The sequence below is a fragment of the Vulpes vulpes genome, chromosome 8 (assembly GCF_048418805.1).
Source record: "Vulpes vulpes isolate BD-2025 chromosome 8, VulVul3, whole genome shotgun sequence".
NCBI lineage: Eukaryota > Metazoa > Chordata > Mammalia > Carnivora > Canidae > Vulpes > Vulpes vulpes.
Window position 1 is genome coordinate 54137590 of NC_132787.1, and position 72089 is coordinate 54209678.

Genomic DNA, 72089 nt, shown 5'->3' on the forward strand with positions numbered 1-72089 from the left:
TTCTCCCTCTGCCTGTGTCTCTGCCTCTCTCTCTCTCTGTGACTATCATAAATAAATTTTAAAAAATTAAAAATAAATAAAAAATAAAAATAAATAAATAAAAAAGGGGATCCCTGGGTGGCGCAGCGGTTTGGCGCCTGCCTTTGGCCCAGGGCGCGATCCTGGAGACCCGGGATGGAATCCCACGTCAGACTACCGGTGCATGGAGCCTGCTTCTCCCTCTGCCTGTGTCTCTGCCTCTCTCTCTCTCTCTCTGTATGACTATCATAAATAAATAATAAAAAAAATAAAAATAAAAATAAATAAAAAAGATACTAGCCAATTGGTTCCAACAGTACATTAAAAGGATTATTCACCATGACCAAGTAGGATTTATTCCTGGATGCAAGGGTGGTCCAACATTTCCAAATCAATCAATGTGATACACTACATTAATAAAAAAACAATCATATGACCCTCTCAATACATGTAGAAAAAGCATTTGACAAAATACAGCATCCTTTCTTGATTAAAACTCTTCAAAGTGTAGGGATAGAGGGAGCATACCTCAATATCATAAAAGCCATCTATGAAAAGCCCACAGTGAATATCATTCTCTTTTTTTTTTTTTAATTAATTTTTATTGGTGTTCAATTTACCAACATACAGAAAAACACCCAGTGCTCATCCCGTCAAGTGTCCACCTCAGTGCCCGTCACCCATTCCCCTCCAACACCCGCCCTCCTCCCCCCTTCCACCACCCCTAGTTCGTTTCCCCGAGTTAGGAGTCTTTATGTTCTGTCTCCCTTCCTGATATTTCATTCTCAATGGGGAAAAACTGAGAGCTTTTCCTCTAAGATCAGGAACAAGACAGGGATGCCCACTCTCACCACTGTTGTTCAACATGGTAGTAGCCTTAACCTCAGCAATTAAACAATAAAAAGAAATAAAAGGCATTCAAACTGGCAATAAAGAAGTCAAACTCACTCTTTGCAGATAATATGATACTCCATGTAGAAAACCCAAAAAGACTCCACCCCAAAATTGCTAGAACTCATGCAGCAATTCAGCAATGTGGCAGGATATAAAAATGAATGTACAAAAATCAGTTGCATTTCTATACACTAACAATGAGACAGAAGAAAGAGAAATTAAGGAATTTATCCCATTTACAATTGCACCCAGAACCATAAAATACCTAGGAATAAACCTAACCAAAGAGGTAATGGATCTATACCCTAAAAACTACAGCACATTTCTGAGAGACATTGAGGAAGACACAAAGAGGTGGAAAAATATTCCATGCTCATGGATTGGAAGAACAAATATTGTTAAAATGTCTATACTACCTACAGCAATGTACACATTCAATGCAATTCTTATCAAAATACCATCAACATTTTTCACAAAGCTAGAACAAACAATCCTAAAATTTGTATGGAACCACAAAAGACCTCAAATAGAGGAATGTTGAAAAAGAAAACCAAAGCTGGGGGCATCAAAATTCCAGACTGAGCTATATTTCAAAGCTGTTATCATCAAGACAGTGTGGTACTGGCACAAAAACAGATGCATACAATGGAACAGAATAGAGAACCCAGAAACGGACCCACAACTCTATAGTCAACTAATCTTCAACAAAGTAGGAAAGAATATCCAATGGAAAAAGGACAATCTCTTCAATAAACAGTGTTGGGAATATTGGACAGCCACATGTAGAAGAATGAAACTGGAACATTTCCTTACACCATACACAAAATAAACTCAAAATGGAAGAAAGACCTCAATGTGAGATAGGAATCCATTAAAATCCTAGAGGAGAACACAGGCAGCCACCTCTTTGATCTTGGTTGTAGCAACTTCTTGCTTAGACACATCTCCAAAGACAAGGGAAACAAACTGAACTATGGGTAAAAAAGCTTCTGCACAACAAAGGAAACAGTAAAAAAAAAAAAAACCTAAAAGACAACTTACAGAATAGGAGAGGATATTTGCAAATGACATATCAGATAAGGGCTAGTCTCCAAGATATATAAATAACTAATCACACTCAACACCCAAAGAAAAAATAATCCATTAAAGAAATGGGCAAAAGACATGAACAGACATTTCTCCAAAGAAGACATACAAATGGCCAACAGATACATGAAAAAAATACTCCACATTAGGGAAATACAACTCAAAACCAAATGAGATACCACCTCACACCACTTAGAACAGTTAAAATTAACAAGTCAGGAAACAACAAATGTTGGTGAGGTTGTGAAGAAAGAGGAACCCTCTCACACTGCTGGTGGGAATGTAAACTGGTACAGCCCCTCCAGAAAGCAGTATGGAGGTTCCTCAAGTAGTTAAAAATAGAGTTACCCTACAACTCAGCAATTGCATTACTGGGGATTTACCCCAAAGATACAAATGTCGTGATCCAAAGGAGCACCTGTACCCCAATGTTCATAGCAGCAATGTCTACAATAGCCAAACTATGAAAGAGCCCAGTTGTCCATTGACAGATAAGTGGATAAAAAATATGTGATGTATATATACAATGGAATATTAGTCAGCCATAAGAAAAGATGAATACTTACCATTTGATTCAACATGGATAGAACTGGAAGGTATTATGCTGAGTGAAATAAGTCAATTGGAGAAAGACAATTATATGGTTTCACTCATATGTGGAATATAAGAAACAATGCAGAGGATCATGGGGTAGGGAGGGAAAATTGAATGGGAAGTCGTCAGATAGGGAGAAAACTCAGGAGAGATTCTTAACTATAGGAAACAAACTGACGGTTGCTGGAGGGGAGGAGTGTAGGGGTGGGGTAATTGGGTGATGGGCATTAAGGAGGGCATGAGATGTGATGAGCACTGGGTGTTATATGCAACTGATGAATTATTGAACACTATATCTGAAACTAATTATGTACTATATGTTGGCTAATTAAATTTAAATTAAAAAAGAAACTAAATATGATATTTTTTTTTAATTTTTATTTATTTATGATAGTCACAGAGAGATAGAGAGAGAGGCAGAGACACAGGCAGAGGGAGAAGCAGGCTCCATGCACCGGGAGCCCGACGTGGGATTCGATCCCGGGTCTCCAGGATCGCGCCCTGGGCCAAAGGCAGGCGCCAAACCGCTGTGCCACCCAGGGATCCCAAATATGATATTTTTAAAGCTAAAATTAAACAAATTCAAAAAGAAAAAATATATAATTGATTTAAGTAATTGGAAATAAAATAATGAGAAAATATATCCCATGTAAAAAGTAACCATATCAAAATTGATGTGGCTATATTAATAACTGTCAAAGTAAATTTTAAGGAAGAAATGAAAAAAAGAAGGAAATTTATAATAATTAGAAGATTAATTCCATAGGAAGAAGACATAATCCTAAATGTGTACGTACCTAACAACATAACTTCAAAATTTATGAAGCAAACAATGGACAGAATTGTATGGGAAAGACAAATTTAGAATTATATGTGGAGATTTTAATGTCTCCTCAATAATCAATAGAACAAGCAGACAAACATTGGTAAGGATATAGAACATTTGAATAGCAATATCAAGCAACTTAACATATCACTTGCAGAACACCATACTTAATAGCTATAGGTTACAGTCTTTTCAAATGTATATGAAATATTGAATACAATATGCCCTATTCTAAGCCATAAAACTAGTAATCATTTTCAAAGGATTAACATTATACAAATTACATTCTCTAATGACAACAAAATTAAACTAGAAATCAATAACAAAATATCTAGAAAAACCAAAATCATGTGAAAATTAAGTCACTTCTACATAATCCATTCATCAAAGATGAAATTACAGTGGAAGTTTGAAAATATTTTAAAAGGAACAGTTATTAAAATACAACATACAAAAATTTGTGGATGTAGCTGTAATAGTTCTCAAATGGAGATTTGATAAATTATCTCTACAAGCTAAAAAAAGAGCAAAGTTAGAAAGAAGGAAATAATAAATATAAAATCAGAAATTAATGAAATAGAAAAGAGATATAGAACAGAGAATGTCAATGGAGCCAAAGACAGTTCTTTAAAAAGATATAAAAATTGACTTAATTGATCAAGGAAAAAGAAGAATGAGAAAAACAAATACCTAATATTAGGAATGACAGAGGCAATATCACTCTAGACGCCACACATTTTAAAGGAATAATAGGAAGGGAGTGTCTGGGTGGATCAGTCAGTTAAACATTCAAACCTTGATATGGCTCAGGTCTCGATCTCAGGGTTGTGATATCGAGTCCTGTGTCAGCTCATTGCTGGGCATAGAGCCTACTTAAGATTCTCTCTCACTATCCCTCAGCCCCTCCCCCTCTTCATTCCCATGCATGCACTGTCTCTCTATCTCTCTCTCTTTCTCTGTCTCACTCTCTTAAAAAAAAAAAGATGTCACGAATAACTTTATGTTAACACATTTGACAACCTATATGAAATAGGCAACTTTCTAGAAAAACACTACTTACAGAAACTGGCACAAGAAGAGAGAAAATTTGAATAATTCTCTTTTAATGAAATTAAATCCATAATTTAAAAACATTCCAACAATAGAAACACCTGATCCAGATGGCTACACTGGTAAATGCTACCAAACCTTTAAGGAAAAAAGATCAATGATTCTATACAGAATCTTTCAGACAGGCCAGCATAACCTTGATATCAAAATCTATTAAGGACATTACAAGAAAAAAAAAAGTAGACCAATATCCTTTTAAAATATAGATGGAAAAAAAATTCCATCTAAGTGAAATTTTAACAAATCAAATACAATGTTATATAAGAATTACACACATCATGGTTATGGGAGTTTATTCTAGAAAGACATAGTTTGCTTAACATTAAAAAAAAAAAACATTTAAAGGGTACCTGGGTGGCTCAGTTGGTTAAGTGTCTGCCTTTGGCTCAGATTATGATCTCGGGGTCCTGGGATTGAGCCCCACATCAGGCTCCCTGCTCAGCAGGGAGTCTACTTCTTCTTTTGCCCCTCCCCCTACTCATTCTATCTCTCTCAAAATCTTCTTAAAAAATAAAAGTAAAAAAATCAATATAATTTTAGCAGTAGGATCATCTAAGTAGATATGGAAAAAGTATTTTATAAAATTCAGCCCCATTCATAATAAAAATTCTTAGCTAAGAATAGAAACTTCCTCAATTTGATAAGATTATTTGCCTAAAGCATACAAATCACATCACACTTAATGATAAGATAGTGAATATTTCTCCCTAACAAGACAAGGATGTCTATTATCACCACTTCTATTCAGTACCATAATAGAGATCCTAACCAATGCAATGAGGAGAGAAAAAATTTAAAAATAATAAATTTGAAAAAAAAACAGTAACCCATTATTCATAAATGACTTGATTGTATACATAGACTATCCAAGGAACCTATAAACTCCTGGAAGTAACAAGTGAGTTTAGCAAGGCTATGTAATATAAAGTCAATATACAAATTGTATTTCTTCATACTTGCAACAAACAAATGGAAGATGAAAATGTAAAAACAAGAGGCACCTGGATAACTCAGTGGTTGAGCATCTGCCTTTGGCTCAGGTCGTGATCCCAGGGATCCTGGGGTCCTGGGATGGAGTCCTGTGTCGGACTTCCCAGAGGGAGTCTGCTTCTCCCTCTGCCTATGTCTCTGCCTCTCTTTGTGTCTCTCATGAATAAGTAAATAAAATCTTAAAAAAAAAAGAAATTGTAAAAATGATTCCATTTACAATAGGATTTTAAAAATAAAATACGTAAGACTAAATAAAATGTGCAAGATTCCACGCTGAAATTTATGAAACAACACAGAGAGAAATCAAAGACCTAATAAAGGGAAAGATAGTCTATCTTACAGATTAGAAGATTCAATTGTTAGGATGTCTGTTCTCCCTAGGTTGGTCTATGTATTCAATGTAATATATATATATATATATATATATATATATATATATATATATATAAAATTTTAGAATAGAGGGTAAATAATTAATACAATATGGTATAGTTATAAGTATAAACAACTAGATCAATGGGGTTAAGGTATAAGGATAGAAGGATAAATAAATAGATCAATGTAACAGAACAGAGTCCAAATATAGGTTCACATGTATATGACCAATATGCCGCATACAAAGACACCAGTGCCATTCAAGGAGGAAGAAAAGTCTTAAAATAAATGCTTCTGGAAGAACCCAATATTCAGATAGAAAGAAATTCACCATGACTCTTACACTTATTCCATTCATATTAATTTAAAATGGATCATAGATCTAAATTTAAAAATCATCTAGCTGGAAACACAAGGAGCTATAGGAGCTTAGGATACACGAAGATTTCTTAAATGGTAGCAAAAAGTACTAACCATAAAAGAAAAACTGTTAGATAGATTTCATCAAAATTTAAAACTTCTCATCAAAAGACACAATTAAGAAAGTGAAAAGTTATGTCAGAGACTGGGAGAAAATATTTGAAATGCATAGTTCTGCAAAAGTATCTGTAAGCAGATTACACAAAGAACTCTCAACTCAATAATAATACAACCCAGCTTTTAAAAATGAACAAAATATTTTCACAAATGCTTTGCAAAAAAAAAAAAAAAAGATATACAAATGACCAAGAAATTAAATAGAAAGAATTTCAACATCATTAGTCATCAGGGAAATTCAAACTAAAAACACCATGTAATATCACACACCCACACAAATGGTTAACAGTACCAAGGGTTGAGAAACTATGTAACTACTAGAACTTCCTTATGTTGCTAGTAGCTGTATAAAACTTCTGAAAACTTCTGGCATTTTCAAATAGAATTAAACATATGACCCAGCAATTCCACTCAGGCACACTAGTAAAATGAGAGTGAAATGTTCCCTCACACACACACACACACACACACACACACACACAGACTTGTACAAGAATGAAAGGCCTTCTTCATGACACCAAAAAGTGAATTAACCCAAATGTTCATAATAGAAGAAATAATAAACAAATTGTATATTCATAGGGGAAAAAAAGAGCAAACTACTGATACATGAAAACCACTTGGGTAAATATTAAAAACATTAAGTTGTATAATGATTCCAAGCACAAAGCATACATACTGTATAATTCTATTATTTATTCTTTTATTTTTATTTTTTTTTTAAGATTTACTTATTTATTCAGAGAGAGAGAGAGAGAGAGAGGCAGAGACACAGGCAGAGGAAGAAGCAGGCTCCATGCAGGAAGCCCGATGTGGGACTCGATCCCAGGTCTCCAGGATCACACCCCAGGCTGCAGGCGGTGCTAAACCGCTGCGCTACCAGGGCTGCGCCCTATTCTTTTATTTTTAAATAGACTCCATGCCTAGCACAGAGCCCAACTCAGGGCTTGAACTCAAGACCGTGAGATCAAGACTTCAGTCAAGACCAAGAGTTGGATGCCCAACTGACTGAGGTACCCAGGTGCCCCTACTATATAATTCTATTTAAATGAAGTTCAAGAACAAGCAAAACTACTGGATGTAAACTAGACTTATTGTGGTCATTTCCCAATATAATCATTGAATCACTATGTTGCATATCTAAAACTAATATATGTCAATTATATCTCAATAAAAAAAAGACTAATATATGGTAATAGAAATAAGAATACTTCTTACCTCTGGAGGTGGGCATTGACTGGCAATGCACAAAGAAAACACTCTGACACCTCTGCTCCACATCCATCATCATATCCTACCTCTGAACCATACCCATAATCATCTACTTCTCATGATCTTCACTGCCCCCACCTAGTCCAACTCTCAACTGTCTCTGATGTGCATGCCAGAAGAAGGATCCTTTTTGCCTGAGGAGTGAATGAGAGTACAAGGGCCCCCAGAGACTCAATAGATAAAAAGGGTTGTTTTCTATATGAATAAGTCAGAGCCATTACCACAAAACTTTCATTCCCTACTGATCCAGGATTTTTAACTTAACCTGACTCCCTTTTGTGCCATTTTAAAGATTCATAAAGATTTTTATGACTCTTCAGGTGCCTTTACACAGAATGTAACATTGTTTCCACGGGAAAATACATTTAAATTTTCAATAATTGATTTCAAAACTTTTAGAAACCAATCATTCCTTTATCAGGAGGCTGTCTCCTGTTTTGTTTTTAATAGTGTTTTTAAGTGTGTTTAGACCTTTTAAAAGGATTTATAGTCTGTGTTTCTGATCATCTTTGAAAATCATGAAGGGCAGGGTCTTTTGTTGCTGGTTTTGTGTGTAGCAGCATGGCATGCAGCCCCAGATCCACAGGAAATAGCATGGCTGCTTGCCTGACATTTCACCTCAAATAAGATAACTCACAGAAGGTTTCTTCATATTACTTTTGTTTTTTTTGTTTTTTTTTAAATTTTTTTTTATTTATGATAGGCACACGGTGAGAGAGAGAGAAGCAGAGACATAGGCAGAGGGAGAAGCAGGCTCCATGCACCGGGAGCCCGACGTGGGATTCGATCCCGGGTCTCCAGGATCGCGCCCCGGGCCAAAGGCAGGCGCCAAACCGCTGCACCACCCAGGGATCCCCCTTCATATTACTTTTGAACACATTTCTGTACCTTTATCTTGTGTAAGTGTTTATCACATCTGCATTTGTTTCTTACAGCTGCGCAAACAAACTTAATGGCTTAAAAATGCAAATTAATTCCCTTAGATTTCTGAAGACCAGAAATCCAAAATGAGTTTCTCTAGCCCAAAATCATTGTGTCTGTAGGGTTGTGCTCCATCCGGAGGTTCTCAAGGAGAATCTTTTTCCTTACCATTTCCAGCTTCTAAAGCTGCATTCGATGGTTCCTGGACCCTTCCTCCATCTTAAAACTCAGTAGCATACCATCCCCCTTCAACCAACCACATGGCCTTCTGTCTCTACAATCAAATATTCCTCACTTTCCCTTTTAGAAGGACACCTGTGATTCCATTAAGCCCACCTGGATAATCCGGGACCATCTCCTCATCTGAAGATCCTTACTTTAATCACATCTGCAAAGTCTTTTTTGTTGTATAAGGTGACGTCCACTAGTTCTTTGGATTAGAACATGGATCTCTTTGGAGACCGTGTTTTCAGTCTACCACAGTATCTGTGGTTCATTTCCTCATTTCCTTTTGCTATGATTTTTCCCTCCCTCCTCTATGCCTAACAAAATACCTAGCAAATAGCAAGCATAAAATAGCTGCTATGCTGTAAGTGAGTCCTGTATTAGCCAGGATTAATTGATATAGGCTTTGCTCCTGTAAAAAATCTCCAAATGTTAAATCAACAACAGTATATTTTTCACTCATGTCACAGTGTAGTACTTATCAGAAAGCCTTCCTTGGCAGTTCTTTAAACAAGATCTAAGCTAAGCTTCTTCTATCTTTTATAGCTGCCATCTTAAAAGATGGGTATTACCAGAGGGTAATAATTATTGAACAAATGCAAAATGCAGACTTAACAGAAACAATTAGGACATAGGAGAACATCTGAGTATAGGTGAGGCTATACTGTTTAAAAATTCCTCCTGGGTTAAACCTTGGCAGAAACTCCTCTACAATTACATATGTATGCATATGCAACTCCTTTCAAAAGCCTCATATATTACCTTGGATTTACTCCCTATTATCTATTGTATCTGCTTTTTGTGCTATTGTTCTTTCCTAATACCATAAGTAATTGTGTTGAACCTGGAAATTAGTTTCTATATATTGTTACATCCCAATGAAGAAATTGATTCACGTACAAATTGACAGACTAAATGAGAAAATTTGAGTCAAGGTTTAAAACATTATACAAGTAATTTAAAAGCAACACAAAACATATTTGCCAAATTTAAAAACAATTGCAAAAAAAATAGAGAACTAAAATAAAATTACATTTTATTTTATTTTATTTTTTTATAAATTTATTTTTTCTGGTGTTCAATTTGCCAAAATATATAATAACACCCAGTGCTCATCCTGCCAAGTGCCCCCTCAGTGCCCATCACCCAGTCACCCCAACGCCCCGCCCACCTCCCCTTCCACTACCCCTTGTTCATTCCCAGAGTTAGGAGTCTCTCATGTTTTGTCACCCTCACTGATATTTTCACTCAGTTTCTCTCCTATCCCTTTGTTCCCTTTCACTACTTTTTATATTCCCCAAATGAATGAGACCATATAATGTTTGTCCTTCTCCAACTGACTTACTTCACTCAGCATAATACCCTCCAGTTCCATCCACGTTGAAGTAAATGGTGGGTATTTGTCTTTTCTAATGGCTGAGTAATATTCCGTGGTATACATAGACCACAGCTTGTTTATCCATTCATCTGTTGATGGACACCGAGGCTCCTTCCACAGTTTGGCTATTGTGGACATTGCGGCTAGAAACATCGGGGTGCAGGTGTCCCGGTGTTTCATTGCATCTGTATCTTTGGGGTAAATCCTCAGCAGTGCAATCGCTGGGTCGTAAGGCAGGTCTATTTTTAACTCTTTGAGGAACCTCCACACGGTTTTCCAGAGTGGCTGCACCAGTTCACATTCTCACCAACAGTGCAGGAGGCTTCCCTTTCTCCACATCCTGTCCAACATTTGTGATTTCCTACTTTGTTAATTTTCCCCATTCTCACTGGTGTGAGGTGGTATCTCATTGTGGTTTTGATTTGTATTTCCCTGATGGCAAGTGATGCAGAGCATTTTCTCATGTGCTTGTTGGCCATGTCTATGTCTTCCTCTATGAGATTTCTGTTCATGTCCTTTGCCCATTTCATGATTGGATTGTTTCTTTGGTGTTGAGTTTAAGAAGTTCTTTATAGATCTTGGAAACTAGCCCTTTATCTGATAGGTCATTTGCAAATATCTTCTCCCATTCTGTAGGTTGTCTTTTAGTTTTGTTGACTGTATCCTTTGCTGTGCAAAAGCTTCTTATCTTGATGAAGTCCCAATAGTTCATTTTTGCTTTTGCTTCTCTTGCCCTCGTGGATGTATCTTGCAAGAAGTTACTGTGGCCAAGTTCAAAAAGGGTGTTGCCTCTGTTCTCCTCTAGGATTTTGATGGAATCTTGTCTCACATTAAGATATTTCATCCATTTTGAGTTTATCTTTGTGAATGGTGCAAGAGAGTGGTCTAGTTACATTCTTCTGCATGTGACTGTCCAATTTTCCCACACCATCTATTGAAGACACTTTTTTCCAGTGGATAGTCTTTCCTCCTTTGTCGAATATTAGTTGACCATAAAGTTCAGGATCCACTTCTGGATTCTCTATTCTGTTCCATTGATCTATGTGTCTGTTTTTGTGCCGGTACCACACTGTCTCGGTGACCACAGCTTTGTAGTACAACCTGAAATCTGGCATTGTGATGCCCCCAGATATGGTTTTCTTTTTTAATATTCCCCTGACTATTTGGGGTCTTTTCTGATTCCACACAAATATTAAGATGATTTGTTCCAACTCTCTGAAGAAAGTCCGTGGTATTTGATAGGGATTGAATTAAATGAGTAAATTGCCCTGGGTAACATTGACATTTTCACAATATTAATTCTTCCAATCCATGAGCATGGAATATTTTTTCATCTCTTTGTGTCTTCCTCAATTTCTTTCAGAAGTGTTCTGTAGTTTTTAGGGTATAGATCCTTTACCTCTTTGGTTAGATTTATTCCTAGGTATCTTATGCTTTTGGGTGCAATTGTAAATGGGATCGACTCCTTAATTTCTCTTTCCTCAGTGTCATTGTTGGTGTATAGAAATGCCACTGACTTCTGGGCATTGATTTTGTATCTTGCCACACTGCCAAATTGCTGTATGAGTTCTAGCAATCTTGGGGTGGAGTCTTTTGGGTTTTCTATGTTGAGTATCATGTCATCGGCGAAGAGGGAGAGTTTGACATCTTCTTTGCCAATTTGAATGCCTTTAATGTTGTTTTGTTGTCTGATTGCTGAGGCTAGGACTTCTAGTACTATGTTGAATAGCAGTGGTGAGAGTGGACATCCCTGTCTTGTTCCTGATCTTAGGGGAAAGGCTCCCAGTGCTTCCCCATTGAGAATGATATTTGCTGTGGGCTTTTCGTAGATGGCTTTTAAGACGTTGAGGAATGTTCTCTCTATCCCTATACTCTAAAGAGTTTTGATCAGGAATGGATGCTGTATTTTGTCAAATGCTTTCTCTGCATCTATTGAGAGGATCATGTGGTTCTTGCTTTTTCTCTTGCTGATATGGTGAATCACATTGATTGTTTTATGAGTGTTGAACCAGCCTTGTGTCCCAGGGATAGATCCTACTTGGTCATGGTGAATAATCTTCTTAATGTATTGTTCTATCCTATTGGCTAGTATCTTGTTGAGAATTTTTGCATCCATGTTCATCAGGGATATTGGTCTATAATTCTCCTTTTTGGTGGGGTCTTTGTCTGGTTTTGGCATTAAGGTGATGCTGGCCTCATAGAATGAGTTTGGAAGTACTCCATCTTTTTCTGTCTTTCCGAACAGCTTTAGTAGAATAGGTATGATTTCTTCTTTAAAAGTTTGATAGAATTCCCCAGGGAAGCCATCTGGCCCTGGACTTTTGTGTCTTGGGAGGTTTTTGATGACTGCTTCAATTTCCTCCCTGGTTATTGGCCTGTTCAGGTTTTCTATTTCTTCCTGCTCCAGTTTTGGTAGTTTGTGGCTTTCCAGAAATATGTCCATTTCTTCTAGATTGCCTAATTTATTGGCGTAAAGCTGCTCATAATATGTTTTTAAAATCGTTTTTATTTCCTTGGTGTTGATAGTGATCTCTCCTTTCTTATCCATGATTTTATTAATTTGAGTCTTCTCTCTCTTCTTTTTAATAAGGTTGGCTAATGGTTTATCTATCTTATTAATTCTTTCAAAGAACCAACTCCTGGTTCTCTTGATTTGTTCCACAGTTCTTTTGGTCTCGATTTCATTGAGTTCTGCTCGAATTTTAATTTACTGTCTTCTTCTGCTGGGGGTGGGGTCCATCTGTTGTTTTTTTCTCTAGCTCCTTTATGTGTAAGGTTAGCTTTTGTATTTGAGTTCTTTCCAGTTTTTGAATGGATGCTTGTATTGCGATGTATTTCCCCCTCAGGACTGCTTTTGCTGTATCCCCAAGATTTTGAATGGTTGTAACTTCATTCTCATTAGTTTCCATGAATCTTTTTAAATCTTCCTTAATTTCCTGGTTGACCCTTTAATCTTTTAGCAGGATGGTCCTTAACCTACATGTCTTTGAAATCCTTCCAAACTTCTTCTTGTGATGTAGTTCTAATTTCAAGGCATTATGATCTGAGAATATGCAGGGGACAATCCCAATCTTTTGGTATCGGTTAAGACCTGATTTGTGACCCAGTATGTGGTCTATTCTGGAGAAAGTTCCATGTGCACTTGAGAAGAATGTGTATTCAGTTGCGTTTGGATGTAAAGTTCTGTAGATATCTGTGAAATCCATCTGGTCCAGTGTATCATTTAAAGCTCTCGTTTCTGTGGAGATGTTGTGCTTAGAAGACCTATCAATTATAGAAAACCCTAGACTGAAGTCACCAAGTATAAGTGTATTATTATCTAAGTATGTCTTAACTTTGGTTATTAATTGATTGATATATTTGGCAGCTCCCATAATCGAGGCATATATATTGAGGATTGTTAGGTCCTCTTCTTGGATGTATCCAAGAAGAGGACTTAACACACAATATGATATAGTGTCCAAGACACAATATGATATAGTGTCCCTCTTCATCTCTCACTACAGTCTTCGGGATAAATTTTAGTTTATCTGATATAAGGATGGCTACCCCTGCTTTCTTTTGAGGGCCATTTGAATGGTAAATGGTTCTCCAACCTTTCATTTTCAGGCTGTAGGTGTCCTTATGTCTAAAATGAGTCTCTTGTAGACAGAAAATAGATGGGTCCTGCTTTATTATCCAGTCTGAAACCCTGCGCCTTTTGATGGGGTCATTAAGCCCATTCACATTCAGAGTTACTATTGAAAGATATGAGTTTAGTGTCATCATGATACCTATTCAGTCCCTGTTTCTGTGGGTTGTTCCATTGGACTTCTTCTTAAAGAGGAATTTTTAAAGTCTCCGTTAAAATTCCTTGCAGAGCTGGTTTGGAGGTCACATATTCTTTCAGTTCCTGCCTCTCTTTGAAGCTCTTTATCTCTCCTTCTATTCTGAATGAGAGCCTTGCTGGATAAAGTATTCTTGGTTGCATGTTCTTCTCATTTAGGACCCTGAATATATCCTGCCAGCCCTCTCTGGCCTGCCAGGTCTCTGTGGAGAGGTCTGCTGTTACCCTAATACTTCTCCCCATAAAAGTTAGAGATTTCTCATCTCTTGCTGCTTTAAGGATCTTCTCTTTATCTTTGGAATTTGCAAGCTTCACTATTAAATGTCGAGGTATTGAGCGGTTTTTATTGATTTTAGGGGAGGATCTCTCTATTTCCTGGATCTGAATGTGTGTTTCCCTCCCCAAATTAGGAAAGTTTTCAGCTATGATTTGTTCAATTACATATTCTGGCCCTCTGTCCCTTTCGGTGCCCTCGGGAACCCCAATTAAACATAGATTTTTCTTCCTCAGGCTGTCATTTATTTCCCTTAATCTATCCTCATGATCTTTTAATTGTCTCTTTTTCCTCAGTTTCCCTCTTTGCCATCAACTTGTCTTCTATGTCACTCACTCGTTCTTCTATCTCGTTAACCCTCGTCTTTAGAACCTCTAGTTTGGATTGCATCTCATTTAATTGATTTTTAATGTCCGCCTGATTAGATCTAAATTCTGCCATCATGAAGTCTCTTGAGTCCTTTATGGTTTTTTCTAGAGCCACCAGTAGCTGTATAATAGTGCTCCTAATTGGGTTTCTGACATTGAATTGTAATCCAAATTTTGTAACTCTGTGGGAGAGAGGACTGTTTCTGATTCTTTCTTTTGAGGTGAGTTTTTCCTTCTAGTCCTTTTGCTCAGTGCAGAGTGGCCAAAAGAAGTTGTATTGGGAAAAGGAGAGAAAGAGAGAAGAGAAAGAAGAAAAGAAAAAGAAAAAAAAAGAAAAAAGAAAAAAGGGAGGGGAAAAATAGAAAAAAAAAAAAAACAAGGGGGAGTATCCTCTGATTCTGTATACTGTAAATCCCTTGACTTCCCCTGGAACTTTCCAGTGCTGCTTGGTCAATAATTTGTTTTTCCCTTGTCTGTCTAGCTGGTCTTCTGGGGAGGGGCCTGCTGTGCTGATTTTCAGGTGTTAGCACTTGGGGGAGCTGCTCAGCCCCCTGCCTGGTTCAGGGCTCAGTGAGAGATGTTTAACCTGTTTATCCAGTGAGGTCACTGTGAGGCTCAGTGGGGTTTGTTTATCTTGTGAGGCCCCAGGAGGAACAACAACAGTGGTGGCGGCCAGCTCTCCAGCCCTGGATTCAGCTCCAGCATTAACTACGGAGCTCTCTGTCTATAGGGGCCTGGATGATCCGGGGGCGGGGCCGCTATCTGCTCAGCTCCGGGCCGCCAGGCGGCAGGACCGTCCTTGCTGTCCTGGGCCCTCCTGGCCTCTGCCTGTCCCGGGGCGGGGGGGTGGGGGAGGCTGGATCCTGGCTGTGTCCCCGGCGCCCTGTGCTCCCGGCCGCGCAGCCCCTTCTGCGCGGAGCCTCTGCCGGAGCCGCCTAAAATTACATTTAAAAAAATTAGGTTTTAAAAGTTATTCGTGCATTGTTCTGAAATTGTGATATTGATTCAGTAAGGGAGAGATTAATATTCAGTCTATAAAAGTATTCACCTGTTTTCCTATATCTAGGCATCTCGAGTGCATTCAAAATTATCCTGATTTACAAATAACTCATTTATAAGTTAAACTGCCTGGGTGCATCCTTGCCTTTCCACTTACTGGGAAAATGGGGGTGATGATAGTACTTGCCTTATGGAATTGCTAAGAAATTATATGGGTTCATTCCCACCAGGTTCTTTGAACCATACAAGGTGAGCCCTTGAGAAAGTATAATTACTGGTCCATGAAGGATACTTTGGGGGTGAACCCACCAGGTCAAAACCCAGGGCTGATGTTACTGACATCATACCATCTTGACCCAAGTTGACTGAGGGAGTAGGAAGGTTAAAAAAATAGTGGGCATCCACAAATCTCTCAAAAAAACCCTCACATCTGTCAAAACAGACTCCTGGGTTGGATAAGCCCTAATTTTGACTCGGTGTGTGATATCCTACATCCATTACACTGGCCTATTCTGCATGATTTCATATTTGAAAAAATCAAATTCTATTTTAAAAGTGGATATTTTATGTTTTTTTTTTGATATTTTATGTTTTTAATTACTTATTTGACTGTGTGAGAGAAAGCACTTCAAAAAAATCATTAATTTATTTGAGAAAGAGAGAGGGAGAGCACCCAAGGGAGGGGCGGAGGGAGAGAAGCAGACTCCCTAAGCAGGAGCTCTAGGTGGGGCTGAATCTCAGGACCCTGAGATCATGACCTGAACCAAATGGAGAGCTCACCCTTAACCACCTGAGCCACCCAAGTGCCCTGGGAAAGCACTTTTAAAAAGTATTTCTAGGAATGTCTGGATGGCTGACTGGTTGAGCGTCTGCCTTCAGGTTAGGATCTCAGGGTCCTGGGACGGAGTTCCCCCAGGGAGCCTGCTTCTCCCTCTGCCTATGTCTCTGCCTCTCTCTCTGTGTCTCTCATGAATAAATAAATAAAATCTTAAAAATAAAATCTATTTCTATTTTATTGAAAGTATCTGTTTGTGTTTGGTCTTCTCTGCTAAACTATAAGCTCCTCTAAGTAGAAATTCCCTGAACCCCAGCAGCCAGCTTAGAGCACCAGTGTTTTAAGTAAATTCCTACCAGCAGCCAGCAGCCAGCAGCCTGGAACCAAAGAGCCAATCTGTGAGGTGAGAGTGGGGTGGAGACGGAGATGAGGGCACTGGGATCTGTTTTAACACATCTTCTGAAAGGTAGGTGTTCTCCATTTAAGCTTTTAGAGCAAGACTTGCTTTGAGTCTGTTGCTAGTTTCCCCGTTCACCAGGAGGAGTTTGTCACTTTAAGGCAGATACCAGGAAGTTAAAAGTGATACTCTGGAGCGGGGAGGGACCAAAACACAGGGTTGCTCTGTCTCTAGAGAGGGTAGCTGAGCATCCGGGCAACTGCAACCCAAAAGCAGAGGTTGTAGGATTCTTTTCTGCCCAAAGCAGGTTTGGCTCAGGTAACAGTCTCGCTGGGGGAGGGAAGGGGTGCCGCTGAGTGGCAGGGCTTTGGCTGAAAGGAGGTGGAGACGAACAGCTCCCTGCCATTGGCTGTTGCTGTTTACACTTTGTTGCTTTATATTTCCTCAACAAGAGCCAAAAGTGCAGATTAGCCTTTGGATGGCAGCTGAAGGATCTGCCAGGTGCTGCGGGAAAGGCAGTGCGGCCACCACAGCAGGGCTCTTGAGCTCCTGGTCTCTCACACGCAGGGCTCCCATATCCCTTGCGTAGCAATTCCCTATGGTTAGGGGGACCCCAGAATCTGACTTCTCCCAAAGCACTTGTCACGGCATTTATCTGGAGGATGCCATGGCCAAGGTCTTTCTCTCCTGACATGTGTTAGCTGATATATGCTTTCTGTCTTTTGTCTTTTTTTTTTTTTTTTTTTGACAGATTACATTGATCCAGCCTGGTGAAGATATCTGGAGACCATGACCAAGAAAAGAATTGCTGTGATTGGAGGAGGTGTTAGCGGGCTCTCCTCTATCAAGTGCTGCCTAGAAGAAGGCTTGGAGCCAGTCTGCTTTGAAAGGACTAATGACATTGGAGGGCTCTGGAGGTTCCAGGTAAGTCTCCTGGTTCTTTAATACTTGGAACCCTCACTGCTACTACCTGCCCAGCAGGAGTGTTAGTCTGAAACCTCAGGAGCATCCCAGGTGTAATTTGGAAGTGATCCCCTTCGTGAAGGGCAGAGAGAGACCCAGAAAAGAGGCAGCCACTCCAGGTTGATAGGTTACAGGTGCCTATCCTGTAACTGGATACCAAAGGAGCCTCAGAGTTTAAGGTCAAAGAGGTATTTATTTAGTAGGAACTTGTATGGGGAGGTGTTTCTCTGCTACAAGAATGGCAAGGCCTGATCTTTAGATGTTAGTGTGGCTACAGTTTTAGGAATTTGACCAGGTCACATATACCAACCATGTTGGCCAGGGGAGGCAGCACTCTCAGATGTGAGTTGGGATAGGGCTGGGATATGCCAGACCAGAAATCCCCATCTTCTCCCCCTCTTTTCTTTTCTTTTTTCTTTTTTAATTTTTTTTATTTATTTATGATAGTCACAGAGAGAGAGAAAGAGAGAGAGAGGCAGAGACACAGGCAGAGGGAGAAGCAGGCTCCATGCACCAGGAGCCCAACGTGGGATTCGATCCCGGGTCTCCAGGATCGCGCCCTGGGCCAAAGGCAGGCACCAAACCACTGCGCCACCCAGGGATCCCCTTCTCCCCCTCTTTTCAACAGATCTAGCTTGTAGTAGGGCAGTGGGATCCCAGTGGAAATTGAGTAGTTCCTCCTTACCCAGGAGTACGAAGTAACTCACCTATCCCAGCAGAATTTCTCACTGCAAATTTCAGTAGATAGTGCCTTTCTCATGGTTTGGTGTTCTCAACAGCACAGCATGCTGATCCTTGGTGAGCATTGGGGCAATGTCTGGATTCTGCAACCTCCATACCTTTACAGTATTGAGTGCCTTAGCAGGGCCACGGCACTGGGGCCAGTCTGGCATATGGGGTAATAGGACTTACTGGTTGATCATGCAAACATGTTAAAGTCTGAGACAGTCTTTGCTAGAGCAGTCTACTTGGCCAAAATGTTTTTACATGGTAGTAATTTCATCTCTTCCTATAATATTCCTTTTCCTTTCTACCAACTGCTGCTTGGGGGTTCTAGGGGAGCTGGGATCTCCATTTGCCATCATGACTTTTGCCCAGTCTTGCACATCATGACCTTTGAAATGGGACCCCCACACACCCCCACCCATCATGTCTTACTAATGAGGGTGTCCATACATGGTACTCAGCTTCTATAATCCACTAACAGTAGCAGCCTGGTTTACACACCAACAGGGAAAGCTTGGGTTAGGCCAGATGCAGTGTCTGCACAAACCAGGGCATACGTATAACTTTTACTCCGAGGGAGGGAGGCAGTATAATCAATTTGACAATCTCTCCCTGATTGAGAACGCTGATGGGTAGCTCCAAATTTCTTGGTAGATGTGTTTGGTTTTGTTTAGAACATACAAGACATGCTGTTACTGCATTAACTTGAGCCACTATAGTTCAAGGGCAGTATAAACTAGGGTATCAGCTTCCTGATTGCCAGGAGATGTCAGTGCTTTATAAGCAGGGATCCAGAAAATAGTGAGTTATACCTCAGGCTCTTATAGGTGGACCAAAATGTCTTTCTAAATATTCTAATCCCCACAAGGGCTCATTCATGATCATCTAACCCTTGGCTTCCCAATGTCCAAGCCATAGGTTCCATCCCTTTAGAACAGGCCAATGATCAGTGCAAAGAGTTAACAAGGGAGTAACAGCCAAACTCATGAATGATGGATCACCAGCCAAGATCTCCTGAGTTCAGACCACTGGCTACTGTACTTTGTTCCGATTTCCATCCAGATAGTGTCATTGTTGGATTGAATAGTGACTGCAGTCCTCTGGAAGGGATTACCCTGACTAGACCCATCTGTTTACCAGGCATCAGCTGGAATTTCCTCACTCCCTCCTTACAGGCTACAGCAACACAACAGGTATATGGGCAGGGGCATCTGGAGGATCTGCATATTCCACAGGTCATAGTAGCACCTGCATTTCTAGTAGGCTGGTGGATAGGATGCTCCTCTGCTGCAAATAGGCATGTCACTTCATCACAGAGGGAATCTGAGCTGTGGCAGAGGTGGGTCAATGGAACGTATGCTCATCCCATCCCTTGAAGGGCAGAGAAGTTCTTAGCACAATGCACTATTCCTTAGTGAGAGGCTTAACCAGGAGGGGTCCTTTGTATACTGATAGGAGCTGGTGCTCTACGGTGGTAGATAGGTTTTTGCCCTCTTTTAGAGCTGAGACCAGAATCCGAGGAGTACTCTCTCCTCTAGTGCTGGTGCCCAGTTCACATATTCCAGAGTCGCAGACACATCTGATTCAGATAGTAGTCCTGCTGGGGAGATGCCCAGAACCGTAACTTGCTTTACTAGTATTTTGGCCTTTTCAAAGGCAGCTTGCTGCTCTGATCCCCAGTTCCACATGTGCCCTTTCTTTACCAAGTGACTGTAAAAGGAATGGGGGCACTGTGCCAGGTAGCGTATAAAAGTCCTCCAAAGTCCCCAAAATCTTAGAAAGGCTGGCATTTTGTTCACATTCTTAGGGGCTGGGTAGGCTTGCACCTTATCGATCACAGCTTCTGGAACAACACAAGTCTTACCTAAGCAAACAACTCTCAAAAATGTTATAGTAGTTCCTTGACCGTGAATTTTCTATGGATTCACTGCCTATAGTCTTTCTCACATATGCTCCAGCAAAGCTTCCAGGGTGCCCTGCAGCAAAGGCAAATCTTCCCATGTCAACATTATATCATCATTGTAATGGATCAATTTTAGTGATGTGGGGAAGGAAAACAGGGCAGATCTCAGGCTAGCATCCCATGAAATATTGTGGGGCTGTGCAGGCAACCTTGGGAAAGCACTCAAAATACCCATTGTCACCTCTCCCATGTAAATGAAAATTGATCTTGTGACTCAGTGGTCAGGGATATACTGGGAAAAGGCATTTGCTAAGTCCAGCACAGCATAGTACACTCCTAGGACTATGGCCCAGGTATCTAAGATTGTGGCAGTGTTGGGCACAGCTGCATGGATGGGGAGGGACTACCTTGTTCAGTTCTCAGTAGTGTGCTGTCATCCACCATGATTTGATCTTTTTTTTTTTTTTTTTTTTTTTTTTACTGGCCATTTGCAGTTTGGGATTGCTTATCCTATTTCCTATGCCCTATGCCCTCCAGGAAATTTATATAGACAATTACCACTCTACAGAGATGACAGGCTTACTGGTTACTAATTGACACTTCCCTTCAAACCAAACTACAGCACTGGTTTGATTACCCACAGGTGGAATTCACTGATGGAGATTTGCCCAAGAGCAGGGGACGGGTGAGGAGCCTCCAATTGCCTGAGTCCAGCTTGCCAGTCATCTGGTGGTCATGTCCTCTTGATGACTTCCTCCAACAATGAGATATTTTATCTTGTGTCAGGAAATATGATGGGCTTAACAGTGATCAAATTTGCTAGAATTGAGCCTGCTGACCTCTTCTCAGAGCCATCACCTCAGGTTCTTTTCAGGTTTTTCTTTCCCTAGGCTAGCAGCAAAATGGGACACAGATATCCCTTGTTTGTCCTTTACTGATATCTGTGAAAATGAAAATGGCACAGTGATCATTTTCACTTAATGAGTTTTGCTGCTATCTGAAAGAGGGTAAACAATCTTGCGGGGAGGGCAGAGTGTAACAAGATAACAAATATTAGAAAATGTAAAGTGGCTAGAAAATTTAGAGTGGTTGCTCCTGGTCTGCATTAGTAAGTGTCTAGAATACTTGCTTACAACTCCTTCTAGGGATTCCTCCTTTTCAGTTCTCTCTGACCTTCTGGTCTTCTCTTTTCTCCTGACTCTCTCCCTACCTCCCTCTCTCCCACTCTTCCTTCTCTCTCTTTTTCTTCCTTTCTTTGAATTCTGGTTCAATTTAAATAATTCTATAATAATCCTGTCCTTGAATATAATATAAAATCTGGCTGCCTTCTTTGCTTTGAACTTTTCTTTCCCTTGAAAAATCACATTGGTAGTTCCAGGGCCTGTCTTCAGAAGAGGGCAGAGGGCACCTGCAACTGGTACTTCTTATCCTTGTATTTATTCAGTTTTAAAGTTGAGTTATTAATACATACATCCAGCCCTGCAACTTGTTCCTGAGTTTAGGTATCATCTACTTAAAAGATGATTAAGCTAATTATATGCCAAAGAATACCAACCTCCTTTATTGAACTTCAAAGTGGCAGGCATTCATTGGGTTTGCTTTTAAACTCGTTTTCTAAACCAGTGAGTGGTATTAAGGTATCCAGATGTGTTTTGTGTTCTGTACAAATGAATATAGCATTGCTCAGCCACTTAAAAATGCCTTCTAGCGGAGCACATGGGTGGTTCAGTCAGGTGAGCGTCTGACTCTTGATTTCGGCTCAGGTCATGATCTTAGGGTCATGAGACGGGGCCCCACATTGGGCTCTGTGCTCAGCGCAAAGTCTGCTTGATATTTTCTCTCTCTTTCCCTCTGCCCCTCACACTCGTGCACTCACTCTCTGTTTAAAATTACATAAATGGCTTCATAGCATCCCCTAGTTGAATACCATAACAGTCCTTTTGCAACTTGGCTCTGTTGGGGGGAACAAACTCTATTTGACAGTAGTCCTTACTCAGTCCTAGAGTGAATACCTCCTGGCAGTACCCCCATGCCTCATCTGGGGCATGAACTGAAAAGGCTGTTAATTAGTGTTTGGTAATTAATATAAAATTATACTTTTGAAATCTAGTCACAACATAGTATAGAGGTTAAGAGCACAGTCTGGGTTCAAATCCCAGGTCTGTACCTAAGAGCAGCGTGACCTTGGGGAATATCATTAGATCTCTGTGTTCTTTAAGGAGATAATAATAGCACTCACCTCATAGAGTTACTGCAGGGAGTAAGTGAATGGATAATTATGTCGATCACTAATAACAGTGCCAAGTGTACAGCAAGTGCCACATGTCATAGTTATTTTTTTTTAAGATTTTGGTTTTTTTATTCATGAGAGACTCGGAGAGAAGGACAGAGCCATAGGCAGAGGGAGACTGATGCAGGACTCAGTCCCAGGATCCTGAGATCACAACCTGAGCCAAAGGCAGGAAGACTTGTTCAACCACTGAGCCACCCAGGCATCTCTGCAATTAATATTATTCCGTAGACCTGGAGTACGCCCCATGCATTTGGTGTCTCTAGAAAGTGTCCTAGCCAGGTTTGCCAATAACTGATCAGCCAGTGAAATCAGTTCAGGTCCCCGTTCTACCTGAGTATCAGGTTTCTGGTTTTTTGACTGCAAAACGGTTTAAACTTGTTCTCTGTTAAAAAGTGGGATTTTTTTTTTCCCTGAATATCCACTTGGCAAAATTTCAACACCATATGAACTGCTTCTTTGAAAATCAATAAGCTATATTTTGTCATGATGCTCTGACTTCTGTTAAGACAGACTACATCTGTGTCCATTATATATCATATGTAATATATTTTACACACATCTATATACATACATACACATATGTACAACTACACTCCTGTATTTCTAGAGTCAAATGTGATGTCTGACATGTGTTAGGTGCCAAATATATTTATGTTTTATAAATAAATCCTCAAGAGGCCAAATGTCTTGAGGGGTTGCTTAGAATCCTTGTGGAAATAGAGACCTTCATTCTCACATATTCCACAGTTACACAATGTGGATCCTGAGGTATATAAACGTCCATTAATTTTGGATTAAACATGCTTTATGTGCTGATGCTGTGTTCCTTAAGAATTTCCTCTGAGGGGCAGCCTGGGTGGCTCAGCAGTTTAGCGCCGCCTTCAGCCCAGGGCGTGATCCTGGGGACCCGGGATCGAGTCCTCCATCGGGCTCCCTGCATGGAGCCTGCCTCTCCCTCTCCCTCTGCCTGTGTCTCTGCCTCTCTCTCTCTCTCTCTCTCTCTCTCTCTCTGTGTCTCTCATGAATAAATAAATAAAATCTTAAAAAAAAAAGAATTTCCTCTGAGATCTGCTGCTCTACCACCCCCTGGTTTGTTATTTGAGGTCCTTATAAATAATAATAAGTTCTCAAGACATTGATTTCAGTTAGTTCTTGTCTCCTCGTGAACACATCAGAGTGACAGTGGAAAGTAGTGCTAATGTGAAACATACCATTTTGACTTTTCATACTTTAATATTACTTTATGAGTAAAAGAACTTTAACATGATAAACCCCTTATGAATGCTGAGGATTTAATAAGTATTTAATGCTGGAAAATATTTTTTTAATTCTGTAATCAACCTGAATTTTTAAAATCCTTAAAGCATACCAAAACAGAGCTTCTCAGACCTTAATATACATAGGAATCACTGGTAATATTGCCAAAATATACATCCTGATTCCTCAATCTGGAGTGCTGCTAAGATTCTGAATTTCTGATAAACCCCTACGTTACACCAATGCTGCTGATGTGAGAACTACTTTCTCAGTAGTAAAGCTCTAAAGATGGGGATCCCTTGGTGGCTCAGTGATTTAGCGCCTGCCTTTGGCCCAGGGTGTGATCCTGGAGTCCCAGGATTGAGTCCCATGTCGGGCTCCCTGCGTGGAGCCTGCTTCTCCCTCTGCCTGTGTCTCTGCCTCTCTCTCCCTCTCTCTGTGTATCTCATGAATAAATAAAAAGTCTTTTTAAAAAATCTCTAAAGAGTATATGTTAGGGGGCACCTGGTTGCCTCAGTCAATGGAGTGTGTGACTCTTGATCTAATAGTTGTAAGTTTGAACTCCACGTCAGGTGTAGAGCTTACTTAAAAATAAAATCTTTGGAAAACAGAGCATATACAAGAAAATATATGAAGTGGATACAGGATAATATAAGATGTGGCATGTTAATTTAAAAGATAAAATGAAAACAAAATGCAATATAAATTAAGCAGGTGACTAGGTTTTAAAAAAATTCTTATTAACTCTCTCCCTTCTAAAAAAGCAAACAAACAAACAAACAAATAAATTCAAAACCACTTAGAAGAGGGTGGAGAGCAGTGGTTCTCAGCACTGGCCATACTTTAAAGAATTGCCTGGGGGAATTTTAACAAATAATAATGTTAGTCCATCCAGAAATTCTGGTGTGATTGGCTTGTGGTACCAGTAAAGCTCTTTACTACTAATGTCCCCTGTGCAGCTGATATAGAGACTTTTGCCCTATAGTTTTTAAACCCAGCTCTCCCAGTTGATAAATGAGGATGACATGCAAAATCAGTACCAGTTTACTGGACTTTGGACTTTGTTAGATGCTGTTAGATAGATAAACTCCTGCCACTGTCCTCAAACATTCTGCAGTTTTGCTGAGAATGTGTGGAGAAAAGACTTTTGAGGTTGATGGGATGAGCTCTGATGCCCTGAGCTTTCCGGGGCCTGCACACTACCTCTTACCAGCAGATCTCAACTTTGCGTATTAGACAAGGAGCAATTAAAATGGGGCCTCTAGGAGTGGGGATGAGGCATTATGTTACTGTTTATTTTAGAGTTCCCCAGATTATTCTAATGTGCAGACAAGGTTGAGAACAGTCCTAAAGCTTCTGTCCCATGGAATTCTGAGTCTGCCAAAGGAACAGAAGAGCAACACTGCCCCTGTTCTCTTTTCTTGTATGAACTTCCTGCTCAAATGTGTGAATCATGTGCTCAGGCAGGAAATACAAGCAAGGTGCATTTGTACAGGGCAGATTTATTAATTGATTGTAGGAAAATTTAAAACCCAGGAGCAGCAGCTTCTTTTTCCACTTTCTGACCCAATACTGTTCTGCTCCTATTCTCTTTTATAAAAAGCAGTGAGTTGACACAGTGGTAAACACTACCTGGGATCCAATCAAGTATTTGGAAGAGCTTGATTGTTTTTATTGACACAAGAAAACACTTTGCTGTGTCAGTACTGTGAAAAAGAATATAAATATATGAGTTTTGCTACAGGGCTAAAATCTGTGATTCATTTAGTTCTGTGACTCCAACAGACCTGCTCTACAAAGTGTGGTTCTACTCCTTATACTCAACTTTGAACCTCTGGAAGGCAAAGACAAACTAAATAGTGTTTTTATTACAGAATGACTTTAGAAATATCTGTTGAATAAATGAATGAAATAAATTTCAGAAGGTAGGAACATATCTACCCTTACCCCCATAAACATCTTAGTTCCAAAATGAGCCTGCCACTCATTCATTTTAATTTCTTTAAGAAATGTGTTATGTGCAAATATGTTTAAATAAACTTTTAATTTCAGAACAGTTTTAGACTTACAGAATTATTAGGAAGATAGTACAGAATCCCAAAATACATGACACCCAGTTTTCCCTCTCAATGTTTTTTATTAATATGATACATTTGTCATAATTAATGAACCAATACTAATAGTTATTAGCTAGAGGTCCATATTCTATTCACGTTTGCTCAATTATTTTCTGATGGCCCTTCCTGTATCAGGATCCCATCCAGGATACCACATTACATTCAGTTGTCATGTCTCCTTGTGACTATGACAATTTCTCAGACTTTCCTTGTTTTTGATGACCTTGACAGTTTTAAGGATTATTAATTATTTTATAGAATGTCCCTCACTTGGGATTTGTCTGATGTTTTTATCATGGTTAGACTGGGGTTATGGATTTGGGGGCAGAAGACCATAGAGATACAGTGCCATTCTCATCATATCATATCAGTAGTACTATAAATATGACTTTTCACTATTGATATTAACCTCGATGACCTGGCTTGAGACGGTTTTTGTCAGGTTTTACCACTGTAAAGTCACTCTTCGTTTTCCCCCCCTTGCTATACTGTAGTCTTTGAAAGTCACTATGCGCAATACATACTTAAGGTCAAAGCTGGCTTTTCTAGGCCTTTTGTCTTTCCATATAAACTTTAGAATCAAGTTGATAATAGCTAAAAACGTGTTGGGAAGAACTGACATCTTAATAATGTTGATTCCTTCTACCTATAAGCACAGAATCTCTTTCTATTTATTTAAGATCCTTGATTTTTTTCATCTGTGTTTTATAGTTTCTGCATATAAGTCCTATACATATTTTATTAGATTTATATGCATAAATATTTCCTTTTGGGGGTGTTATTGTAAATGGTATTTAAAAAATTTTAAATCTAATTGTTCATTTCTGGTATATAGGAAAGCAATTAACTTTATACCTTAACTTTGTATCTTGCAACCCTGCTATACTTGCTTATTAGTTCCAGGTTGTTGTTGTTGTTTTAAATTCTTTGGGATTTTCTACATAAACGTGTCATCTGTGACTAAAAATAATTTTATTTCTTCATCCCAATCTGTATACTTTTATTTCCTTTCCTTTTGGGGAGGGCTTTAATGCCACTTTACTAGTTAGCTTGATTTATTTAAATTTCAGTCAGTTAACATACAGTGTAATATTTTAGGTATACAATATAGTGATTCAACACTTCCATAAAACACAGTGCTCATCACAACAAATGCACTCCTATCCCCAATACCTATTTCACCTATTCTCCTACCCACCTCCCCTTTTGGTAACCATCAGTTACCAAACCATTAGTTTGTTCTCTATAGTTAAGAGTCTGTCTCTCTTTTTTTTTCTTTGCTCATTTGTTTTGTTCCTTAAATTCCATGTATAAATAAAATTACATGGTATTTGTCTTTCTCTGACTGATTTATTTGCTTAGAACTAGAGTTCTATCCATGTTGTTGCAAATAGCAAGATTTTGTTCTTTTTTTATGGCTGAGTAATATTCTAATATTCCATTGTATGTATATATACCACATCTTCTTTATCCGTTCATCAGTTGATGGACACTTGCATAGTTTGGCTATTGTAGACAATGCTGCTATAAACATTGGGGTGCATGTATCTCTTTGAATTAGTATTTTTGTATTCGGGTAAAAACCTAGTAGTGCAATTGATGGGTCATAGGGTAGTTCTATTTTTAACTTTTTGAGGAGCCTCCATACTATTTTCCCCAAATAGCCAAAACAACCTTGAAAAAGCAAAGCACAGCTGGAGGCATCACAATTCCAGACTTCAAGTTATATTACAAAGCTGTATTAATCAAAACAGTATAGTCCTGGCACAAAAATAAACATATAGATCAATAGAACAGAATAGAAAACCCACCAAGAAACCCACAACTCTATGGCCAATTAGTCTTTGACAAGGTAGGAAAGGATATCCAAAGGGAAAAAAGTCTCTTTAACAAATGGTGTTGGGGAAATTGGACAGCAACATGCAAAAGAATGAAACTGGACCACTTTCTTACATTAGACATAAAAATAAATTCAGAATGGATGAAAGACCTAAACGTGAAACATGAAACAATAAAAATCCTAGAGGAGAACACAAGCAGCAACATTTTTTACAGTGGCCATAGCAACTTCTTTCTAGATATGTCTCCTAAAGCAAGGAAACAAAAGCAAAAATAAACTATGAGAACTTCATCAAAATAATAAAGCTTCTGTTCAGCAAAGGAAACAATCAACAAAATAAAAAGCAGCCTACAGAATGGGAGAAGATATTTGCAAATGACATATCTGATAAAGGAGGAGTATCCAAAAATCTATAAAGAACTTATTAAACTCAACACCCAAATCAAATAATCCAATTAAAAAGTGGGCTGGAGACACAAATAGACATTTTTCCAAAGAAGACCGACATATGGTCAACAGACACATGAAAAGATGCTCAACATCACTGATCATCAAGGAAATACAAATCAAAACTACAATGAGATATCACCTCACACCTATCAGAATGACTAAAACAACAACACAAGAAATAATAGATATTGGTGAAGATGTGGAGAAAAGGGAACTCTCTTGCTTTGTTGGAAATGCAATCTGGTACAGCCACTATTCCTTTTCTTGTCTTATTATACCAACTAAGATTTCTACACGTTGAACAGGAATGGTGAGAGAGGACATCTTTGTCTTGTTCCTAATTTTAAGGGAAAAGTTGTCCATTTTATCACTACTAAGTTATGATGTTTAGCTGTAGGTATTTTGTAGATTTTTAAAATCAAATTGAAGAAATTTTTCTCTAAGTTTGCTAGAGAGAAGGAGAGCATATGTATGGTGAGGAGGGGCAGAAGGAGAGGGAGAGAAAGGATCTCAAGAAGACTCCTCATTTTAAATCATGAATGGGTGTTCTATAAACAACATTTCAACAAAAACAAAAGAAAAATACTACCTCCTTAATAAATGAACTTGTTTTTCCTATTTTCAAGTTCTATTGACTTAAAATTTAAAAAATGTAAGCAGAACCAGCTGACAGAATAGAGGTTATACAACATATAAGTATATAAACATGGGTGAACATAGGTAGTATACAATTGCCCCATGCAGACATATTTTATATATTTGGTAATGAGAATGTGAATTTAACTTTGTAATATTACTTTTTTTATGAGAAGTTATATGTCTTTTTCAGTGTTCCTACATAGATTTGAAAATTATAGTTTAGGTATCTCCAAATTCATTTTCCATAGTTAAGTCATTAATTCATTTCAAAGCATTTATTGAACACCCAATATATATGAGGTACAGATGGTAGAGACACAGAGAAGAATAAGATATACATCCTATCTTCGGGTACCTCACAGTCATAATACAGTGTTAGGTTTAAGTTGCCTTTGAGAGCTTGAATATGAATGGGACATCTGACTCTGTGGGGAAAAACAGGTAAGTCTTCTCCAAAGAAGTGCCATTTGATGTGATTCTGGAATGATAGATAGGGATTTTTCTAATGAAGAAACAATAATGTGTACTTTTAAAGTTTAAAGTTGTGAAGGAGCCACCCACTTGAACCCCTATCCCCAGACCCGACTTTAGTTACCAGTCACAAATTCAGGTTGTAACTTGTACTTCTGACTAACCAGCTATAAATCAGAGGTTCCCACAGCACCCTCCTTGGGTTTGATTAATTTGCTAGAGTGACTCACGGCACTCAGAAAAACCCATTTACTCACTAGATTACCAGTTTATTATAAAAGGATGTAACTCACAGCAGCCAAATGGAAGAAATGCATACATAGGACAAGGTATGGGGACAGGGGACAAAGCTTCTGTGCTCTTTCGGAGTGCCCTACTTTCTTCATATCTCCTCAGCTTTACCAACCTGGAAGTTCCTTGAACTACATGTTTTCCAGTTTTTATCAAGGCTTCGTTATGTAGGCATGGTTGATGACATTATTAAATCATGGCCTTGACAGTTTATTCAACTTCCAGCCTCTCTCTCCTCCCCAAAGTTCGGGGTGGGGTAACTGAAAGTTCCAGCCCTCTAATCACTTGGTTGGCTCCTTTTTTTTTTTTTTTTTTTTTTTTTGAGATAGAGCATATGTATGGTGAGGAGCCACAGAAGGAGAGGGAGGGAAAGAATCTCAAGTGGACTCCCCACTCAGTTGGAGTCCAGTGTGGGACTCAGTCTCACAACCCTGAGATTATGACCTGAGCCAAAAATCAAGAGTTGCATACTTAACTGACTGAGCCACTCAGGTGCTCCTTGGTTGGCTCCTTTGGCAATCAGTCCCTAACCTTAAGTGGTTTCCTAAAGTCACCTCATTAACACAACAAAAGACATCTTTATCATTCTTAACACGTAGGAAACTCCAAGGGTTTGGGGAGCTAAGAGTCAGGAACTACAGGCAAGTCCACAAAAATATGCAAAATGTATACAAAGACCAAATACATAGGAGAGATACATTTTGGCTGTCTGAATGACCAAACATATATTTCTTATAAGCCACAATATCACAGGCATTTAGCTTGTTTCTTTTCTATAAATAATGCAGTCTTTAATAGCATTTAACATAACTTTGTCTACTATGCTGAATTTTTCTTAAAAAGGCTGAATAAATTTCAGGGGTTTTCATATACTTGCGACATTGCTCTCCAGAAAACATTGTACTAACTACACTCTCCAGCATACATTCCCATTTCATAAGTTTCTGTTTGTCCTAACACCGACTAACAGTCTTTTAAATGAGTAAAAATGAGGTGACATGGCAACGTATGCTGGAGAAAATAGGAGTTAGTATAATGTTTCCTGGAGAGCAGCCTCACCAGTGTATGATGAACCTTGAAACTCACCAAGGTGTTGAAATATATAAAATATTTGTAAGACTATTATTCAGATGAGCAGTTCTCACTTGGAATCTTATGTCATTGCAATTAAGTGACTACTGAGACTGAACATCTGCTATGGTTTCTTTGTTCACATGTTTAGAACTTCAGCTGGGATAAATGGAATTTCTGGGGGCTGGCTGTACATCTCTGTATCTCAAACATGCTCTTCATTTGTCTGACTTGGGCTTACAGAATGGTAGCTTAAGGTGGTTGGACTTCTTACATAGCTGCTGATTTCTACCAGATTAAGCTAAGAGACAGAGGGCAGAAGCCGTAAGACTACTTAGGACTCTCTTGAAAGCTATTTGGTATCATTCCAACTACATGCTCTTGGTCAAAACCAAGTCACAAAGACAACTCAGATTCAAGGGGAAGAGACTACACAAGGGCACAAATATTGGGAGATGTGGAGGGATGTGTGTGTGTGTGTATAACTTTTTTAAATTGGTATTTCTTTCAGAAAAGTTTTTCAAATGTTTATTGACTGTTTATAAACTGTGAAGTTAATTCTCAGGTTGCTATGTATGCTTCTTATTTAATGCAGGAAAATCCTGAAGAAGGAAGGGCCAGTATTTACAAATCAGTGATCATCAACACATCTAAGGAGATGATGTGCTTCAGTGACTATCCCATCCCAGATCATTATCCCAACTTCATGCATAACTCCCAGGTCCTCGAATATTTTAGGATGTATGCGAAAGAATTTGATCTTCTAAAGTATATTCAATTGAAGGTAGGGAATATTGTGTCTTTGTGTTCAAAGTTGTTTGTCAAATAAATGAATAATATGGCTTCATTGACCGGGGCTTACATGTAAAAGAGTGATTTAATATGCCCATGTATCTATCCTATCCAGACAAAGACTCCATTTTTTTGTCTTCTGTGTGCCTGAAATATATTCATGGAAAGGTCCATTTTCTTTTCTTTTCTTTTTTTTTTTTTAAGATTTATCTATTTATTCATGATAGACACAGACTGAGAGAGAGAGGCAGAGACATAGGCAGGCTCCTCGCAGGGAGTCTGATGTGGGACTCGATCCCACATCGTGGGATCAGACCTGAACCAAAGGCAGGCGCTCAACCGCTGAGCCACCCAGGTGTCCCAAGGTCCATTTTCTATATTTTAGCTACAGATCCTAGAAGCCACCCACCAGAATATTTTCATTCCTTCACTTTATACTATACTATACTATACTATACTATACTATCCGATTGCAATAAAATAAATGAGGGGAAATGTTTTCCCAGTTAGAGAGGGTAATTGACAGGTATGGGAACTTTTTATTTTTTATTTTTATTGGAGTTCAATTTGCCAACATATAGCATAACACCCAGTGCTCATCCCATCAAGTGCCCCCCTCAGTGCCCATCACCCAGTCACATGCACGCCCCGCCCACCTCCCTTTCCACTACCCCTTGTTCATTTCCCAGAGTTAGGAGTCTCTCATGTTCTGTCTCCCTCTCTGATATTTCCCACTCATTTTTTTCTCCTTTCCTCTTTATTCCCTTTCACTATTTTATGTTCTCATTCATTTGGGGTATGGGAACTTAAAACTTCTGAATCCACCACAAGCTGTGGTGCTTTTTGAAGTACTTGCCAATGCATTATTTTTATGTGATAATAACCCAGTGAGGTAGTTATTGGGAAGTTATTGAGGAAGCCAAGAAGTCAAGTCTTGTGTAGGGGGAAGAACATTGAATTGGGGAACAAAAACTTGAGTTCTAGTCTTTGCTCTATGACTAATCAACTTGTGATTTCAGATAAGTAAATTCCTCAACTTTGATGACTCTTGTTTTCTTGTTTGTAAAACAAGATGATTATATTAGATCACTCCAATGCTTTCTTTATGTTGTTAAGTCTTCCATAATTTTCCATCATCTTTAACCATGGCCATAGAAGAACAGATATTTCTGACAGCTGGCAAAAAAGCCTAAATATTCCACCCTTTTTTCCCCTTGTGATGAGAACTATTAGGATTTCTTAACAATTTTCAAATATACCATGCAGTAGTATTATCTATAGTCATCGTGTTGTATATTATTGTATCCCCAGTACCTATTTATCTTATAACAGGAATTTTGTACCTCTTGACTACCTTCATCCAATTCCCCACCCCCACCTCCCTTCTACCTTCTGATCATTCTGCTAAATCATGTTTTTTTCTGTTTAACAATGATAATAAATTGGTAATATCTAGTAACAACTTCCAAAGTAAGTAATTTATAGCTCAGTGACTTCCTTTTATTTGTTTAAACACATTTAACAAGTTTGTTACCACACTAGTCAATGGAGATATAAAAACAAAAGAAGCCGACTTCATAGCATGGTTAGGAGATATAAAAATAAAGAAAAAATTTTTCATAAATTTAACCAAAAAAAGTAAAGAGTCACAGGGTAATAAATGCCCAGTGATTTATATATTGTTAGCTCAGAAGAAGGGTGCTTAACTCATCAGGGCATGAGACAATAGGCCCAAGGGAAGTTTTCTTAGAGGAGATAATATATAAGCTAAATGTTGAAAGGTAAGTAGGAATCTGCCAAATGAAGAAGGAATAAAAGGATGATCCACACAGAGACATGAACCTGTGTAAAAGCAAGAACATTATGGAGAAGAACTGTAAATACTGCAGGGTGACTAGTGTATACAGAAGTGGTATCTCTGAATCCACCAAGACATTATAGTCAGAGACCCTAGAACTACATAGGAACATATTCCTAATGTTTCCTTACGCTGGACAGAATAATGCATTTTTTAAAACCTAAAAATTATACCACTGATTATCCTATCTTGCAGCCTCTTTCTTTGTAATTACTTGTAAAATGGGCATTAAGGGATCCAAAGAGAGGTTCATTTTCATAAAATATGAGCCACTGGGATGTTTCTATACTCTAAGAGAAAGAGTCCTATGACTCAGTCACAAGTTTAAGACTGGACAGTGAGAACAGAACTTGAGGTAAGAAGATGTCCAGGGGTCAGGAGAGGAATAGGCATTTAGTGCATGGAAGGTCTTAGAAGCACAGAAGTTCAAGTTCTGTTCAAGTGTCACATGATATCTTAGGGCATGGTCTAAGAGAACTAGTAGTTTGCACACTTCTAAAAGCAGAGGAGAGTGCAATGTTAACCTGCCAACTATTTTATTTAGCCTACTTCATAGGAGTTTTCTCACTCTGACCACAGCCCAGACCAAAAAGTTCTTATGTGTGGAATATGAAAATCAAATATCCCTACATGGGCTCTATTATGTGATATCAGCCTTGTGTAACACTCTGCAAAGAGAGTTTTGTCAGGGAAGATGTCCACTGTATTGGCTGTGGTTAGTCTCCTATAGCTATCACTTTTCTTTTCAGACCACTGTGTGCAGTGTGAAGAAGCAGCCTGATTTCTCCACGTCAGGCCAATGGGAGGTAGTTACAGAATCTGAAGGGAAAAAGGAGGTACATGTTTTTGATGGAGTCATGGTTTGCACTGGCCATCACACCAATGCTCACTTACCCTTGGAAAGCTTTCCTGGTGAGTAGCCTACAAGGAAGGAGACCCTTGAACCATGCCTGTGACCTGATCTCTGAGGAATGGGAGGATTGTGGCTTGAGTGACTCCTACCTACAGATAAGGCTAATTCTAATTCTACGTGTTCCTCTGAAAGATGTTGGCATAACTTTGATTACTGCCATTTGGGAAATAGAAATAACATTCATTTTGGAGACAAGAGAACAATTAGAGGGCTCTATCTTTGGTTTCACAACAACCTTAGTTTTTCTAAGGATCAAAAGAAAACATGGAATTGATCCATATTAGGTTGAATAAGGACTTTTTCAGCAATCACGTAAACAAAGATTGAGTTTCTAAGGAAGAAATGAAAACATAAAGAATTTAATTATAGTCTTTGACCTAGATTTTCATTTTGAAAAAAAGCACTCTGTATACTTTAGAGTATATGAAAACATATATACTCCAATTGAAATGGGAGTAGGTATTTAAAGATGAAAAAACAAAAGATAAAGTATATTTTCTGCAGCAGTGTGGATTTGAGAGTCTACAAGTCCAAAATACAAACAAATCCTGAGGTAAGCAGGCTATTCATGATAAGAAAGTCACAAGGTTCTGCTCTGAGACTGCGAGAAAAGAAAATAGGCAAAAGTATTCAGAAAGGCAAGTGTGCAGTTGAGTAAAAGGAGACTATATGGAGATGTGTGCTCAAACTCTACACACTGCCAGCAAAATGAATGGTTTGACAGATGAGAGCATATAAACCTTGTCCAATAATTATTTTCCCTTCTCTTTCAGGAATTGAGAAATTCAAAGGACAGTACTTCCATAGCCGAGACTATAAGAATCCAGAGATTTTTGCTGGAAAGAGAGTCATTATAATTGGCATTGGGAATTCTGGAGGAGATCTGGCTGTGGAAATTTGCCACACAGCCAAGCAGGTTTGAATCAGTTAATTATTTACTTTGCTTCACCAAGGAAGCTGTATGTGGACCCACCATAGAGTACAGAAACCTCCACACATAGCCCATCAGTGCTAATGGCAAACAGGGCTTGGCTCTGTTGCTTCGGTTGGCAACATTACGATGATGATATGACGGAGCCAGTGTTCCCTATTAGATTCCCATCATTCAGTTGACCTCACACTAAATAATCCCAAGGATCCCAATGAGCTGTCTCTTCTGAGTATGCCTCTGACTTTGAAGACCAAGCAGTTGCTTGGTTGAACGCAGCATTCAGAATGCTCCTGTTTAGGCCACCAGAAGTGCCACACTCTTATGTGAAGGAAAGCACACTGGTTTAGTGGAAGACTTTGCACTCATAGGATTTTCCTTTTCACTCCCCAGTTGAAAATAGAAACAGTCTAATCTTTCCAAAGAACATGGATATACGTATGAAAAGCATTCATGCTGTAGCATGCACATGTGCAAGGAGTTTACCCCAGCCTTTACATACAGTTAGGTAATAGAATGACATTCATACTTAAGCAATTTCTATGTCCTAGAGGTTTTTTGTTTTGTTTTGTTTTCTTGCGTCATAGATTTTGAACTGGGAAGAAAATGTCTTCATTATAAATTCCCAGAAAAAGACATGTCATTGTTATATCTTGTTATTCATGTCTTTACTGAATAACTTTATTGGCAATAGGTAAGTGTCTGGTCGTTTTCCAGCAACTTTAATTAAGCTGTGTTCCTTCGCAAATATGTTTTAAATGTTTTTAAATGGGAGTTTAATGCCACAACTTTGTTAAATGATTTACCCAGAAATTCCCATTCAATAGCACTTCTCAGTATTGTCCCCATCTATCACCACAAAAGTAATTTCATATATTACTTCATAAATTAATTCAACAACTTTCATCAGAAAATAGGTATATAGGGCAGCCCCGGTGGCGCAGCGGTTTAGCGCCGCCTGCAGCCCGGGGTGTGATCCTGGAGACCCAGGATCGAGTCCCACGTCAGGCTCCTTGCATGGAGCCTGCTTCTCCCTCTGCCTGTGTCTCTGCGCCTCTCTCTCTGGGTCTCTCATGAATAAATAAATAAAATCTTAAAAAAAAAAAGAAAAAAAAGAAAATAGGTATATAAACAAAAAAGGGTAAAAATTTGTATGGGTGTTATGATAAAAGAGTGTGCAAGGTATGTTTATGGTGACCCAAAGCATGAGTCACTGGTTTTAATATCACCTTAATATCTTTAACATTAATATCACTGGCTTATCGAATGGTCAGTTATAAGGAAGCTGGGCCTTCCATGCAGGGAGAACTCTAGATTGCTAAAGAACAAAGCATCCAGGGCAGCCCCGCTGGCGCAGCAGTTTAGTGCTGCCTGCAGCCCAGGGCATGATCCTGGAGACCCTGGATCGAGTCCTACGTCAGGCTCTCTGCATGGAGCCTGCTTCTCCCTCTGCCTGTGTCTCTGCCTCTCTCTCTGTGTCTCTATGAATAAATAAATAAAACCTTAAAAAAAAAAAAGAAGAACAAAGCATCCAGAGTAGGTGGAGATATGTGGCTGTGTCTGAGAAAGCCTGGGGACAACACACAGCACAACCATGTCTGCATGGCAGGGGCAACACCAGCACACCACTAATGCAAGCCAAAGAAACACAATTGCCAGGTTCTAACTTTTTGCTTTATATATTAAATTGTATTTATTAGAAGTTATTTGTAGATCAAAAAAATTTTAATGGACCTAAAAGTTTCAGCATATCAGGGAAGTTTTGGTATAATAAGTTTTGTGGTATAATGCTTTTGTAAAGTTCTAGAAGACATACGTTTCTTATAAAACAATCTTCCTTACATTTTTTTCTTATAAATCTGGATTTGTAAATACAGTGTTTGCTTAAAATCAGGAACAGATGGAAAACTGAATTGAGAAGTATGATGATAGCCATTAAGCATTTATTGAATGTTTACTATATGCTCCACCCTTTGCAAAAACACTATTTAATTCTCACAACAGCCTTGTGATGTATTATTGTCACTACTTTATACATAGGGAATCTTTTAATTGAGACTCTGAGCATTTATATTATTCACATATTTATATAACAGAAGTTATACAGACTGCACACAAAGCTGTGTGTTCCTGAGACCAGGCATGCTCTTTCAACTGTGACATGTAAAACAGCTTAATCATCAAAGTATATACGGTTACCATCAGTGAGAATGTATGAATGAAGTACATTATTATCCCTCTGTAGACTGATCACTTTTTTATATGAGAGCTTACGCAAAAGACTATAAAGCAGGTGTTATACCTTACAATCCTGGAAACTGTATCCTGAGAGTTTTGAATGGAAAGGGACACTTTCACCAGGTAGTTGAATGTCAAAACTTTATCAGCTCTGAACGTGAACTTTAGCCAGCAGAGGACACATAAAGACTGATCAGTTTCCTGTTGTTTTAGTAGTGATCTGCAGTTTTTCCATTAAATAATCAATGAAACATTTCTTCAAGCACAAGCTTTGGGGTTGTCAGACCTGGGTTGGAAATTCAACTCTGCCACATACTAACTGTATGATCTCAGGCAAGTTATTCATCGTCTTCATGCCTATCATTGTTAAATGAGGATAATAATATCTACTTTCAGAGGTTGTTACATTGATTAAATAAGAATATAGATAAAGGACCTGGCATAGTGACTTGCAGGCCACAATTCTCAATCAATGGAAGTAATGATGATGATGTGTTGGGGAGACTAAAAGACATGTATGCTGTACCTCCCACCCTGGAGGAAGCACATTTGCAGGACAGAAATAAGAGTGTAAAAAGTTTAATAGCAATATAAATGATAAATAGTGGGGTTTTTTAGGTAATGCAAATAATGTCAAAAGCAAAAAAGACTAAGGGTTTTAGATTAAATGATGTCCAGTTGCTTTCCACTCTACTGCTTCTTGATTTTAAATAAGTTGGACAAGTGGTAAATGCTAGAGAAGCTCAGAGGATGGAGAGAAAATTGTCATGTAAAACAGTCAGTGGTGTCTTATGGAGGAGGCACACTTGATCTGATCTTAAAAAGGCTTTGGAGAATTAAGAGATTAGGTGACTTTTCAAGGAGGCATAATGACATTAAACAAATGCAGTGGTGGTTCAGAGAAAGATTCTTGGTTAGTGAATGTACTAATTTAATTGTATACTTAGTGTTTCAAAAGGAAAATTGCAAGAAATTAAAAAAAGATTGTGCAGGGACTAAAAAGATGGAGTTTGAACTTAATCTTGAAGGGAGTGAGGTGCTATTAAAGGATTATGAGCAGAGGATGGCAAAAGCAAATAATTTTTTTCCCATGCCCCAGGTTTTCCTCAGCACCAGGAGAGGGGCTTGGATCCTCAATCGTGTAGCAGACTATGGATATCCTTTTGATGTGTTACTCTCTTCTCGATTTAATTATTTTCTTTCGAAGATTTGTGGTCAATCATTAATAAACAATTTTTTGGAGAAAAAGATGAACCAAAGGTTCGACCATGAAATGTTTGGTCTAAAGCCTAAACACAGGTATGTTGCCACGATGGTAGCAGGGCAGTGATAGCCAAGGCACAAGAATAAGGACTGTTCACACAGGCTAACAGTATAGCTACTTCTATCCGTACATTAAGAAAATCCACAGATCTGAGATCAGATTTCTACCTTGCCCCTTTAGAAGTCCAGGATCTACTGATCTGTAATCTTCAACCTATGATTCTCCTTGGCATTATTCATTTTATCATTGTCTCAGATACAAGCTCTTTTTACATGATACCCAGTAACAACAACAAAATGGTAGATGATGGCTGTGTATCATTCATTCATTCATTCATTCATTCATCCAACAGTGAGCACCTGTTATGAGCCAAGTATAATTCTCATTCTGTGCATGAGAATAGAGACTAAAGACCTAATAGTAATTCTAATACAAATAATAACACCTTACTTTTCTGAGTACTTAATATAAGCACATGGGTAAATGAGTTACATATATGAACTCATTTAGTCCTCACAACAACTCTAAGGTTAGTACTATTTTTTAATCTTCATTTTGCAGATATAAAAACTGACAGAAAAATTAATTTGTCACACAAGAAATAAATGTCAGATTCGAGAAATGGATCTTACCTTAAATACTCTAAGGAGAAGACAGGCAATAGAATATGATAAATACATGGAGTGCTATGGGGGTATGAAGCGGCAGTCCTCACATAGTCAAGGAGGTAGACTGTGAAAGCATTTCTAGAGGCTGATTTTAAATGCTTTTTCCCAACTTTTTTTTTTAATGTTTAGATTTACTTACTACAAAACAGTAAGTACAGAGTGCCTATATACCTTTTACTTAGATTCACCTATCAATAGTTTGCTATGTTTGTTTTCTCTTTCTCCCTCTCTCTGAAGATAGATAAATCCCTGTATATTCAGCATCCATCGATCCACAGATACATACATACATATTTTTTCCTGAACCATTTGAGAGTAAGTCACAGTCACTTAGACACTTTACCCTACATTCTTCAACATATATTGCCTAAGAAGTAGGGCATTCCCCCACATAAACATAACATAGTGACCACACAGGAAATTCAGCATTGATAAAATACTATTATCTAATAATTGACATATTCAAATTTCCCAAATTGTCCCAAAAGTATCATGTACAGCTCTTTTATTTTTAAATCTGGAATCCTTTCAGGTATTATCCCATGGCATTTAATGGTCATGTCTCTTTAATCTCTCTTCTTCTGAAATAATTCACCATTTTTTTGACATACACTTTTTTAAGAAGAATTGAGCCAATTGTTTTATAGAAAAGCTCTAAGCTTGGACTTGCATAGTTGTTGTACCTTTACTGTATTCAGGTTAAACATTCTGGCACAAATTCTCATAGGCTACATTGTGCCTTCTTTGTGGATCATGCCAGCATTCATATGATATCAGTTTATCAGCATTAATGATATTAAATTTGATCACCTGGTTAAGGTGGCACCTACCAGGTTTCTCCTTTGTTTTTTGTTTTTTTTTTAGATTTTATTTATTTATTCATGAGAGATATGCAGAGAGAGGCAGAGACATAGGCAGAAGGAGAAGCAGGCTCCCTGCAGGGAGCCTGATGTGGGACTTGATCCCAGGACCCCAGAACCATGACCTGAGCCAAAGGCAGATGTCACCCAAGTGCCCCTAGGTTTCTCCTTTGCAAAGACTTTTTTCCTTTGATCAGTGGGGTGATACTTTGAGACTATGCTCCTCAACAATCTTTCACTCATTTATTTCACCCATTTATGGAAACTAGCATTTATAACATTGGTGATTACAAAATTAATTAAGCCTGGAATAATAGGAGCTAGTCAAGTAAATAGGATAAGGAAGTAGCATTCTAGTTATAAGTACAAGGTCTTAGAATATGAAAAATACATTTTTCTCTGGAACTTCATGTAGTCTGGTTTGGCTGGACTATAATAAAATGACAAAGATGAAAGAGTGATTGTGTACATCTCTAGCCTCATTGGACAGGTATATTAAAACTTTTGTATACTCTGCTAAATAAAATATGTGGAATGAAGACAGTCCAGAGCCCTTAAAAGATTTCAAGCAAGTGAGTGACTAATAATAAATATATTTTTGAAAAATAAACAGATAAATATATTTTGGAACAACCACTCCAAAAATGATGTAGAAGACAGACTGAGGGAGATGGAGCAGCAGGCCCTAAAGACAATTTTAATAGTCTAGATAAGATAGAAAATAGATAAAACTATTTTGGGGATGTTAAGTGGAGAAAGGGAAAAGCCCATGCAACCAGATATTAAGATTCACAGTTTTGTGGCTTGGGCAACTATGTAGATGGTGGTATGGTTTGTGAAAAGCAGTAGTTTGGAGAAAAATATAAAATCATGAGGTCAGAATGGAAACAGAATCTGTATCTAAAAGGTTAGAGTCAAAGCATAACCAAATGCAACAAACCAGTGATAGTAATGCCATGTTCCTGAGGCTAGGCCAGCTCTATCTAAACATGATGGGCTGAGAATTCTCAGAGCCTGTTAACTAAGGGTCCAAAGACCCAGACTGATTTTGAGAAAGGTCCAAGGCAACAGAAATCCTATTTTTTTTGGCACCCTTATCCTATGCTGTTTCTGGAAAATACTGCTTAACAGACTCAGTGGCTCCCAAGGAAATTCATAGAAAACCATTTTCATGTAAATTCTAAAATCCTAGTCTGTGTAACCTTGGGCAAGCCACTTAACTTCTTTAGGCCTCAATTTCCTCACCTCTAAACCTAGATAATGACACCTGTTCTGCCTCCTTTTTTGGTTTTGTGTGAGACTCAAATGAATGTATATATAATCAATTTGTAACTATATACATGTAATTTATTATACAGTTTGGAAAATGATGGTCTAATTCTAGCCCTTGGGTCTTTGAAACTAGAAATGAGACTCAACAGAGTATAGATAGTTCAGTTTTCCAGACTTACTGATATGTGGATAGAAACTATAGGCCTGTAGCCTTATATCACTGAGAATATTACTACTATTCCTTGAGAAACCATATATATACTCTTCAGATAAGACCATTCTTCTTTTACTTCTCCAATGTCTTCTCTTTCACTGCCATCCAGGGCCTAACTTCTGCTCTGAGATCCTGATCTGTGCCAAGCTGGTATATGCTAGACCTTTCCCAAACTTCATGGATAGACCAAGAGAGAAAGAATCTTCATCAAAGTAAAATTTTGTTTACATGTTACTGGTCTCATTTTTCCTTTCTCTCCTATCTCCTTCTTCTGGTCTTTATTCACAGAGCTCTGAGTCAGCATCCAACAGTGAATGATGACCTGCCAAATCGTATAATTTCTGGCTTGGTGAAGGTGAAAGGAAATGTGAAGGAATTCACAGAGACGGCTGCCATATTTGAGGATGGCTCCAGGGAAGACAACATTGATGCCGTTATCTTTGCCACAGGCTATACCTTTGCCTTCCCTTTTCTTGAAGATTCTGTCCCAGTAGTAAAAAACAAGATATCCCTTTATAAAAAGGTCTTCCCTCCTAACCTGGAAAAGCCAACTCTTGCAATCATAGGCTTGATCCAGCCTTTGGGTGCCATTATGCCTATTTCAGAGCTGCAAGGACGCTGGGTCACTCAAGTATTTAAAGGTAGGTGACCATGCAAGTTGACTACCTAACTACCTAGTGGGTATGTTTAATTATGTTCTTGCTTTTAAAATAGCTGAAACAGTGTGTATGACTGTAACAGTACCTGTCAAAAAATTAGTACTCAAAAATTATTTTTGAGTGAACGTAAAGTAATAACTTATAACTGTAGACATATATTAGAATCTCCTGGGAAATTGTCCCAAAATAGGTATGCTTTGCCTGGTGGTGTTTATGTAATAAATCTAAGGTGAGGCAGACATAAGATCTCTGAGAAAATATTCCTCCATTGATTTCAATGTGTCAAAAATTAAGACCTAGTTAGAGACTAGTCCAGAATGTTTAAGATCAACCTCTCAAATTCCTACTTTTCCCCTCTTTAAGTTTTGGCAAGGAGAACATGAGAAAAAACTTTGGGGTTTGGGATAGTAGGCTTATTATGAGTCAGGAGAATGATATGGCTTCTACAAGGCTTGATTATATCTAGCATCATTAAATAATTATAATGTCCTATAACTTACAATTGTTCCTCTCTAAACTGGTCAGCACTTAACCAAAGACTTTTAATTTATTTTATTTTTTTAATTTAATTTATTTTTTTAATTTAATTTTATTATTTATTTTTTATTTAAAAAATTTTTTTGCCAAAGATATTTTAATAGTGAAACTGGAGTGCATGAAAAGGAGAGAGACAAGATTGATGAAAGAATCTGAAGTACAACTGAAGGAGCCAGAGAGGTTTACCTAGAGAAGATAACATTCAGGGAAGATTGTAGAATTCCCTTCAAATGTTTGAAGAATGTCCCATAGCAAAATATATTATTTGCTTATCATTATCATTTCAAATGGTTGAATCAGAATCAAGGAGTGAAACTTAAAGAGTTGCACAAAATCAGCTTAACATTAAAAAGAAACTTGACAACTTTTTTTTTTTTTTGTCAGCTATTGCCATTTTAAGATGGAATGGGCTGCCTCTGAAATTGTGAAGAATCCAAACAGAATAGGAAAACATTTATCTTAATAGGACTTTTGGTAGAAAATGGGATCAAGAGTTTATTTTTCCATCTTTCTCTCTGTGGTATAAAGCGTCTTTGTTACAAAGAGTACAAATGTGGATGTGGTTCCCCTACTCTGCCCTTTTACTTCCTTATTTTTCACATACTTTTGGGATGATTTATCATTTCCTCATGTCCATTATTTCATTTCCCAATGAGGAAGATGATGTTAAGGAGGAGGAAGATATTGGTTAGAAGGCAGAATAGGAGAAATATCTTGCAAAGACAAAGTAGAATAGAGTAAGTTACTGTCAGTAATGTCATATTGTGGTGGTGATAGGCTAAGGTGATCAAGTGGATTGTAACCTCCTTAGTTATGGAAAATTATCCTCTATTTCTTTGAGTTCTCCATGTATAGTAATTATAGAATTTTTGTTCCCAGTGAGGTAATTTTACACTTAAAATTTTTATTTTCCTCTTTAGGGCTAAAGACATTGCCCTCAGAAAGTGAAATGAAAGCAGAAATAACTAAGGCTCAAGATAAAATTGATAAAAGGTAAGAAATTCTCCCAGGAGGGTTTGTGATTAATTTTCTACTTTGTTAGCTCTTAATTAGATTGATGTTGCACTGTATTAATTTTTAAAAATACTTGCTTATATGAGAGAGCACATGCAGCAGGGAAGGACAGGGGGAAAGGAAGAATCTTAAGCAGACTCCGCACTGCACATGGAGCCTGACTTAGGGCTCGATCCCACCATTCTGAGATCACACCTGAGCCGAAACCAAGAGTCAGATACTTGGGACGCCTGGGTAGCTCAGTGGTTGAACGTCTGCCTTCGGCTCAGGTCATGATCCTGGAGTCCTGCATCGGGCTCCCTGCAGGGAGCCTGCTTCTCCCTCTGCCTATGTCTCTGCCTCTTTCTGTGTGTCTATCATGAATAAATAAATAAAATCTTAAAAAGAAAAAGAGTCAGATACTCAACCAACTGTGCCACTGACATGCCCCTATTATATTATATTTAATCTTCCTTGTGTTACTTGAAAGATTTAGATTACATTTTGAAGGGAAGGGAAATAGTAGTTTGTGACAATAAAATGGAGAAATAGCACCAAGTGGTTTGAATATGCATGGAAAAGGAGAGAAAGGAATTTAAAAGCCAATGATTAGAACCTAAAAGAAAAGTCAAGTAGGAAAAAGCACATGGAGAGAAAATCAGGTATATTAGTTTTGGTAGGAGTGCTTGAAATGCTAGTGGAGCTCCAAAGGAGAGAATGTCAATGAATTAATGGGAGAAAGATACGGTCCAGTTACAAATCTGTAGGTAGATTTATAAATTAGTATAGGCTACTTTGCTGGCTGTCATCATGTGACAACATACCCAGGTCATAGTGGCTCATGAGTGTGATTTGGGAAGGTGGTAACATCAACTAGTTGCTTGGGTAAACATGGTAAGTCAGCAATCTGAATTTCAGAACTTGAGTTTATTCACTGGATGATTTTTATTTGGACAAAGTGGAAGTTGATGGTAAGTTCTAAATTTTTATAGAAAAGTCAGAGGTACAGTCATTCCAAGGCCAAAGAGGTAATCTTCTTTAATTGATTGCACTAGCATAACTCTCCCCTATCTGGCAAGAGGAGAAAGCTTACGTTAACCCTGATATCCTTTCTAGGTACTCTATTTCCCTTCTTAATTTCACTACCAAATTTCTACAAGAAATATTCTATAATATATGCTCTAAATTCTCACTCTTTTCTGTCTCCTAACCCTCCTGCATTATAACTTCCATCCTTAATTCTGCAACTGCTGTCTTGAAGGTAATCCATGACCAACCCCATTTTTCTTCTACTTCTGAGTTTGGTGCTTCTAAATGTCTCTTCCTTCATAAAGTGTTTACTTTCCTCGATTTTCTGGCAGTAAACTATCCTATTTCAACTTTCCTCCTCTCTTTCCTTTGACTTACTTTTGTCTAACTACCTTCTGACTGTAAGCAGTCCCCAAAGATAGAATATAAGGATCACCTTTGTACACAGAGTGTTTCATACACATGAGTTTATTTAATCCTTGCAACAACCCTATAAGGCTGGTACCAGTGAATCCCGGTTGTGAAACCTTCATGAATACTCAGCTCTTGACTCAACTACTATAAGGTAAATGCCTAGAGGATAAAGGCTTAGAGAACCTTGAGCCAATATAACATCCATAAGGGGAGGCTCTCAAATTCTTTCCTGTTTCGTCCCATTTCCATGAAATTAGTCCCATTTCAATAAATTCCAATTTGACCATCTGTTAGTTCCTCTGGAATTCCATCTTATCGATTCTACCTCAAATTTATTTTCTATCATTTTTTCCTGTCCTTGTTTTTGGATTCCCCATGTAATCTCAATTAGTTTGACTTGGCTTTTCTCCTGCTTCCTTTCTGTCCTACTATAATTTATTTTCCTTATGGGAAGTAAAAAGAGTTATCAGTTAGCTCTCTCTCTCTCTCTCTCTCTCTTTTAAAAGATTTATTTCCTTATTCATGAGAGACACAGAGAGAGAGGCAGAGACATAGGCAGAAGGAGAAGCAGGCTCCCTGCAGGGAACCCAATGCGGGACTCCATCCAGATCACAGGATCATGCCTTGAGCCAAGGCAGAAGGCTCAACCACTGAGCCACCCAGGCGTCCCTCAGCTCTCTAAATCACATTCCTTCCACAAGTATCTGTTACTATATTTTCTCATAAAAAGTTGTAGCTCTTCAAATCTGCACTTGGTGTAATCACTCCATCTGGTTCTGTTTGGACGGCCACTTCCTTTTGTGGGATAAGTCATTCTCCCCCTCCTTTTAGGATCCCAAATTAGCACTGGGCCTGGGTCTGTGGACCCCACTACCACTGCCCTCATAAAACAATTGAAAATCCCAAATCTGAGAATTTTGGTGATGAGCACTCTCATAACATCAGAGTTTTCTGTATCTGTATCTGCTATATTTGACTCTCTTTATCAATCCTTGCTTTCTACAACATGCCTCTTTTACCATAGGTAGTACCCATAGATATTCCACGCTCATTTTTCACACTTATTCGTACTTTATTCCTTCACTCTGCTGCTCCCCTGACTTGTAACACTTTGTCATTTGCTATCAGATATATCCTCCACATCCTTCAAGGACTTATTGCTCTATTTTAACTACCCTCCTCTAACATTTCTATTTAGCAATACAAAACCATACAATATATTAAAAGTCTTATATTCCTTTCTCCCTCATGTGTACATATGTTATATCCCCCAGTAGATTATATAAGATCCTTAAGATTGGGGACAACGTCTTGCCTTTCTTCTCTGTTTTCTACAGCTCCTAGCCAAATATGGAACCAATAACAGGTATTCAGAAGCATTGAATAATTGACTGATTGATTGAATTGATGATAGGCCATGGTTTTTGTCTTCCCTTTTTCAGGTATGTGGAGAGCCAACGCCATACTATTCAGGGAGACTATATAGATACCATGGAAGAGCTTGCTGATCTGGTGGGTGTCAGGCCCAATCTGCTGTCTCTGGCCTTCACTGACCCCAAACTGGCAATACAGCTATTTTGGGGACCCTGTACTCCAATCCAGTATCGTCTACAAGGCCCTGGAAAATGGGATGGTGCCCGAAAAGCTATTCTCAGCACAGAAGATCGTATCAGGAAGCCAATGATGACCAGAATAATTGAAAGCAGTACTTCCACGACTTCAACAATAACAATGGTCAGGTTTATGGTGGCTGTTGTTTTCTTTGCTATAATTATGACCTACTTTTAGCTGTCCATTTGTCATTGCTCCAGTTTTCTTTGGAAAACTGGATCTAGAGATGCCTTCAGAATCTGATGAGATTGAACACCTCTCAGCTTCACATTGCCCAAGAATCTTCTTTTGTTTTTCTTACCAAAGCATTAATCCTCTGTCCTCTTTTCCCTACAATGAGATTATAGACTTTCATTCATATTGATTTCCCTCTCTTCCTTCTATGACCCATCACTTTTTCCTTTCAGTAACCCCTGAATTTATGAGCTCAGGTATTCTTTTAGTCATCTTTGTATGTCCTTAGCAGACTTCTTGACATGTGGTATGTGCTTAATAAATTTTTGTTGTTTATCAAATATTATGGTGGGGAGCACTCAATATCTATATAAGAAATGGTTACTCCATGTAATTCTGTGTCTGATAGGATTTGGTTTCCTATTAGAAGCTCAATATTTTGTTTGTTTTTAATATTGTAACTAAAAGTGTATCTCCTGAGATATAAGAGAAATATTGGTCTTGTATACATCTAAGATAAGATAAACAATCATTTTATTTTTCTAGCTATTCACTAGTGTGTCTGATTCTGATTCTTTTAACTCTTTTCCCCTAAGCAATGTATCTTTCTTTTTTCTTTATTTTTTCAATGAGAAAACTACCTTCAACTTTCTAGGCTCATGAATCATTCTGATAATCTAGCATCTGTCAATAGGTTCAACTTGGTTAAAATGCCTGGGATTTTAGATAAGAGTCTAATCAGTAAAAGCCTTGTTCTGTTCATGTCTCACAAGTTCAGTAAGTGTTAACTGCTGGGCACATCGAATTTCATAAAAAAATAATACTGGATATACCAGTCAGGTTTATATTCATAAATAAGTTGTTGTGCAATACATTTTTCCATTGCTGCCTATTATTTAACGAAAGATTAAATCTGAATAAGGAACAATAGTAGCAAGTATTATCTTTCCCAATGTGAATACACATAAGAGAACAGAAATGTGAGAACAACTTCTTCCTATTTCTTCCCTAAAACTTGTGATACTAGTGATTTATCATCTGTAAAAATGGTCTTAGTATTTTACAACCTGCAGGTTATTCTAGTTCAAAAATAAAAGTTGCTTGCTTCTTTTTCATTTTCTTCTTTTAACCTATAAATTTACCTCTTTTAACATGTGAGCTTTTTGAATTCAATAGTCCTTTGATAATGTAATATCATCATCAGTATCTCAGTTTCCTCTTTAAATAAAAAGTGTATCATTCTAAATTCATTGACTCTCTCATTTTACTTACAATATGCAAGGTTACCAAAAAATCATTGGTTAACTTCTAAACCAAGCTAAAAGTAAGTTGTGAGTAAGAAACTGAACTAAAAACAACTCAAGATACAAAGCCCTAGTTGCTGATGACTATATACTAATATTCATCAATTTACCATACCTTGCTTTTGTAATTATGTTGAAAGGTTATATCACTTTCCCATTATATAATTTTCCTTTATATTACACACATGCACAGACACACACACACATTGTTGTGCCAGAAAGTAAGAAAGTGCTCAAAAAGCAAACCTGATAGGAATATGTCAAAGGGATACAGAAGCCAACTGAAAGTGGTCTCAATGGTCAAAGACAAGACAATCTGAACAACAAAATAAATGACCTAATGTAATATATCCTGTATGGGAACTGGAACATAAAAAGAAGATTAGGTAAAAATTAAACAGGCAAGTGTGTTCTGGAGGTGCAGCCAGTGATGCTGCTACTCTGCTGAGCCAGAGCAGGAGCCATTACACAGAGGAGGAGGCCCGGACCTCGGTGGAGCAGGCGGGGATAGATTCTCAGAATTAAGATAACTGGATCAGAGGGTGGTTACCCTGTATATAACAGTGTGTATCTCACTGCACCTTCAATGGCACTGAATGTCAGTATTTAAAAAGACATCGTGCATGAGTACCAACTAGTAGTCCTTGGTTAAGGAGGTGTGACAGTTCAGTTTGTTCCTGGAATTTTTGTTGAAAAATATGATCTAATGATAGAAGATTCCTACAGAAAGCAAGTTGAAGTAGATTGCCAACAGCACACGTTCAAAATTCTGGACACAGCAGGACAGAGAAATTTACAGCGATGAGGGATTTGTATATGAAGAATGGCCAAGGGTTTGCACTAGTATATTCTATTATAGCTTAACCCATGTTTAATGACTTATGGGACCATTTGATGGGTGAAGGGCACAGAGGATGTTCCAATGATTTTGGTTGCCAATAAATGTGGCCTGGAAGATGAATGAGTAGTTGGCAAAGAATAGGTCAGAATTTAACATGACAGTGATGTGACTGTACCTTTTTAGAATCTTATGCAAAGTCAAAGATCAACATTAATGAGATATTTTATGATCTGCTCAGACAGATAAATAGGAAAGAAATCATATCTCCTACTTTAGACATGTAATAAGCACCTCTGGGCCAGATTACAGGTATGAACTGTTGCCTAACTGGGAAGTATTAGCATTCCAGACTTCAAATGGGATGGAAGCTGAAGAGGCTTCTCTTGTTTTACACATTTTGTGAAGAAATGAAATCTTATGTAGGTTTCCATGAATCCCCTGAAGAAAAAAATTGTTCTCTGTATATCTTTTGGAAAATAAGACAATATTCTTCCTTTGCAATAGCAGTTATAATGGATGTGAAAATAAATATACTTGATTCTAATATGATTATACAAAAGAGCATAGATGCATGTCACATGTTAGGTATTGCTATTATAATCAAATGATTTCATATTGACCTTTTATCTCAAAGATTTATTTATTTTAGAGTGTACATGCAAGCAGGGGAAGGGGCAGAGAATACCAACCCAACTCCATACTGAGCATGGAACCTGATGCAGGGCTTGATCTCATGACCTTGAGATTATGAGCTGAGACAAAATTTTTAAATTAAAAAATTAAAATTAAAAAAAGAAATATATTTATTTGGTTCAGGATTTGAACCAGAACCACATTCTAGTGGAATTGTCTCAGAAAGAGGAAGACTATTGGATAGTACCATTTATTTAAATTACTATGTTTTGGAGGAGTTAAGATGGCAGAGTAGAAGGGGGATCCTAGGTCACCTCATCCCTTGAATATGGCTAGATCAACATCAAATCATTTTTGACAACTAGGAAATCAATCTGAGGATTAAGAAAATCTGCACAATTGTGGAGGGAGGGAATTTGATAGATGCAAGGTTCAGAGACATGAATTGGGGAAGAGAAAATCCACAGTGCTATAGAGAGGAGGGAGCCCTTTTCATGGAGAGAAGTCAAGGAGAGAAGGAGAGAATGGAAGATAGAGTGGTACACTGGTTTTGTCTATGAGGCTGTGGTGTGGGGATCCCCTGAGTCACATTGGGAGAGAACATTTCCCTTCCCGGATTACATTTGGAAGACGGTATATTACCTCTCCATGGATAAAAGACCCACCAGGTGCCACTGAGAAGCCATTCAAAAGTCAGGCACAGAGACATGCACAGAAGGCAGATAACATGGTCATAGCTTTTCACTATGCTTCACCATGGACTCCAGGCACTTTTGTGGCCATGCAATTGCTTTTCTGAGACAGAATGGCGCTGGGTGTAGTGCTCTAAGATTCCCCTCTGGGAGAGGAGAGTGGGTCCATGCATTGCTGAGTCCTTTATGATTTGGAGTTTTGAATCCCAGCTGCTGGCCAGAGATAAAACATAAAAGAGAGTATGCCAATGGCCTGGGCACAGATAGGTTGGGGGTGGGGATCTGATAAGAGCTTGGGACACAGGAAGGGAAATTGTTTGCTTTCCTGGGGGAAGAGACAGACATTCAAGCCCAAGAGTCACAGAGAACTCCCTCTCAAAATCAACAAAAATAGGTCAACACCAAGACATATCATAGTGAAACTTGCAAAATACAAAGATAAAGAGAGAATTCTGAAAGCAGCTAGGGACAAAAGGTCCTTAAACTACAAGGTAGACACCTATGCTTAGCAGTACATCTGCCCACAGAAACTTGGCAGACCAGAATAGAATAGCATGATATATTCAATGTGCTTAATGAGAAAAATAGGCAGATGAGCATACTTTATCTAGCAAGGCTGTCATTCAGAATAGAGGAGATGAGGAGTTTCCAGAACAGGGGTCCCTGGGTGACTCAGTTGGTTAAGTGTCTGCTTAAGGCTCAGGTCATGATCCCAGGGTCCTGGGATTGAACCCCACTTTGGGCTTTCTGCTCAGTGGGGAGTCTGCTTCTTCCTCTTGCTCTGCCCTGCTCATGTTCTCTCTCACTCTCACACTCTATCAAATAAATAAATAAAAATGTTTAAAGATTTTATTTATTTATTCATGAGAGACACACAGAGAGAGGCAGAGACATAGGCAGACAAGGAGCCTGATGTGGGACTCGATCCTGGACCCCATGATCATGCCCTGAGCTGAAGGCAGACACTCAACTGCTGAGCCACCCAGGCATCCTATAAATTAAATCTTAAAAAAAAAGAAAGAATAAAAGAAGAAGAAGAAGAAGAAGAAGAAGAAGAAGAAGAAGAAGAAGAAGAAGAAGAAGAAGAAAGGAAGAAGAAGAAGAAAGGAAGGAAGAAGAAGAAGAAAGGAAGGAAGAAGAAGAAGAAAAGAGGAAGAAGAAGAAGAAGAAGAAGAAGAAGAAGAAGAAGAAGAAGAAGAAGAAGAAGAAGAAGAAAGAAAGAAAGAAAGAAAGAAAGAAAGAAAGAAAGAAAGAAAGAAAGAAATGAAAGAAAGAAAGGAAGAAAGAAATGAAAGAAAGAAAGGAAGAAAGAGAAAAAGGAAGAATTTCCAGGACAAACAAAACTAAAAGAGTTCATGAACACTAAACCAGCCCTGCAAGAAATATGAAAGGGGACCCTTTGAGTGGGAAAGAAAGACCAAAAGCAACAAAGACTAGAAAGAACCAGAAACAATATAGAAGAACAGTGACTTTATAGGTAATATTATGGTACTAAATTCATATCTTTCAATAATCACTCTGAATGTGAATGAACTAAATTCTCCAATGAAAAGACACAGAGTATGAGAATGGATTAAAAAAAAAAAGACCCAGTGATATGCTAGTTACAAGAGATTATTTTAAAACCAAAGATACCTCCAGATTGAAAGTGAGAGGATGGAGAACCATCTATCATGCTAATGGACATCAAAAGAAATCTGGAGTAGCCATGCTAATATCAAAGTGGATTTTAAGCCAAAGGCTGTAATAACAGATGAAGAAAGGCGCTATATCATAATAAAAAGGATCTATCCAACAAGAAGATGTAAAAATTTTAAATATTTATGTTCCCAACTTGAAAGCAGCTGAATATATGAAAGAGTTAATAAAAAACATAAAGAAACTCATGGATAATAATACAATAATAGTAGGAGATTTTAATACCCCACGTATGGCAATGGACAGATCATCTAAGCAGAAGATCAACAAGGAAACAATGGCTCTGAGTGACACACTGGACCAGATTGACTTAACATATATTCAGAACATTTCATCCTAAAGCAGCAGAATACACATTCTTTTCAAGTGCACATGAAACATTCTCCAGAATAGATCACATACAGGGTCACAAATCAGACCTGAACCAGTACAAAAAGATTGAGATCATACCACACATATTTTCAGAACAAAACACTATGAAACTTGAAGCCAACCACATGAAAAAAAATTATAAAATTTTTAAAAATTTGAAACTTGAAGCCAACCACATGAAAAAAATTATAAAATTTATTAAAATTATCATGTATTTGTTAATACATGAAGGTTAAAGAACATCTTACTGAAGAATAAATGGGTCAACCAGGAAATTAAAGAGGAAATTTAAAAATACATGGAAATAAATGAAAATGAAAACATTACAGTTGAAAATCTTTGGGATGCAGCAAAGGCAGCCCCAGGAGGGAAGTATCTAGCAATACAGACCTTAGTTAAGAAGCAAGAAAAGTATAAAATACATAACCTCTCCTTACACCTAAAATATCTGTATAAAGAAGATGTGGTATATGTATACAATGGAATATTACTCAGTCATTAGAAACGACAAATACCCACCATTTGCTTCCACGTGGATGGAACTGGAGGGTATTATGCTGAGTGAAATAAGTCAATCCGAGAAGGACAAACATTATATGGTCTCATTCATTTGGGGAATATAAAAAATAGTGAAAGAGAATAAAGGGGAAAGGAGAAAAAATGAGTGGGAAATATCAGAAAGGGAGACAGAACATGAGAGACTCCTAACTCTAGGAAACGAACTAAGGGTGGTGGAAGGGGAGGTGGGCAGGGGGTGGGGGTGACTGGGTGACGGGCACTGAGGGGGGCACTTGATGGGATGAGCACTGGGTGTTATTCTATATGTTGGCAAATTGAACACCAATAAAAAATAAATTTATTAAAAAAATAAAAAGATACAATGAAATAATTCCTTCCACTAACAATAAAAAAATATATATCTGGAGAAAGAACAGCTAATGCCAACCACAATGGGGGAAAATTGAGTGCTTTTCTTTCCTGTAGGATCAGGAACATGACAAGGATCTTCCACTCTCAGCACTGTTGTTCAACATAGTACTAGAAGTCCTAGCCTCAGAAATCAAACAACATGTCTTTATCTCTTATTCTGTTCTGAATGAGAGACCCTCTTGCACTGTTGGTGGGAATGTGAACTGGTACAGCCACACTGGAAAACTGTGTGGAGGCTCCTCAAGATGTTAAAAATAGAACTACCCTACCACCCAGCAATTGCGCTGCTGGGGATTCACCCCAAAGATACAGATGCAGTGAAACACTGGGACACCTGCACCCCAATGTTTATAGCAGCAATGTCTACAATAGCCAAACTCTGGAAGGAGCCTTGGTGTCCATCGAAATATGAATGGATAAAGAAGATGTGGTATATGTATACAATGGAATATTACTCAGCCATTAGAAATGACAAATACCCACCATTTGCTTCAATGTGGATGGAACTGGAGGGTATTATCCTTAAGTGAAGCAAGTCAATCGGAGAAGGATAAACATTATATGGTCTCATTCATTTGGGGAATATAAAAAATAGTGAAAGAGAATAAAGGGGAAAGGAGAGAAAATGTGTGGGAAATATCAGTGAGGGTGACAGAACATGAGAGACCCCTAACTCTGGGAAACGAACATAGGGTGGTGGAAGGGGAGGTGGGGAGATGGGGTGACTGAGTGACAGGCACTGAGGGGGGCACTTGACAGGATGAACATGGGTATTATGCTCTATGTTGGTAAATCAAACTCCAATAAAATATATATATACAAAAAAAAGAAATCAAACAACAAAAAGAATAAAAGGCATACAAATCAGCAAGGAAGAAGTCAAACTTTTACTCTTCGCAAGATACTCTCTGTAGAAAAGCCAAAAGACTCCAACCAAAAAAATGCTAGAACTGATACATGAATTCAGCAAAGTCGCAGGATATAACACCAATGTACAGAAATTTGTTGCGTTTCTGTACAACAATATTAAACAGCAGAAAGAGAAAGTAAGGAATAAATCCCATTTACAAGTGTACCAGAAACCATAAGATATCTAGGAATAAACCTAACCAAAGAGGTAAAATATCTGAAAACTATAGAACTTGATGAAAGAAATTGAAAAAGACAAAGAAATTGAAAGGCATTCCATGCTCGTGGATTGGAAGAACAAGCATTGTTAAACTGTCTATACTACCCAAAGCAATCTACACATACAATGCAATCCTGATCAAAATAACACCAGCATTTTTCAGAACTAGAAGAATACAATGATCTGAAAATGTGTATGAGACCACAAAAGACCTCAAATAGTCAAAGTAATGTTGAAGAAGAAAAGTAAAGTGGAGGTATGATTCCAGACTTCAAACCATATTACAAAGCTGTAATAATCAAAACAGCACGGTACAAAAGCAGACACATAAATCAATGGAACAGAACAGAGAACCCATAAATGGACCCATGACTATATGGTCAATTAATCTTCAACAAAGCAGGAAAGAATACCCAATGGAAAAAAAGACAGTCTCTAACAAATGGTGTTGGGAAAACTGGACAGAAACATACAGAATTTAAGTGCCATATGCAAAAACAAATTAGAAATGGATGAATGACCTAAATGTAAAACAGGAAACCATCAAAATCCTAGAGCAGAAAATAGGCAGCAACATCTTTCACCTCAGCTGCAGCAACTTAATAGACATATCTCTAGAGGCAAGAGAAACAAAAGCAAAAATGAACAAGATGCTTCTGCACAAGGGCATCAGGTTGGCTTAGTCAGTTAAGCATCTGACTCACTTTTGGTTCAGGTCATGATCTCAGGGCTGTGAGATGGAGCCCTGCATCAGGCTGAGTATGGAACCTGCTAAAGAGTCTCTCTTTATCTCCCCCTCTCTTTTTGCCCCTCTCCCCACCATGCTCTTTCTCTCTCTAAAAAACAACAAAAAAACAAACAACAACAAAAACAAAAAGCTTCTGCACAGTGAAGGAAATAATCAACAAAACTAATAGGCAACTTATGGAATGGGAGAAGGTATTTGCAAATGACATATCAGATAAAGGGCTATAGTATCCAGAATCTATGAAGAACTCATCACAATCAACACCTCAAAAATAAACAATCCTGATAAATTGAACTCCAATAAAAAATATACAAAAATAAATAAATAAATAAATAATCCAGTTAAGGAATGGGCAGAAGACATGGACAGACATTTCTCAAAGGAAGACATACAAATGACTAACAGACACATGAGAAGATAATGCTCAACATCGCTCATCATCAGGGAAATATAAATCAAAACCACAGTGAGATACCACTTCACAGCAGTCAAAATGGCTAAAATTAACAACTCAGCAAATAACAGATGTTGGCAAGGATGTAGAGAAAGGGAACCCTTTTGCACCATTGGTGGCAATGTAAACTGGTACAGCCACTCTGGAAAACAGTATTGAGGTTCCTCAAAAAGTTAAAAATAGAACTATCCTATGATCCAGTAATTGCACTACTGGATATTTGGGGGGGGGGGGAGGTCAGAGGAATATGGAGAGAGAGAATCTTAAGCAGGCTTCATGCCCAGCATAGAGCCTGTGGCAGGGCTCAATCCCACAACCCTGAGATCATTAAATCAAGACTAAGATATTTAACTGACTGAGCTACCCAGGTGCCCCCACTATTGGGTATTTAGTGAAAGGATACAAAAATATTGATTCAAAGGGGCACATGCACCCCAATGTTCATAGCAGCACTGTTAACAATAGCCAAATTATTGAAACAGCCCAAATGTCCAGTGACTGATGAATGGGTAAAGATGTGGTATACATATATGATGGAGTATTATTCAGCCATTAAAAATAACAAATGTTGGTCAGGCGGCAGCTCCAGGCTGAGGGGTCTGCACCCTGCTGCCTTTGGGAGACACAGAGCGATTGTGTCTCCCAATCGGGAGCGCGATTCCCGCAGCACAGGGGCCAGATCCCAGGGTGCCGGGGACACAGCCCATGATCCTGCGCTCCCCGCGGGACAGGCGGAGGCAGGGAGGGCACAGAACAGCTAGGACGCTCCTGCCGCAGGGCTCCCCCAAACTGTGAAGATCTGTTCCCCCCACCCCCGGAGCATCCAGCCCCTGCGAACTGGGAGCTGGGGTAGTTACTGCGGGAGCTGACTCCAGGGCTGGAGAGCTGGCCACGGCCACTGTTGTTGTTCCTCCTGGTGTCACCCTGTGCCTGGGAGGGGTGGGGCTGCCAGGGAAGAGAGGCCTCAGGGGGTAAACAGCTCCCATTGAGCCCGGCACCTGGCGGGGGTGGGGCAGCTCCCCCAGGTGCACACACCTGAGAATTAGCACAGCAGGCCCCTCCCCCAGAAGACCAGCTGGAAGGACAGGGGAAGAGCAAGTTCTTGACCGGGCATTGCTGGAAAGATCCAGGGGAAGTTGAGGGATATACAGTATGTAAAACCAGAGAGTATTCCTCCTATTTTTTTCTTCCTTTTTCCAGTACAACTCATTTTATATCAGACTGTAAATTTCCAATTTTTTTTCTCTTTTCCCCACCTTAACTATAATATTTTACCACCGCTTAATTTTTAAGATTCTCCTTTTTGACTTTCATATTTCTACAATTACAGGTCCTAGATAGATTTTCCACTTCTAGATTTCCTTCAACATAGTCAATTCAGTTTTGGGAGATATACAAGATATGTTTTTTGTTTTGTTTTGTGTTGTGTTTTTTTTTCTCTGCATCATTTTGTTCTACAATAGCGGAAGTTAATACCTTCTGATTCATGACCAGCATGCACGCAGAACCAAGTGGTATACCATGCTGGTTCATTCTGTGAGAGTCCTCATTCCCATTCTGCCCTGCTCTTTTATCTCATTTATGTTTTGGTGGTCAATGTTGGGGCACTCTACACATATTTCTGGTTTATATAAATTTGGGACTGAGCGTCTTCTAACATACAGAACTTAATATACTCAGAAACAAGAGGATCACCCTCTAGAACCCCTCAGGTAGACTACATTCCCTCTCCACTACAACTTCGTCACCACCACCATCTCCCAGTCCTGCCACCCTTTGTTTCCATCTCCCTTTTTTCTCCTTTCTTTTCTTTCTCTCTCTCTTCTTCTTTAGGATTCCTGGCCTTTTATTTTTTACTACTTTGTTTTAAAATTTGTTTTTCAATTTACTGGTCCTTTTGTTTTATTTTTTTCTGATCTTTGTTTTCAATTTCTGGTCCCTGACCTTGGCAGAATCATCTAGGGTGAAATTTACCTAGGACATGGTTGATATTCTTGACTCAGCCTGCTCATACAGCCACTCTGCACTGAGCAAAATGACTAGAAAGAAAAACTCACCACAAAAGAAAGAATCAGAAACAGTACTCAGTTACAGAATTTGGATTACAATTTGAGGTAGAAAGCCAATTCAGAGCACAATTAAAAAGCTACTGGTGGCTCTGGAAAAAAAAGCATAAAGGAATCAAGAGACTTCATGACTGCAAAATTTAGATCTAATCAGTCTGAAATTTAAAATCAATTAAATGAGATGCAATCCAAACTGGAGGTCCTAACAATGAGGCTTAATGAGGCAGAAGAAAGAGGCAGTGACATAGAAGACAAGTTGATGGCAAGGAAGGAAGCTGATGAAAAAAAAGAGAAAAACAATGAAAAGACCACGAGGAAAAGTTAAGGGAAATAAATGACAGCGTCAGAAGGAAAAATCTACATTTAATTGGGGTTCCAGAGGGCACTGACATGGACAGAGAGCCAGAAAGCATATTTGAACAAATCTTGGCTGAGAACTTTCCTAATTTGGGGAGTGAAACAGGCATTCAGATCCAGGAGATAGAGAGGTCCCCCCCTAAAATCAATAAAAACCATTCAACACCTCGACATTTAATAGTGAAACTTGCAAATTCCAAAGATAAAGAGAAAATCCTTAAAGCAGCAGGAGACAAGAGATCCCTAACTGATATGGGGAGAAATATTAGGTTCACAGCAGACCTCTCCACAGAGTACTGGCAGGCCAGAAAGGGCTGGAAGGATATATTCAGGGTCCTAAATGAGAAGAACCTGCATCCAAGAATACTCTATAAAGCAAGACTCCCATTCAGAATAGAAGGAGAGATAAAGAGCTTCCAAGATAGGCAGAAACTGAAAGAATATGTGACCACCAAACCAGCTCTGCAAGAATTATTAAGGGGGATTCTGTAAAAGAAAGAGGATGCCCAAAGAAATAATCCACAAAAACAGGGACTGAATAGGTATTACGATGACACTAAATTCATATCTTTCAATAGTAATTCTGAACTTGAATAGGCTAAATGATCCCATCAAAAGACACAAGGTATCAGACTGGATAAAAAAGCAAGACCCATATATTTGCTGTCTCCAAGAGACTCATTTTAGACCTAAGGACAACTACAGCCTGAAAATGAAAGGTTGGAGAACCATTTACCATTCAAATGGTCCACAAAAGAAAGCAGGGGTAGCAATCCTCATATCAGATAAATTAAGGTTTATCCCAAAGACTGTAGTAAGCGATGAAGAAGGACACTATATCATACTTAAACAATCTATCTAACAAGAGGACCTAACAATAATGAATATTTATGCCCCTAATGTGGGAGCTGCCAAGTATATCAATCAATTAATAATCAAAGTAAAGACATACTTAGATAATAATACACTAATATGGTAGACTTCAACGCAGCACTTTTTGCAAATGACAGATATTCTAAGCACAACATCTCCAAAGAAACAAGAGCTTTAAATGATACACTGGACCAGATTATTTCACAGATATTTACAGAACTTTACATCCAAACGCAACTGAATACACATTCTTCTCAAGCGCACATGGAACTTTCTCCAGAATAGCCCACATACTGGGTAAAAAATCAGGTCTCAACCAATACCAAAAGATTGGGATTGTCCCCTGCATATTTCCAGACCATAATGCTTTGAAACTTGAACTGAATCACAAGAAGAAATTTGGAAGAAACTCAAACACGTGGAGGTTAAAGAGATTCCTGCTAAAAGATGAAAAGGTCAACCAGGAAATTAGAGAAGAATTTAAAAAGATTCATGGAAACTAATGCAAATTAAAATACAACTGTTAAAAATCTTTGGGATACGGCAAAGCAGTCCTGAGAGGGAAATAGATCGCAATACATGCCTCCCTCAAAAAATTGGAAAAAAACTCAAATACACAGCTAACCTCACAACTAAAGGAACTGGAGAAAGAACAGCGAATAAAACCTACACCCAGCAGAAGAAGAGAGTTAATAAAGATTCAAGCAGAACTCAATGAAATAGAGACCAGAAGAACTGTAGAACAGATCAACAAAACCAGGAGTTGGGTCTTTGAAAGAATTGATAAGATACATAAACCATTAGCCAGCCTTATTAGAAACAAAAGAGAAAAGACTCAAATTAATAAAATCACGAATGAAAAAGGAGAGATCACAACCAACCAAGGAAATACAAACAATTTTAAACATATTAAGAACAGCTATATGCCAATAAATTAGGTAATCTAGAAGAAATGGACACATTTCTGGAAAACCAAAAACCACCAAAATTAGAACAGGAAGAAATAGAAAACATGAACAGGTCAATAATCAGGGAGGAAATTGAAGCAGTCATCAAAATCATCCCAAGACACAAAAGTCCAGGGCCAAATGGCTTCCCAGGGGAATTTTATCAAATGTTTTAAGAAGAAACAATACCTATTCTAATAAAGCTGCTCTGAAAGATAGAAAGGGACGGAATACTTCCAAACTCGTTCTATGAGGCCAGCATCATCTTAATTCCAAAACCAAAGTCCCCACCAAAAAGGAGAATTATAGACCAATATCCCTAATGAACACAGATGCACAAATTCTCAACAAGATACTAGCCAATAGGATCCAACAATCCATTAAGATTATTCACCATATCCAAGTGGGATTTATCCCCGGGACGCAAGGATGGTTCAACACTCATAAAGCAATCAACATGATAGATCATATCGAAGAGAGAAAAACAAGAACCATATGATCTTCTCAATAGATCCAGAGAAAACATTTGACAAATACAGCATCCATTCCTGATCAAAACTCTTCAGAGTGTAGGGATAGAGGGAACATTCCTCAACATCTTAAAAGCCATCTATGAAAAGCCTACAGCAAATATTCTCAATGGGGAAACACTGGGAGCCTTTCCCCTAAGATCAGGAACATGACAGGGATGTCCACTCTCACCACTGTTGTTCAACATAGTACTAGAAGTCCTAGCCTCAGCAATCAAGCAACAAAGAGAAATAAAAGGCATTCAAATTGGCAAAGAAGAAGTCAAACTCTCCCTCTTTGCAGATGACATGATACTCTACATAGAAAACCCAAAAGACTCCACCCCAAGATTGCTAGAACTCATATAGCAATTCGGCAGTGTGGAAGGATACAAAATCAATGCCCAGAAGTCAGTGGCACTTCTATACACTAACAATGAGACTGAAGAAAGAGAAATTAAGGAGTCAATCCCATTTACAATTGCACCCAAAAGCATAAGATACCTAGGAATTGACCTAACTAAAGAGGTAAAGGATCTATACCCTAAAAACTACAGAACACTTCTGAAAGAAACTGAGGAAGACACAAGGAGATGGAAGAATATTCCATGTTCATGGATTGGAAGAGTTAATATTGTGAAAATGTCAATGCTACCCCGGGCAAGTAGGGACAGTTTGACTTCTTCTTTGCCAATTTGAAGGCCTTTTATTTATTTTTGTTGTCTGATTGCTGAGGCTAGGACTTCTAGTTCTATGCTGAATAGCAGTGGTGACATCCCTGTCTTGTTCCTGATCTTAGAGGAAGGGTCCCAATGTTTCTCCACTGAGAATGATATTTGCTGTGGGCTTTTCATAGATGTCAATGCTACCCAGGGAAATTTACACATTTAATGCAATCCCTATCAAATAACCATGGACTTTCTTCAGAGAGTTGGAACAAATCATCTTAAGATTTGTGTGGAATCAGAAAAGACCCCGAATAGGAAGGGGAATATTAAAAAAGAAAACCATAGCTGGGGGCATCACAATGCCAGATTTCAGGTTGTACTACAAAGCTGTGGTCATCAAGACCCATATCATCAAGACATCAAGACAGTGTGGTCTTCAAGACAGTGTGGTACTGGCACAAAAACAGACACATAGATCAATGGAACAGAATAGAGAATCCAGTAGTGGACCCTCAACTTTATGGTCAACTAATATTTGACAAAGCAGGAAAGACTATTCACTGGAAAGAAGACAGTCTCTTCAATAAATGGTGCTGGGAAAATTGGACAGCCACATGCAGAAGAATGAAACTAGACCATTATCTTACACCATACACAAAGACAAACTCAAAATGGATGAAATATCTAAATGTGAGACAAGATTCCATCAAAATCCTAGAAGAGAACACAGGCAATACCCTTTTTTGAATTGGCCACAGCAACTTCTTGCAAGATACATCCATGGAGGCAAGAGAAACAAAAGCAAAAATGAATTATTGGGATTTCATCAAGATAAGAAACTTTTGCACAGCAAAAGAAATAGTCAACAAAACTAAAAGACAACCTACAGAATGGGAGAAGATATTTGCAAATGACCTATCAGATAAAGGGCTAGTATCCAAGATCTATAAAGAACGTATTAAACTCAACAGCAAAGAAACAAACAATCCAATCATGAAATGGGCAGAAGACATGAACAGATATTTCTCCAAAAAAGTCATATACATGGCCAACAAACACATGGAAAAAATGGTCTGCATCACTTGCCATCAGGGAAATACAAATCAAAACCACAATGAGATACCACCTCACACCAGTGAGAATGGGGAAAATTAACAAGACAGGAAACAACAAATGTTGGAGAGGATGTGGAGAAAGGGGAACCCTCTTGTGCTGTTGGTGGGATTGTGAACTGGTACAACCACTCTGGAAAACTGTGTGGAGGTTCCTCAAAGAGTTAAAAATAGAAGTACCCTATGACCCAGCAATTGCACTGCTGGGGATTTACCCAAAAGATACAGATGCAGTGAAACGCTGGGACACCTGCACCCTGATGTTTATAGCAGCAGTGTCCACAATAGCCAAACTGTGGAAGGAGCCTCGGTATCCATCGAAAGATGAATGGATAAAGAAGATGTGGTATATGTATACAATGGATTATTACTCAGCCATTAGAAACGACAAATACCCACCATTTGTTCCAACGTGGATGGAACTGGAGGGTATTATGCTGAGTGAAGTAAGTCAATTGGAGAAGGACAAACATTATATGGTCTCATTCATTTGGGGAATATAAAAAATAGTGAAAGGGATTAAAGGGGAAAGGAGAGAAAATGAGTGAAAGTATCAGTTCGGGTGACAGAACATGAGAGACTCCTAACTCTGGGAAACGAACAAGGGGTAGTGGAAGGGGAGGTGGGCAGGGAGATGGGGTGACTGGGTGATGGGCACTGAGGGGAGCACTGGCTGTTATGCTCTATGTTGGCAAATAGAACTTCAATAAAGAAAGAAAGAAAAGAAAAGAAAATATAAATAACAAAATCTTGCTATTTGCTATGATGTGGATCGAACTAGAGTGAATTATGTTAAGTAAAATATGTCAAACACATATATCATATGATTTCACTCATGTGGAATTTAAGAAACCAGACAGATGAATACAGGGGAAGGGAAGGAAAAATAAGATAAAAACAGAGAGGAAGTCAAACCATAAGTGACTCTTATTTATAGAGAACAAACTGAGGACTGCTGGAAGGGAAGTAGGTGTGGTGTGATGGGTATTAAGGAGGCCACTTGTGGTGAGCACTCAGTGATATATATAAGTGATAAATCAGGAGATTAGTTTAAAGATTAGATTAGATAAATCAGGAGATTTATCACTTACTCCTGAAACAATACTACTCTATATATTAACTAATTTGAATTTAAATCAATCAATTAATCAAGAAATTACAAAATAAATTACTATGTTTTACCTTGATTATAAATTAAGTTGTGCTAATGAAACATAATGTAACTTATTATGGCAATTTTGTTTTCTTTGCTGAATAAACATTAGCTATAATTATACAGAGGAGAAAATGGTGAAATAAGGTCAAAAGAGACATTTTCTTAAGATCACTTAGATTAAGTTCTTTCCTGTAGCTGAGCACATTGAGCCAATAGTCTCCACAAGCTAAATTTATGGTATATTAATGGCAAGTACATTAATAAATGAGATAATTTTACTTAATATGCTAGATCTGTGTCCTATTACTTTTGTCAATGGCAATATAATATATAATAGTATATAAATATCCTCCAGACTGCCTACTTGGAATTTTCCAAAGTGCTGTATTTTTCCATGCTTCTACAAATATTCTTTTGCTGTATCCTCCTCTTGATAAATTCTCCACTTGCCCAGATGGCTAGCACCTATTTTATATTCAAGATCCATTTCATCTGTTATCTTCCAGGAATATCTTACTGATGATCTCCAGTATGAAATAGGTGACCTTCTGTGCTCTTGTTATACCTGGTATTTTGCTCAATTTTATTTGGTGAATCTTTTGTCACATTATTTAATATCAATTGGTTCTTTCACCTGTTTCTTCCTTGAACTAGTAAATTCAAGGAAGACATTTTGTATTTATTCTATATATTCCCAGTGCTGCCTAAAACATAATAAGTCATCAGTACATTAATAATTAAAGAAAAAATTCAACATGAGTATTCTTTAATATACTAATGTTTTCAAAGGATTAAATATAATCATGAATATATCCTAATATACATACATACATACATATATAAATATAAAATAGTGACTGATACTTTTATAAAAAAGTGATTAAGGAGTTTAAGAACACTTACCATCTTGAAATGTCTATGGGGCAAGCATGTTGTCCTAGAAAATATTCTGGAATACATCACTGATCTGAGTCAGTAAGTCATCTCTAATATTATGTTTGTTTTGAAATAGATGTTATATGTTCTGTGTACAATTTACTTCCTCACTCAAACACAGGAATTAAAAAGTATTGGGGCATTTAGGTGGCTCAGTTAAGAATCTGACTCTTGATTTCAGCTCAGGTCATGATCTCAGGGTTGTGAGATGGAACCCCACTTTGGGCTCACATGCTGGGTATGGAGCCTGCTTAAGATTTTGTGTCTCCCTCTCCTTTTGCTCCCTCTTCTAATTTTTTTTATTTAAAGAAATTTAAAAGTATAAAATTTATATAAATAAATGGTTATCTTAACACAGGAAAGAGAGTGGAGTAAAATGTCTTCCTTCATCTTCATTTCTGTTTCTCCCTCCTTTCTCAAATTCCCCACCTTCTTCCACTTACTACCTCTACTGTTTGAAGTAATTTACAGGTCTCCCATTTATTCCCCTTCATTCAGGGAAGGTTTTAGCACTATGCTCTCTGCCTCACTCTCTTTATAAATATAACTACTCCTGTAGTTGATTAACATCTATATAGGTAATATTTACACTAATTCAGTGTATTAGTTAGGATTTGGGTCAGCTGCAATATAATAGAAAAACCCAAGGTAACAATGACTTAAACAAAATTGAAACTTATTTCTGTCTCATATAAATAGTCTGGAGGAAGAGTGTCTCGAGGAAGATGCTAGAACAGCTCCACAGTTCCTCCTTCTGCTCCACTCTCAGCATGCCATTTTTACTTCATGGTCCAAGATGGTTGCTGGAGCTCTAATTATTATGTGAACATTCTACACAAAAGGAAAGAGAAATGTAGGAGGTTTATTAGAATCTTTTAAGGTGATTTACTAGAATTTTCCATTTAGTATACACTCCCACTTAGATCTCATTAGAAGAACTTAGTCATATACATCTAGCTACCAGGGAGGCTAAGAAATACATCTTTATACAAAGAATCAAAGTGCCCATGTAAAAATCAAAGTTCTGTTATTAAGGAGGAAGGGAGAATGAGAATGAGAGTTGCAGTAGATCTTAACACTCTCTGCCACCTAGTCTCTCAATTCAATGACCTTCTCACTCAAATGATCTTATGATCTACCTCATCTTATCTACCAACACCCATGGTCATATCTAAGACATTGTCATTACCAGTAACTCCAACATCACCAAAATCTCAATGTCGTTTTTAAATTCAATTTCCTACTCTATAAAACCACCTCTTATCTTTTCAGCTCATTCATTCCAACACCTTCAGTTCTTTAACTCCACTGGGACCTCCATCAATCTACTCTGTCTTCACTTCCCAGGCTACCCAGCTTAAAATCCATGGTCCAACATTGTAATTACACCCTACATGCACTCTCAACTTCTTTGTCCCTCTCCCCCATACTTTCTTGGCTAAATTTTACCTTTGGTTATGTTCCTCCACTAAAACAGCTAAATATAGCAAGAGAAAAACACCACTATGCCGACTTAACATCTTAAATTCATGATGACCAAACCTAAGTTGGCCTTCAGTGCTACCTGCCAATCCCACTTCATTTTTCTAGTCAATTCTTTGTTCTACTCTCCTAGTTGATTATTTCACATGTTTACCTGTTCAAACCTCAAACCTGCCCCCTTTCCTCACAGTCAGCAAATCACCTTGTTTCTTTTCTCTGAAATAAGCAATCCAAAGATTTTCATATTTTGATTCACATTTCCCTGATGATGAGGGTGTTGAATATCTTTTCGTGTATCTGTTAGCCACTAGATGTCTTCTTTGGAAAAGTGTCTATTCATGTCTCCTGCCCAATTCTTAACTGGACTATTAGTTTTTCAGGTGTTGATTTGATAAGTTCTTTATATATTTTGAATACTAACCCTTTATCAGATATGTCTTTTGCAAATATTTTCTCCTATTCTGTAGGCTGCCTTTTAGTTTTGTTGATTGTTTCCTTCGCTATGCAGAAGCTTTTTATCTTGATGAGGTCCCAATAGTTCATTTTTGGTTTTGTTTCCCTTGCCTCTAGCAACATATCTAGTAAGAAGTTGCTCTGGCCAAGGTCAAAGACATTGCTGCCTGTGTTCTCTAGGATTTTGATGGTTTCCTGTCTCCCATATAGGTCTTTCTTCCATTTTGAATTTATTTTTCTGTATGGTATAAGGAAGTGGTCCAGTTTAATACTTCTATATGTTGCTATCCAGTTTTCTCAACACTGTTTGCTGAAGAGACTGTCTTTTCCATTGGATAGTCTTTCCTGCTTTGTTGAAGATTAGTTGACCATATAGTTGTGAGTTCCTTTCTGGGTTTCTATTCTGTTCCATTGAGCTATGTGTCTGTTTTTGCACCAGTACCATACTGTCTTGATAACTACAGCTTTGTAATACAGCTTTAAATCCAGAATCGTGATGCCTCCAGTTTTGTTTTTTCTTTTTCAGAATTGTTTGGGCTATTCAGGATCTTTTGTGATTCCATAAAAATTTTAGGATTGTTTTCCTAGCTCTGTGAAAAATGCTGTTGGTATTCTGACAGAGATTGTATTAAACATGTAGATTGTTTAGAGTAGTATAGACATTTTAACAATATTTGTTCTTCTAATCATGGAATGTTTTTCCATTTTTTTTGTGTTCTCTTCAATTTCTTTCATAAGTGTTCTATACTTTTTAGAGTACAGATCTTTTAGCTCTTAGTTAGGTTTATTCCTAGGTATTTCTATTTTTGGTGCAATTGCAAAGGATTGATACCTTGATTTCTTTTTCTGCTGCTTCATTACTGATGTATAGAAGTGCAACAGACTTCTGCACACTGAAGAAATCAGTTGCATTCCTATACACTAATAACAAAGAAGAGAAGTTAAGAGAACAATCTCATTTACAATTGCATCAAAAAGATAAAATACCTAGGAATAGATTTAACCAAGAAGGTGAAAGACCTGTAGACTGAAAGCTATAATACAGTGATTAAGGAAACTAAAAATGACACAAATGAATGGAAAGATATCTGTGCTCATGAAGTAAAAGAATTAATATTGTTAAAATATGCATACTACCCAAAGCAATAAACAGATTTAATTCAATTTCTATGAAAATTCCAATGGCAATTTTTACAGAAATAGAACAAACAATCCTAAAATTTGTACAGAATCAAAAAAGACTCTTGAATAGCCAAAGTAATCTTGAGAAAGAAGAACAAAGCTGGAGGTCTCATGCTCCTTGATTTCAAGCTATACCACAAGGCTATAGTAATCAAAATGATATGGTACTTGCACGAAAACAGATATAGATCAACAGAATAGCAGACAGAGCCCAGAAATAAACCCATACGTATATGGTCAATTAATCTATGACAAGAGAAAAGAATACAATGGGGAAAAGATAGTCTTTTCAACAAATGGTGTTGGGAAAACTGCACAGCTACATGCAAAAGAATGTAACTGGACCACTTTCTTATACCATGTACAAAAATAAATTCAAAATGGATTAAAGACTTACATGTAAGACCTAAAACCAAAGAAATAAAAGAAAACATTAGCAGAAAGCTCTTAGGTCAAATTTAACAGTATCTTTTTGGACCAGCTTCCTCAGGTAAGGACAAGAAAAACTAAAATAAACAAATGAGATTACATCAAACCAAAAAGCTTTGGTACAATGAAGGAAACCATAAACAAAGGCAACCTACTGAATGTGAGCAGATATTTGCAAATCATACATCTGCTAAGGGATTACTATCCAAATAAGGAACTTATACAATATCCAAAAAACAAACAACCTGATTGAAAAATGAGCAGAGAAGTTGAATAGACATATTTTCAAAGAAGACATATAGGTGATCAACAGGCACAAGAAAAGATGCTCAATATCATTTACCATCAAGAAAATGCAAATCAAAACCAAAATAAGATATCACTTCACAACTGATATTTATTCATCAGATTGGCTTACACCAGATTGGTTATTATCAAAAAGATAAAAAATAACAAGTGTTGGTGAAGATGTGGAGAAAAGAGAATCTTCACCCACTATTGGTGGGAATGTAAATTGGTGCAGCACTATGCCAAACAGTATGTAGATTTCTCACAAAAATTAAAAACAGGGATGCCTGGGTGGCTCACCAGTTGAGCATCTGCCTTCAGCTCAGGGCATGATCCCAGAGTCCCGGGATCAAGTCTTGCATTCAGCTCCCTGCATGGAGCCTGCTTCTCCCTCTGCCTATGTCTCTGCCTCTCTCTCTCTCTCTCTGTCTCTCATGAATAAATAAATACAATCTTTAAAAAAATTAAAAATAGAACTGCCCTATGATTCAGCAATTCCACCTTTGGGTATTTATCCAAGAAAATGAAAACACCTATTTGAAGAGATAAATGCATCCCTATGTTCATTGTAGCATTATATACAATAGCCAAGACTTGAAAGCTAACTATGTGTCCATGGATAGATGAATGGATAAAGAAGTTGTAGTACATATATTCAAAGAAATATTAATCAGGCATAAAAAATGATGAAATCTTGCCATTTGTGACAGAATTGATGGACCTAGAGGATATTATACTAAGTGAAATAAACCAGGCAGAGAAAGACGTACTGTATGATTTCACTTATATGTGGAATCTAAAAAAACAAAACAAAACAACAAACAAAACAAAACAGAAGACTCAGAGATACAGAAAACAACTATTGGTTACCAGAGTGAGGAAGGGTTGGGAGGGGCAAAAAAGGTGAAGGGAATTAAGAGGTATAAACTTCCAGTCATAAAATAAATAAGTGATGCAGCTGTAATATGCAGCATAGGGAATACAGTCAATAATATTGTAATAATTTTGCATGGTGAAAGGTGGTAACTAGACTTATCAGGGGGATTATTTCATAATGTATAAAAATATCAAATCACTTTGGTGTTCACCTGAAACTACTGGGATATTGTATGTCAATTATACTTCAATTAAAAAAAATAGTACAGAGAATTCTCATATACCCTTTACCCAGGTTCCCTAATTATAAGATTTCATATAACATTACAATAACTACCAAGGAAATTAACATTGATACAATTCTATTAACTAAACCACAGACCTTATTCAAATTTCAACAGTTTCAAACTAATTCCTTTTTTCAAACCCAGGATCCCATATTGTATTTAGTTATGTAGCCTTACTCCCCCCCAATCTTTGTCAGTTCTTCAGTCTTTTTTTCTTTCAGGATCTTGACACTTTCTTCTTCTTTTTTTAAAATTTAAATTCAATTAGCCAAAAAATAAAAAATAAATTCAATTAGCCAGCTTATAGTACATCATTAAGTCTACTGATCTTGACATTTTAAAAAGAACTAAGTTCCATAATTTTAAAATTTATTTAATAATGATTTTTCTTCTGTCACAGGATCCCACTCAAAATACATTACCCCTCATCATTAGGCTCCTTTAAACTTTTTTATTAATTTTATTTATTTTTAATTAAAAAAATTTTATTGGAGTTCAATTTGCCAACATATAGCATAACACCCAGTGCTCATCCCGCCAAGTGCCCCCCTCAGTGCCCATCACCCAGTCACCCCAACCCCCCGCCCACCTCCCCTTCCACTACCCCTTGCTCATTTCTCAGTTAGATGTCTCTCATGTTTTGTCATCCTCACTGATATTTTCACTCATTTTCTCTCCTTTCCCCTTTATTCCCTTTCACTAATTTTTATATTCCCCAAATGAATGAGACCATATAATGTTTGATAGTTTCTCAGACTTTCCTTGTTTTTGATGATTTACAGTTTTGAAGAATACTACTGGTTAAGCATTTTGTAGAATATCCTTTACTGGTGAGTATCTGATACTTTTTCTCATGATGAGGCTGTACAGTTTTTCAGGAAAAAGATCACAGAAGTAAAGTGTTATTCTCATTACATTATATCAAGGGTACATGCTACTGACTTGTCACTGATGGTGTTAATCTTGATCAACTGGCTGAAGTTGTGTTTGTCACGTTTCTCTAATGTTAAGTTATTCTCCCCCCTCCCAATATACTGTACCCCTTAGAAGGAATTACTATACTCAGCCTACACTTAAACAGTTGACAGTTATGTTTCATCTCTTTGAGGGAAGGGTATCTATATAAATGTCTTAGAATTCTTCTGTATGGGAAGAATTCTTCCCCTTCTACTTGCTTATTTAATTATTTCTTTATATCAGCATAGACTCACAGATATTTATATTATAATTTGGGTTATAATCCAATACTGTAATATTTATTTCATTGCTCATATTATTCCATCTTTAGCCATTAGGAGCTATTGCATTGGCTCCTCTGTCCCTGTGACATATCCCCAACTGTTTTTTTTTGTGTGGCATTTGTTTGTTTGTTTGGTTTAAGCACTTCTTCACTTTCTGGCACTACCAGATGCCCCAGACTTATCTTGTACATTCAGTGTCCCAGTCCTAAAAGCAGCCACTTCTTCCAAGAGTCCTGGTTCCTCTTATTAAAGAATGGTATGAGAAGCCAAAAACTAGGTGCTAGGTGTGCTCGTAGCTACTGGGTGTCATTTTTTCTCTAGGCCCTTCAGAGGACAGAGCTTGGAATGATGTCATCAACTATAACTCAGGATTTAGTTTTGCCATAATCCTCTATTTTACATATGACAAAATTTACAATTAGAAAGATAAGGGTACTTGCCCTAAGTCAAACAATTTATAGTTAACAGTCTCTTTGTACCAAATCAATACCCATGTGGTGATATATATATTAAGTGCTCAATCAATGCCTGCTAACTATGATGCTAACTGAGATACTAATTCTTCAAATAATTTAAGTTTATACTTTAAGAAAAGGAAATTTTCAGTGAATGTTTAGCCATAAGTGTCACTATAAACATTTATGTGTCCATAAATATCAGGTTTAGAGTTATACCTACTTGGAGTCATAGTCATTCTTCACTTGGAGATTTCAAGATTGTGAGCAATTCCAGAGCAGGGGCTGCCTAGCATAGCCCAGCAGGTACTAGACCCTCATCAAGTTTTCGAGAAATGAATGAAGTATAAATATCATTTAAGGAAATGCTGGCTATATATTTAACCAGAGCCTTATTTATAAAATGAGATATAATTCTCTGTCCTGTCTACTCTCACAGGGCAATTTTGAGATTACAAGATAAAATTCACACGCAAATCCTAATTATGATAATATGTGAGGAAAATTCTGGACCCTTTAATTTGGTTCCTCTTCCTTTGGGTAGAGAGAATATCAGAACTTACTACTGCTTCTAGGCCAGAATAAGATTATTTTAATATAAAATAAAAAAACACAAAAGACTCCAAAAAGCCAAAGGAATCTTGAGAGAGATGAACAGAAC

General features: G+C 37.9%; 1 protein-coding gene and 1 pseudogene across 2 annotated transcripts; both read left to right on the plus strand.

Moving 5' to 3' along the window:
* The first annotated feature begins 17018 nt into the window (after nt 1-17018).
* Nucleotides 17019-48556, plus strand: FMO5 (flavin containing dimethylaniline monoxygenase 5). 2 transcript variants are annotated; one of them, XM_072766719.1, is made up of 9 exons: nt 17019-17183; nt 17617-17789; nt 31482-31670; nt 34286-34448; nt 35223-35365; nt 38715-38914; nt 42182-42534; nt 44010-44082; nt 46968-48556. In XM_072766719.1, exons 2-9 carry the CDS (start codon nt 17655-17657, stop codon nt 47311-47313), a joined length of 1602 nt encoding a protein of 533 aa, XP_072622820.1. In that variant the 5' UTR covers nt 17019-17183; nt 17617-17654; the 3' UTR covers nt 47314-48556. The 2 variants fall into 2 exon arrangements, with proteins under 2 accessions (XP_072622820.1, XP_025838857.1); XM_025983072.2 differs by having other exon boundaries at nt 17182-17366.
* Nucleotides 48021-52257, plus strand: LOC112907722 (ras-related protein Rap-1A pseudogene; annotated as a pseudogene).
* Nucleotides 52258-72089: the final 19832 nt, after the last annotated feature.

Bases quoted from the DNA above. Each gene is read 5' to 3' on its own strand.
- FMO5 (XM_072766719.1), top strand. From the start codon at position 17,655: ATGACCAAGAAAAGAATTGCTGTGATTGGAGGAGGTGTTAGCGGGCTC. The intron at 31,671-34,285 runs GTAGGGAATATT...TTTTCTTTTCAG, and splicing joins TAAAGTATATTCAATTGAAG to ACCACTGTGTGCAGTGTGAA. The intron at 34,449-35,222 runs GTGAGTAGCCTA...CTTCTCTTTCAG, and splicing joins ACCCTTGGAAAGCTTTCCTG to GAATTGAGAAATTCAAAGGA.